The sequence below is a fragment of the Lithobates pipiens genome, unplaced genomic scaffold (genome assembly GCF_037356315.1).
Source record: "Lithobates pipiens isolate NorthernLeopardFrog02 unplaced genomic scaffold, aLitPip1_a1.2 Scaffold_19, whole genome shotgun sequence".
NCBI classification, from domain to species: Eukaryota; Metazoa; Chordata; class Amphibia; order Anura; family Ranidae; genus Lithobates; species Lithobates pipiens.
In genome coordinates this window covers 595,771,902-595,843,274 of record NW_027507764.1, presented here as the reverse complement: position 1 = coordinate 595,843,274, position 71,373 = coordinate 595,771,902, and the positions used below count along the sequence as shown (strand labels likewise).

At 51.6% G+C, this 71,373-nt stretch overlaps 2 protein-coding genes and 1 long non-coding RNA gene across 6 annotated transcripts in view; 2 read left to right on the top strand and 1 right to left on the bottom strand.

Moving 5' to 3' along the window:
• KCNH2 (potassium voltage-gated channel subfamily H member 2) overlaps positions 1 to 8,896 on the top strand; it is a 289,789-nt gene extending 280,893 nt beyond the window's left edge. For all 3 annotated transcript variants that reach the window (XM_077493653.1, XM_077493655.1, XM_077493654.1), the window contains 3 exons: positions 330 to 516; positions 2,577 to 2,733; positions 6,137 to 8,896. In XM_077493653.1, coding sequence (XP_077349779.1) covers positions 330 to 516; positions 2,577 to 2,733; positions 6,137 to 6,316 — 524 coding nt within the window. In that variant the 3' untranslated portion in view covers positions 6,317 to 8,896. The remainder of the gene's footprint in view (positions 1 to 329; positions 517 to 2,576; positions 2,734 to 6,136) is intronic.
• A 3,791-nt stretch (positions 8,897 to 12,687) lies between these two features.
• Positions 12,688 to 17,505, top strand: LOC143997829 (uncharacterized). The gene is made up of 2 exons (XR_013277743.1): positions 12,688 to 14,971; positions 15,520 to 17,505. It is a non-coding gene; the product is annotated as an uncharacterized LOC143997829 (long non-coding RNA).
• Positions 17,506 to 35,275: 17,770 nt separating this feature from the next.
• AOC1 (amine oxidase copper containing 1) lies at positions 35,276 to 71,160 on the bottom strand. 2 transcript variants are annotated; one of them, XM_077493651.1, is made up of 5 exons: positions 71,059 to 71,160; positions 45,700 to 47,264; positions 41,649 to 41,937; positions 41,299 to 41,431; positions 35,276 to 35,796 (listed from the first exon to the last, which is right to left on the bottom strand). In XM_077493651.1, the coding sequence occupies exons 2-5, from the start codon at positions 47,243 to 47,245 to the stop codon at positions 35,521 to 35,523; spliced, it is 2,244 nt and encodes a 747-aa protein (XP_077349777.1). In that variant the 5' UTR covers positions 47,246 to 47,264; positions 71,059 to 71,160; the 3' UTR covers positions 35,276 to 35,520. The 2 variants fall into 2 exon arrangements, with proteins under 2 accessions (XP_077349777.1, XP_077349778.1); XM_077493652.1 differs by lacking the exon at positions 71,059 to 71,160 and adding an exon at positions 58,562 to 58,601.
• Between the last annotated feature and the right edge of the window lie 213 nt (positions 71,161 to 71,373).

Genomic DNA, 71,373 nt, shown 5'->3' with positions numbered 1-71,373 from the left:
TAGATTTGGTTTTATCTCTATTTATTTTTGGCTGCTGGGGTTGGATGAAACTGGCTTTACCAAAATTTACCAAAATTTTGGATAAATATTTTGAAATTCTGTTCAAATGTATGACTCGTAACCCATACAGGAAGATGGGCATCCAACCTAATGGCAGACAACGAATGTAGATAACACCTATTAATCACTGACCACCATCGTCCATTTACCCCCCCCCCCTACCCAAAATTTGCTCCCAGTGAAGTGTGGAAATTGGCGGCGGCGGAGAGGGTGATGAGGGTGACTCGTCCTACAAATAATAAGACCACTTCTCTCTCCCATCACGGCAGGAGCGTTTTCTGGGGTGTCGAACATCTTCAGCTTTTGGGGAGACCGCAGTGGCCGTCAGTACCAGGAGCTGCCGCGATGCACCATCCCCACCCACTCCACCATCAGCGCTCCTGTGCCTTCCATAGGCCGCCGCCAAAAATGTGAATTGGGGAACCGGCTGGACCAACTGCAGAAACAGCTGAACAGGTGCGAGAGGATTTCCATCATGTGCACGTACACTTTACGAACCCGCCTTCTAATTGACTCCTCCCCCCTCATCCTCCTATTCTCCCCTCACCCCCTATGCACACTCCACCCTGGACCATTATCCTTTAAATATCCCTTCTTCACCCTGACTCCTCCCCTTGTCCTGTACATCCGCCTTCTTTTCCTGTGTACTCCCCACCCTCCTTTCTTTTCTTTTAGATGCACCCTCCCATGCCTTGTAGCTCCTCCCCTTGTTCCTGTAAGCTCCAGCTAGCCCCACCCAGCCTTCCACGACCCCTTCTAGATAACCCCACCTCTTCACAGTGTCTCCTCCTAATTTTACCATATGCCCCACCCCCTCTTCCTGTTCACTCTCCACCCTCTCCTTTAAATAGATCCACCCCTTCCCCATGTCTCCCATGTTCCCGTAGGCTCTGCCTCTGCTTTAGATACATCCTCCCCCAAAGTTTTGTCTCCTCCTCTTTGCCATATATTGTAAATATTCTCCTTCCTACTGCTCACTCACCTCTCTATATATAGGGAGGGGAGTATGTAGTATACATTATACACTATATTCCCAAAAGTATTGGGACACCTGCCTTTACACACACGTGAAATTTAATGCCATCCCAGTCTTAGTCCGTCGGGTTCAATATTGAGTTGGCTCCACCCTTTGCAGCTATAACAGGTTCACCTCTTCTGGGAAGGCCGTCCACAAGGTTTAGGAGGGTGTCTATTGGGATGTTTGACCATTTTTCCAGAAGTGCATTTTTGAGGTCAGGCACTGATGTTGGACAAGAAGGTTTGTCTCGCAGTCTCTGCTCTAATTCATCACAAAGGTGTTCTATCGGGTTGAGGTGCAGGCCAGTCAGGTTCCTCCATCCCAAATGCGCTCATCCATGTCTTCATGGACCTTGCTTTGTACATTGGTGGGCAGTCATGTTGGAACGGGAAGAGGCCGTCCCCAAACTGTTCCCACAAAGTTGGGAGCATGAAATTGTCCAAAACGTCTTGGTAAGCTGACGCCTTAAGAGTTCCCATCACTGAAACTAAGGGGCCAAGCCCAACCCCAGAAAAACAACCCCCCACACCATAATCCCCCCATTCCATAATCCCCCCTCCTCCACCAAACACCCCCACACCATAATTCCCCCCTCCACCGAATGGTTTGGACCAGTGCACAAAGCAAGGTCCATAAAGACATGGATGAGCGAGTATGAGGTGGAACTTGACTGGCCTGCACAGAGTCCTGAGTTTTATTTCTGATCACGCCTTGTACCTGTCCCCCTTGTTTCTGATTCCAGTCCTGGTCCCCCCCCCCTCCCCCGCCCCCTACATCTCCAGTCTCAAGCCTCCAGCAAGGTGTATAAAGACATGGATGAGCAAGTTTGGGGTGGGGGGAACTTGACTGGCCTGCACAGAGTTCTGACCTCAACCCGATAGAACACATTTGGGGTGAATTAGAGCGGAGACTGCGAGCCAGGCCTTCTCATCCAACATCAGTGCCTAACCTCACAAATGCTCTTCTGGAAGAATGGTCAAACATCCCCATAGACATCCTCCTAAACCTTGTGGATGGCCTCCCCAGAAGAGGTGAAGCTGTTATAGATGCAAAGGGCCAACTCAATATTGAACCCTACAGGCTAAGACTGGGGGAGCCATTAAAGTTCATGTGCATGTAAAAGCAGGTTTCCCAATACTTTTGGCAATATCATGTATATAAATATACACAGCGTATATAATTTCCTGCCCTGTGTTTCCCAGGATGTTGTGTACTCCCCCCTTCTCCGTGTCTCCCATGATCCTCTAGGCTCCGCCCCTGCTTTAAATACATCCTCCCCTGCTTTGTGTCTATTCCTCCTTATTATACATTCTTCCTGTGTACTCCGCTCCGTTCTCATATATAGATCAATCCCAGCCGTGTATCTCTCATGATGCTGTATGCTCCACCCCTGCTTTAAATGCCTCCTCCCCATCCTCTTGTCTCCTCCCCTTTCCCCGGTATGTCCCGCCTGATTGGCAGTCCACATTCTCACGGTTTGCCTCTGTTTCCTCCCCAGGCTGGAGAGCCGCATGGTGAACGATATAAACACCATCATGCAGTTACTGCAGAAGCAGATGGTCCTGGGGCCCCCCGCCTACAGCGCCGTCTCCTCCCCCCCGCAGATGTCCAGCTGCCCGCCGTGTGCAGACCCGACACTGGCATCTTCTTCTCAGGTACAGTGTGACACCCCCTCCCCCCACCCAGAGATCGAAACGCATCCAGGGGCGGACTGACAACTCATGGGCCCCCCCCCCCCCCCTGGGGCAACAGGAGAATATGGGGCCCCCTGTGTCCTCGCCCCCACACTCAAGCCACACCCACACAGAGCCCCAGCTACATATCGCACTGCTCACCATGACATTCGTAGACGCCATCCTTCACATATTGCAGCTCAGCTGCACACAAGGGCCCATCAGAACCCTTATGTCCAAGAACGGGCACCTTACAGGTTCAAAGGTGGCAGCCAACCTGTCAGGCACCTGGCGGCTTCCCAACCATGCCTCTGGGAAACTCCACGAGCCTGCTCATTTGGTTTTTGCATAGACAGGGCATTTAAATATCTACCACACCAAAGCCTGCATGGAAGTTCCCAGCTTCTTTGCGTAGAGGCCAGCGGGCACTTTCAGGTTTGACGAAGGGCGCCGCGCAGCAACCATCTTCGTGACTCAACCCGGGGGCATTGTATGAAAGCAGTTGTTGGCCTGTGTGAAAGATCATAATTGGGGCCCTAATGGCAGAGAAAGAAGCGTGGCATGCTCAGTGTGCCACGGTAAAAGTTGGGTCTGGGTTTCGGGGCTGTAGGTAGTGCCTGCTGGTTGCAGAGTACAGTAAACATTCCCGATGATTGAGGGGTTAATTGACTTGGGCACCCATTAGGCCCCCATTCAGCTCCTACCTGCCAGGGTTGCCAACCCCCCTTCCACACACACACACAATTTATTTTTTACACTGAGAAAAAATGGGAAATCATTCCTGACAGAGCACATTTTTTACTGATAATCTGAAATATGACAGAAACTAAAAAAGAGAGAGTGGAAGGATAGAGACAGAAGAGAGGAGAGGGAGAGAGAGATGGGGGGGGGGGGGGAGAAAGTAGGAGAGCGATGGAGGAAGGGGAGAGAGGGAGGTGAGAACGAGGGGTGAGAGAGATAGAAAAGGGGGTGTGAGGGGGTGAGAGAGAGAGTGGGGGGGTGTGAGAGGGAGAGTTAGGGGGGTGAGAGAGAGAAGGGGGTGAGAGGGAGAGAGGGGTGAGAGGGAGAGTGAGGGGTGAGAGGGAGAGAGGGGGGGTGAGAGGGAGGGGGAGTGAGGGGGGTGAGAGAGAGAAGGGGGCGAGAGGGAGAGTGAGGGGGTGAGTGGGAGAGAGAGGGAGAGAGAGGGGGGTGAGAGGGAGAGTGAGGGGTGAGAGGGAGAGAGGGGGGGTGAGAGGGAGGGGGAGTGAGGGGGGTGAGAGAGAGAAGGGGGCGAGAGGGAGAGTGAGGGGGTGAGTGGGAGAGAGAGGGAGAGAGAGGGGGGTGAGAGGGAAAGAGAGGGGGTGAGAGGGAGAGAGAAGGGGGTGACAGGGAGAGTAAGGGGTGAAAGGGAGAGAGAGAGGGGGGTGAGGAAGAGGGAGGGGATAAGATAGAGTGGGGAGAAAGACTGGGGGTGGGAGAAGGGGGTGACAGGGAGAGTGAGGGTGAGAGGGAGAGAGAGGGGGTGAGGAAGATAAATAGTGGGGGGAGAGAAAGTCTAGGTGAGAGAGAGGGGGTGAGAGTGAGAGAGAGGAAAGAGATAAGGGGATTGGAGTAGGGGGGTTGAGAAAGAGAGAGAAAAAGAGGGGTGAGAGGAGAGGGGGGCAGACAGATAATGGGGTGACAGAGAGTAGGTGAGAGGGGGGGTGAGGGAGAGAGGAGGGGGGTGAGAGAGAGAGAGGAGGGTGAGGGTAAAAGAGAGGGGGTTTGAGAAAAAGAGAGACAAGGGGGGGAGAAGTGGGGTAAGAGAGAAGGAGCGAGTTCCTGTCCAGGCACACAGCCGGCACTGCCACCCTCACCACAGGCACAGACGGCACATCTGGAGGTTTCCTCTGAGGGAATGGAAAGGAAATACATGAATGAGTTTCCGGGAACTTTTTCCAGCATGTGGCACAAGGATGGGGGATTGCCCACTATGCCCGCTCCTCCTCTCGGGGATCTCTTCCCTTATCCCAAGCTCCTGGTTAGCCTCCTCTATGGTTTCTCCTTGTCATGCCTATGAAAGGTACGAGGAGCCTCTCATGGGGCCCCGCTACTGGCCCCAGGCCCTCGAGGAGAGTGCCCGAATGGTCAGTCCACCTCTGAACGCACAATTTCCTGTGTGGTGACCCCACCACATCCTTGTGACCCTAATGTGACATTGGAGGGGGTCTTATATATATATATATGTCTGCACCTTCTGCATGTAGCATCTGAATTCATCTCCCTCTCTACAGACTGAACAATACGAGGACATTAAAAATGAGAGATTAAACTGAGGGTAAGGCGAGAGGGTTACCATTTAGATTTAGTGGGTCAGGATCATGGGCAGAGGTTTAGAGTCATGCCGCGTACACACGACCGGACTTTTCGGCGGCAAAGGTCCGAAGGAACGAATCCGGCGGACAATTAAATCGTGTGTGGGCTCCATGGGACCTTTGCTGTCCAAAAATCTGGAGGACTTTAGAAATAGAACATGTTTGAAAACCGACTCTAAGGCAGCTACTGGCTATGAACTTCCTTATTCTAGTCCGGTCATACGGTCCGGTCATAGGTCATCACGTTCTAATCCGTTGGACTTTGGTTTGTGTGGCCAAGTCCGTTCCTTCAGAAAGTCCGTCCGTACTCCGCCGAAAGTCCGTTGTGTACGCGGCATTAGGGTTAGGATTAGAGTTAGGGTTATGAGAAAGGGTTAAAGTTACATTTAGGGTTAAGGGTGGGGGGAGGGGGTAGAGTTATGGAAGAGGACTAGGGGTAAAGTTAGGGTTCTGGTTAGATATATAGAGTTATAGTCATGGGGAGAACGTTAGAGGTTTAGGGTTATCGGGAGAGGTTTAGGGTTATGGTCAGGAGCCTAGCGTGAGAGTTATGCTGAATGACGTCTCCCTGTCTTGCCACCTCTGCCCAGCGTCCAATCAGATGCTGGCAGAAGCAGGCAGGTGCAGGCTGATCTGTGCTACAAGACATCCTATTGGACGCCTCACAGCTCAGTCATCAGACCTGTTGGGTGGAACTGGCACTGCGGTCATAGTAGTGGCGCGCTGTGGTGCGCGCAGCCAGTATGTGAAGAGAGAGTCGCACAGGTCTGCAGGGAAGGTAAGTGGGGGACCTTTTCATAGAGTGCCCTACTAAACCACCAGGGAATATAAGGAAACACTTCCCCCACTAGATTAGTAGGGAATCCTGGAGGAGGTCGGGGGGGGGGGGGGGGGGCGTGGCGCAAGGGTTCTGACAGAGAGGCCATAGGAGGCCCTGTGATTTCTGATGGTGGCCATGTCTACAGAGTATTTCCTGCAATCCATATGTACTAATATTTATGAACGTGGCGACCTGCGGGGGGGGATTTCCTGACTCTCCCTCTCTCTTTCAGGTTTATGATCGCCAAGACACGGAGGGCGTAAAGTACAAAATGTGTGAAATGCCGCTGGCGCCCCACACTCTGAACGTTGAAGGAGCATCCAGCTCCCGGCGCCTGTCTCTTCCCGGGAACCTGGAGGACCCTCTGGACTTGAGGACCCCTCAGAGACATTCGTCTGACCCGGGCAGTTAGGGGCAGGAGTTGCGGGGGGGGCAGACTCTGGGCACAAGCCACGTCTTGGCACCTGGGACGTCACGCCAGGAAATTCTTCGGTAGCACAGACACCCGACATGCAGTAGGCGGACGGAGCGGGTGACAATAACACGGAGCGGAAGCTCCAACTCGGAGAGAGAGAGAAGAAATGCGGAAGAGCGATATTAAAGAACATTTCTATGATATCAGAGCCTCGAGCGCTCCCGGGAGGCAGTATGCAGCATGCATGATCCTGGGATGCGGCTCACGCCACTCGCAAACCTTTTTCTCCTCTTCCTATCACGTTCTGGCTGCCATTTCTGTAACAGCAACGCGATGACGATGTGTAACCAGGTAGAGTACACCATATATCATCCAATGACTGAGGCGGCCAATGCGGAGCCACCATACCTTTAGCATCCTCTAGAGGGGAATTCCCGTATAAAGAGCGCATGCACTGTAATGCGATACTGATTACTCCTCGCAGTGGATAGGATGAACCCGACGACCCCGTCCTGGGAATGTCGAGTATGACCCCCTCAACGGGGCGTCCCATGGATGAGAACTGTCTTCCGATATATATGAGTGGAATATCTCAATCACCAATGTAGTCACCATAAATGTCTCTTCCAATGCCGTCATTCTGATCACCGCCAATCGTTGTCGCTCTTTGTCCTGTCTAACCATTAACACTTTATGTTTTCAGCTGTCAGAGGCCTCTGGCCCCAATCACCACAAATAAAAAGAGAGGGTAAGAGATGAGGAATCAGACCCTAATTTTCCACAGATCAGGTTATTCTTCTTCAGCAGGTGTCCGAATTCATCTAATATTTAATGATATAATCCATGGATGACTAGCCAACACATAAACCCGTTCCCCAGGATCCAGACACAAAACAGCACACTGGAGAATTCAGATAGAAAGACCTTCTGCTAGATAAAAATAGTAAAGGTTCCACCTAAAGTGACTTGATCAGGACATATCACCAGGAAAAATCCTTCTACTGGAACACCAATTGAACACCAATGGTTCCACCAATGGTTCCAGCAATGGCTCCACCACTGGAACACCAATTGAACACCAATGGTTCCAGCAATGGCTCCACCACTGGAACACCAATTGAACACCAATGGTTCCAGCAATGGCTCCACCAATGGTTCCAGCAATGGCTCCACCACTGGAACACCAATTGAACACCAATGTTTCCACAACTGGAACACCAATGTTTCCACCAATGGAACACCAATGTTTCCACCAATGGAACACCAATGTTTCCACCAATGGAACACCAATGTTTCCACCAATGGAACACCAATGTTTCCACCACTGGAACACCAATGTTTCCACCACTGGAACACCAATGTTTCCACCACTGGAACACCAATGTTTCCTCCAATGGAACACCAATGTTTCCACCACTGGAACACCAATGTTTCCACCAACGGAACACCAATGTTTCCACCACTGGAACACCAATGTTTCCACCAATGGAACACCAATGTTTCCACCACTGGAACACCAATGTTTCCACCAATGGAACACCAATGTTTCCACCACTGGAACACCAATGTTTCCACCACTGGAACACCAATGTTTCCTCCAATGGAACACCAATGTTTCCTCCAATGGAACACCAATGTTTCCACCACTGGAACACCAATGTTTCCACCACTGGAACACCAATGTTTCCACCGATGGAACACCAATGTTTCCACCGATGGAACACCAGTGGTTCCACCGATGGAACACCAATGGTTCCACCAATTGAACACCAGTGGTTCTACCAATGGAACACCAATGTTTCCACCACTGGAACACCAATGTTTCCACCAATGGAACACCAATGTTTCCACCACTGGAACACCAATGTTTCCACCACTGGAACACCAATGTTTCCTCCAATGGAACACCAATGTTTCCTCCAATGGAACACCAATGTTTCCACCACTGGAACACCAATGTTTCCACCGATGGAACACCAATGTTTCCACCGATGGAACACCAATGTTTCCACCACTGGAACACCAATGTTTCCACCGATGGAACACCAATGTTTCCACCGATGGAACACCAATGGTTCCACCAATTGAACACCAGTGGTTCTACCAATGGAACACCAATGTTTCCACCACTGGAACACCAATGTTTCCACCAATGGAACACCAATGTTTCCACCAATGGAACACCAATGTGTCCACCAATGGAACACCAATGTTTCCACCACTGGAACACCAATGTTTCCTCCGATGGAACACCAATGTTTCCACCACTGGAACACCAATGTTTCCACCGATGGAACACCAATGTTTCCACCGATGGAACACCACTGTTTCCACCGATGGAACACCACTGTTTCCACCGATGGAACACCAATGGTTCCACCAATTGAACACCAGTGGTTCTACCAATGGAACACAGGTCACACCAACTGGAAGCACTCTCTTTAGGTAGCAAAAGGAGAAATGTCACCATGGTCATGCCCCTTCATCAAAATGGAGGGTGAACTGCTATAAAAGCCCAAATGGCATCAAGAAACCAAAGCTTGTGAATGAGGAACATAAATAAAACTAGCGCAACTATTACGTTTCCTGTTTTGATTATATATGTGTGTATTTCATATATTAGTTGCTGCTTTTTAGGTTAGGGTTTAATTTTTGTTAGGAGCGCGGTATTTCCTTCTTTCCAATAAATAAAACCAGGGCTGTCATTGACAATGTCCTTCGGCTGTGTACCTTGGAGTCTGGAAATGCACCGCCACTCACCCACATGTCATCTTTAGTCCTCCCTAGCCTATCTGATGGGCTTTCATCCACTCTGATGAAGGGGGCAAGGCCATGTAATTAAACCAGGATACAACTTCGGACCCCGCTTCTCTTATAGCCTTTGGGGCATTTTCGTAGTTCCTTGCTCAACAGTCGTGGCATCAGAAATTTCCATCCATGGTGGCAGCGCTCCTTTTGCCAGCTAATTAATGAGGGTGTTTCCAGCAATTGTTGATGTCACCTGGTGTTTTATTGGTGAGTTTTTTCTTGTGATATGGCCAGTCACTTTATTGTAAGTGCAATTTTACAATTTTTATCTATTATTCGGTGTGCTATTTTATGTGTTTCTCTCTCTTGCACAACCTTTTATTATATACAGAGTTGGCAACGATGAGCAAATGTGCTTTGTTTCCAGTAAAGCGCGGTACATTTGAGGATTTCGTTTCCCAGGAGCCATAGATTAAGACTTACAGCTTGGGTGAATTAGTACAGAGCATATGTATGATTGATGGATCCCCTCATCTCTTATAGATGGAACAGTCAATGCTGATCATTCGATAATTTGTTATGAGTTTTCTATAACATATTTACGATGGCACTGAAAGGAGTGGTGATCATGGTGTCCACCATCTGCTCAGTATCCCTCTATACTCAAGTCATCGGTCATATTGTATTTCTTGTTTTTTACTCCATAATCCATAACTTCTTCACCTGCCCAGCCCCCAGTCACATTTTTTTTTTTTTTTTTAAGGGAGTGGGGGGTGTGGAACACAGTCTGGACATAACTGACCCTAAGATCTTCTTCATCATTTTGGTTCATGTATACAACTGATGTGATCTAAGTCATACTATGTAGTCCTAATGGTGAGCCTAGCACTCTTTACCTGCCCAGCCACCGGTCACTTTAAGGGGGGGAGGGGGCTTGAGGAACAGTCTGGACATGGCTAACCTTCAGATCTTCTCCATCAGTTTGGTTCCATTACAAAGTCTCTTTAGTAAAGTGTCACACGTGTGTTCTGTAGCTCTACCTGATCTCTGAACACGAGTAGCTGTAAAGGTACATATCACTGAGGCGACACTGATCACCTTCTGAGGAACTCCTGCTATCCTCCGAGAGCCGGTCACCAGATCAGACTGGGTGCTGCCACGTCCATCATATTAGATGTGCCAATAACAGAATTTTCAGAACAAGGTTAAAGTTTTGGAGATGTAGATGAATGCTGACCCTCATAGGGTTGTAGTAAGATGGACCATTCTGGCTGTACTGGAGCATCAGGGGTTGGGTTTTTAACATGTAGATGGACCCTCTGCCCAATCTCACCGCCTTCTTATTTCCTCTGTTTGGGCTATTGTTCTAGAAAAGATGACATGACCTATTGTTGATGACATGACCTATTGTTGAGGACATGACCTATTGTTGACCTATTGTTGAGGACATGACCTATTGTTGAGGACATGACCTATTGTTGAGGACATGACCTATTGTTGGACCCTCTGCCCAATCTCAACCACCACCATATTTCCTCTGTATGGGGAATTGTTCTAGAAACATAGAATATCCACTTCTCCTACAATATAATTTATGTTCTAGATAGAAAGACCATCTTATCCCTAATATACCCCATAAAATATGGAGCACTTGTAGGACCAACATCGGTTTTTCATAGAATCAGAGGGACCCCTTTGCTGAATCAGAATCATTCTGGCTGTACTGGAGCATCAGGGGTTGGGTTTTTAACATGTAGATGATGTGATCGCCATATTATTGGACCCTCTGCTCAATCTCACCACCTTCTTATTTCCTCTGTATGGGTAATTGTTCTAGAACTGATGACATGACCTATTGTTGGTGACTTGTTGGATCTTCTGCACAATCTCACCACCACCATAATTCCTCTGTATGGGGAATTGTTCTAGAAATTATGAAATGACCTATATTGTTAATGATATGACCTATTGTGGGACACGCTGCCCAATCTCGCCACCGCCATATTTCCTCTGTATGTAGTATTGTTCTAGAAATTATGACATGACCTATTGTTGATGACATGACCCGCTGCCCAATCTCACCACGACCATTTTTTCCTCTGTATGGGATGTTGTTCTAGAACTGATGACATGACCTATTGTTGGACCCTCTGCCCAATCTCACCACCACAATATCTCCTCTGTATGGGGAATTGTTATAGAACTGATGACATGACCTATTGTTGAACTATGGTTGATGACATGACCTCCATATTGTTGGGCCCTCTGCCCAATCTCGCCGCCACCACCATATTTCCTATGTATGGGGTTGTTTTAGAAATAATGACATGACTTATTGTTGATGACATGACTTATTGTTGACATATGGTTGATGGCTTGACCTCCATATTGTTGGGCCCTTTGCCCAATCTTAATACCACCATAATTCCTCTGTATGGGGTATTTTTCTAGAACTGATGACATGAGACATTGTTGACCTATTGTTGATGGCATGACCTCCATATTGTTGGGCCCTCTGCCCAATCTCGCCGCCACCACCATATTTCCTATGTATGGGGTATTGTTCTAGAAATAATGACATGACTTATTGTTGATGACATGACTTATTGTTGACATATGGTTGATGGCTTGACCTCCATATTGTTGGGCCCTTTGCCCAATCTTAATACCACCATAATTCCTCTGTATGGGGTATTTTTCTAGAACTGATGACATGAGACATTGTTGACCTATTGTTGATGGCATGACCTCCATATTGTTGGGCCCTCTGCCCAATCTCGCCGCCACCACCATATTTCCTATGTATGGGGTATTGTTCTAGAAATAATGACATGACTTATTGTTGATGACATGACTTATTGTTGACATATGGTTGATGGCTTGACCTCCATATTGTTGGGCCCTTTGCCCAATCTTAATACCACCATAATTCCTCTGTATGGGGTATTTTTCTAGAACTGATGACATGACCTATTGTTGACCTATTGTTGATGACATGACCTATTGTTGACCTATTGTTGAGGATATGACCTATTGTTGACCTATTGTTGAGGACATGACCTATTGTTGACCTATTGTTGAGGACATGACCTATTGTTGACCTATTGTTGATGACATGACCTATTGTTGACCTATTGTTGAGGACATGACCTATTGTTGACCTATTGTTGAGGACATGACCTATTGTTGAAATATTGTTGAGGACATGACCTATTGTTGACCTATTGTTGAGGACATGACCTATTGTTGACCTATTGTTGAGGACATGACCTATTGTTGACCTATTGTTGAGGACATGACCTATTGTTGACCTATAGTTGAGGACATGACCTATTGTTGACCTATTGTTGACCTATTGTAGATGACATGACCTATTGTTGGACCCTCTGCCCAATCTCAACCACTACCATATTTCCTCTGTATGGGGAATTGTTCTAGAAACATAGAATATCCACTTCTCCTACAATATAATTTATGTTCTAGATAGAAAGACCATAAGACCATCTTATCCCTAATATACCCCATAAAATATGGAGCACTTGTAGGACCAACATCGGTTTTCCATAGAATCAGAGGGACCCCTTTGCTGAATCAGAGTCATAAAAAAAATGGAATATTTAAATGAAATGTTATTTGTGGTGATTGGAGGCCAGTGGTAGGCGCTGTCCTCAGATGCATGTTCCTGCTGGTGTCCCATGTGTCATACACCTCATTACTCGTCTCTCTCTGTCCCCACTATGTGTTCTTCATGTATTTTACACATTTACGTTCAGTTTGGAGAAACTTGAATGTGAAATTTTTTTGAATTATTTTTTTGTGCTGGGTGTGAAAACACTACTGACTACTGAGTCTCTACTTGTGCAAAGTTTTTTGTGGAGGTGACCTCTTTGTGTACCCGGGCACTCAGCTCTCAGACTGTTAAATCTCCTGGCAGTTGCCCCATTACATTTATCCACCGCCGCGTGCTGTGTCATTGTGCCTGAACGCTTCCACTGTCTGCTGTAATGTTAGGAACCATAACCACAAAAGCTTAGAAATGTTAAGCTCCAACCATACATTCAAAAACTTTTTTTTTTCAAAAAGTTGCAAGTTGAGTGAAGTGATCAGAACTGATGGAGTCTTTTGGTTTAAGGTGAACAGTTTTAAAGTGAACCCATGAGGATGGAAATCTAGAAGCTGCCATTGTTGACTTGTCTGTGAAGGTAGAGGCTTCAGGGTCGCCATCCTAAACCAGGGATTTCGGGCCGCATCAGCATCATGCTTGCCCTCAAAGGGCCAGTTTTATCTGTAAGACTAGATGTCCAGAGCACCCCATTCCCACCACCATCTGGAATCAAAGAGTCCCCCACCATTCCATACATCACAATGCACCCCCTTTACCTTGTTGAAGAAGCTGGGGGGGCAGATCTGGAAAGCAGAAAGTGCTGGGTCTGGAGCAGGACCAATGTTGGAGTCTTCTGAATGCTGAGACCAGGGGAGGTAGAGATGAGGGGTGCTGCAGCTGTGCAATGAAGTGCAGGATCTGTAGGAGGAGTCCTGTCCTCCTCTCTGCTGCCAACTGCTAAGACAGATATGGGGGGCAGAGAACAGCCTCTCTGTTGCTGCACTGCTGGTGGAGGAGTTCTGTCCTCCTCCCTGCTACCAACTGCTGAGAGGGTGGTGGGGTGGGGTGGAGGGGACGGAAACTAGCTAAATACATTCCATGTATTTCAAACCAAAAGGTGTATAAAGTCTTGTTCCATATAAAGCTTCCAGGGCCTAAGTATAAAACCTAATATGCTTCATGAAAGGAAGCAGTGGTCTCTCTGTAGAGGGCACATCTCCCGTCAGAGCTCTGCAATCTGCAGTGAGTAGGAGCTTCTCTGATTAAATATCTATCAAGGGCATGTTGGACCTCTGCGGAGAGAGACCAATGCTTCCACACGCAGAGCAAGGGTCCTTCTCTGTATCATTCTGTAAGACATTTTGTTTTGATTCCCCTGGAATGTATTTAGCTGAGAGAAACTGAGGATTCGGTTGGGCTGTAAAGGCAAGTCACCAACGGCCCTCGTATTTCCATCCTCCTTTTAAAAACTGAAGCCTTCCATTTATTGGTGAAGCTGAAATCACTTCATCTCCATTGTTCTGGTTTCATTGATGGCTTCCATGCTCTTCTAATCTTCATTGACCTCAGATTGGGGGTCATCGGTCATTTCTGCTGATAGAATTGTGGAACTCACTTAGAAAATATATTATTGATTATTTATTTGTTACTGTACATAAACCGAGGCTGCTCTTTTGGAAAACGACTCGTACCAAGAAGACTTGGGGGTAATTGTGCCTGAAACACACTCTTGAATGTGCATACTGCTGATAACTCGTCCATTGTGTAGGTCTCCTCCTCCTCCTCCTCCTCCTTTTTTTTTTTCTTCTCTCGTTCTTCCAAATTGGCCACCAAACGAGTCCTCTCCACCTTCTATCTGTTATATTTGTAGACTATAACTGTTCTTCTAAAGGTGATTGCACATCACTTACTCTTGTGAGGCCTTCGCAAAATGTCTGTATCATACTGACAGATAAAGGACTTGCTCGGTCATTTCTTTCCTAATTTTTAGGGATACTTTGTAGCATTTTTGGAGAGATTTTATCTTGTGTTGCTAGAAATGATGTTGGGAAAACGACTTCACGGCTTCTCCACCCCTCCTCCAATGTATCTGGCTTTCTAATAGTTCTTCCCATAAGATAAAAGTTGACTCTCTCTATCCAGAGCCATTCCCATGGTCCGGCTGGGGAAATTCCGCTCTATGTTGTTTAGTGTAGCCAGTTGTGGAAGGTGCTCTGTTTGGGGTGTCTTGATTTTAATGAGGGACAACTGGATAAGGGTTTGGGTTATTTACATCTTCTCACAAAAGGGAGAAGATGTAGGTAGGGAAAGGAGAAGGGTCTAGTCTTTAGGTTAGCATACTCGTTCTCACTACAACACTCACACACAAGACCTCCGTCTAATCTTGGAACACCAACATCAGATGGGCCCCAACAAATTGTATTCATGCTTGCAGGAATAAAGAAGACTTATCCAACAGGTCATCCTAAAGCTCATTATTGTCCTCCATCCCAAGCTCTTGAGTTCTAATACCGAACGGGTGTGGACAGTAAATATCCCCCGGGGGTCATGTTGGCCAATAGGGCCAGGACAAGGGGTGGGCGGGTCAGATGGGGGTACTCACACACAAGACCTCTGTCTAATCTTGGAACACCAACATCAGATGGGCCCCAACAAATTGCATTTATGCTTGCAGGAATAAAGAAGACTTGTCCAACAGGTCATCCTAAAGCTCATTATTGTCCTCCATCCCAAGCTCTTGAGTTCTAATACCGAACGGGTGTGGACAGTAAATATCCCCCGGGGGTCATGTTGGCCAATAGGGCCAGGACAAGGGGTGGGCGGGTAAGATGGGGGTAAGGGGACATAGGTAGTGAAAGGGAAAGGAGAAGGGTCTACTCTTTAGGTTAGCATACTCGTTCTCACTACAACACTCACACACAAGACCTCCGTCTAATCTTGGAACACCAACATCAGATGGGCCCCAACAAATTGCATTCATGCTTGCAGGAATAAAGAAGACTTATCCAACAGGTCATCCTAAAGCTCATTATTGTCCTCCATCCCAAGCGCTTGAGTTCTAATACCGAACGGGTGTGGACAGTAAATATCCCCCGGGGGTCATGTTGGCCAATAGGGCCAGGACAAGGGGTGGGCGGGTCAGATGGGGGTAAGGGGACATAGGTAGTGAAAGGGAAAGGAGAAGAGTCTACTTTTCAGGTTAGCATACTCGTTCTCACTACAACACTCACACACAAGACCTCCGTCTAATCTTGGAACACCAACATCAGATGGGCCCCAACAAATTGCATTTATGCTTGCAGGAATAAAGAAGACTTGTCCAACAGGTCATCCTAAAGCTCATTATTGTCCTCCATCCCAAGCTCTTGAGTTCTAATACCGAACGGGTGTGGACAGTAAACATCCCCTGGGGGTCATGTTGGCCAATAGGGCCAGGACAAGGGGTGGGCGGGTAAGATGGGGGTAAGGGGACATAGGTAGGGAAAGGAGAAGGGTCTACTCTTCAGGTTAGCATACTCGTTCTCACTACAACACTCACACACAAGACCTCCGTCTAATCTTGGAACACCAACATCAGATGGGCCCCAACAAATTGCATTTATGCTTGCAGGAATAAAGAAGACTTGTCCAACAGGTCATCCTAAAGCTCATTATTGTCCTCCATCCCAAGCTCTGAGCTCTTGTACCGAACGGGTGTGGATAGTAAACATCCCCTGGGGGTCATGTTGGCCAATAGGGCCAGGACAAGGGGTGGGCAGGAGGAGCAGCTGGCTTGGGCACAGCGGAGCAATGGGGATTGGAGAGATTGGACACAGGACAGTAAAACCCATTCTATGGCATGCATTAACAGTGGGGGAGGGGGCACAGTTCCACATCCTTGCCCCGGGTGCTAGTCAAAAATGTCCTGCTACTGCTGGCCAGTGTGTGACCTTCAACCCTCATTTATGGGAGGATCAATCACGGTCGCTGTTCTGCAGGCCATTGGTGGCTGTTTTATGGACTTCACCTGCCCTAGCAGGAAGCTACTTGTAGTCTGCTTCTTCGGAGGCCTATGTTGATATCAATTTTATCATCTCCAAGCCTCATTATAAAACAGTCATATGGAAATTCCCCTTAACCGTACCATGGAAATGGACCACTTGCACTTTTTTTTTTTTAAGGAACAACTTTTGCGTTAGCGAGAACCAGTTGGAGGTGAGTGGGGAAACCTCCACAGGTGAGGGCAACACTTTGTGTGCCGATGTAGGACAACAGCGGCGGGGGGTGCAATGCTTCGGTGCTGCCTTTTGGAGGCGCCATTCTGATAAAATTTGGCTTGACCCTTAAAAATATCTGCCGCCATTGTCAGCACTGCAAACTCGCTGGTTGGTGTAGAATGAGCCATAGATTACAAAACCGACTCGCCAATGGCATTGTACCGTCGCAGGAACTCTGAGACTTCTAGTAACACTGTAAGATGCCTTTGATTAGTTCACAGTCCAAAGAAAACGTCATTCCTCTTCTAGAAGCCTCTCCCAGGTCTGTTATATAAGCCATTGTTACCTACAGCTCCCCCTTGTGTTACCCCCTCTTCGTACTGTTCCCCTGGGTCTAGCCGAAGGAGGTCGGACATGTAAATAGCGCCGTCCCTTTCTGCCTGCCGCCTGGTTCCGGGGGCTGGAGGGGTCTTTTTTTTGGTGTTTTGGGCGTACGACATTCAATACTATGCACAATTTTTCCTCAGCATGTGTCTGAATGCAGAATGTAGAGGTTTTCTAGGAATATTATGTAAAAAAAAATAAAATACCTTATTTAAATGAATGAAAATTATAATAAACCAAATATTAGGATATCAGACTCTGGTTGTGTCTTCTGTGTGTGTGAGATTTTATTGTGTGTCATGGCAAGGCCAGCCGAGTACAAAGAGCGGAAATGTGCCGTAATCATGTGTAGCCAATCACAGCCCAGGTCATGGTGAAGGCCGAGTACAAAGAGCGGCGATGTGCCGCAATCATGTGTAGCCAATCACAGGACAGGTCAGGGTGAAGGCCGAGTACAAAGAGCAGTGGTGTGCCGTAATCATGTGTAGCCAATCACAGGCCAGGTCATGGTGAAGGCCGAGTACAATGAGCGGCGATGTGCCGTAATCATGTGTAGCCAATCACAGGACAGGTCATGGTGAAGGCCGAGTACAATGAGCGGCGATGTGCCGTAATCATGTGTAGCCAATCACAGGCCAGGTCATGGTGAAGGCCGAGTACAATGAGCGGCGATGTGCCGTAATCATGTGTAGCCAATCACAGGACAGGTCATGGTGAAGGCCGAGTACAATGAACGGCGATGTGCCGTAATCATGTGTAGCCAAACTGTATATAACCCCTCTTCTCTATACACCCCAATATATACCACCTCTCCTCTATAATACATCCCAATATATAACCCTCTCCTCTATACACCCCAATATATAACCCCTCTCCTCTATACACCCCAATATATAACCCCTCTCCTCTATAATACACCCCAATATATAACCCTCTCCTCTATACACCCCAATATATAACCCCTCTCCTCTATACTATACCCCAATATATAACCCTCTCCTCTATACACCCCAATATATAACCCCTCTCCTCTATACACCCCAATATATAACCCCTCTCCTCTATACTACACCCCAATATATAACCCCTCTCCTCTATACTACACCCCAATATATAACCCTCTCCTCTATACACCCCAATATATAACCCCTCTTCTCTATACACCCCAATATATAACCCCTCTCCTCTATACACCCCAATATATAACCCTCTCCTCTATACTACACCCCAATAAATAACCCCTCTCCTCTATACTACACCCCAATATATAACCCCTCTCCTCTATACTACACCCCAATATATAACCCTCTCCTCTATACACCCCAATATATAACCCCTCTCCTCTATAATACACCCCAATATATAACCCTCTCCTCTATACACCCCAATATATAACCCCTCTCCTCTATACACCCCAATATATAACCCTCTCTATACTACACCCCAATATATAACCCCTCTCCTCTATACTACACCCCAATATATAACCCTCTCCTCTATACACCCCAATATATAACCCCTCTCCTCTATACTACACCCCAATATATAACCCCTCTCCTCTATACACCCCAATATATAACCCTCTCCTCTATACTACACCCCAATATATAACCCCTCTCCTCTATACACCCCAATATATAACCCCTCTCCTCTATAATACACCCCAATACATAACCCTCTCCTCTATACACCCCAATATATAACCCCTCTCCTCTATACTACACCCCAATATATAACCCTCTCCTCTATACACCCCAATATATAACCCCTCTCCTCTATACACCCCAATATATAACCCCTCTCCTCTATACTACACCCCAATATATAACCCCTCTCCTCTATACTACACCCCAATATATAACCCTCTCCTCTATACACCCCAATATATAACCCCTCTCCTCTATACTACACCCCAATATATAACCCCTCTCCTCTATACACCCCAATATATAACCCTCTCCTCTATACTACACCCCAATAAATAACCCCTCTCTATACTACACCCCAATATATAACCCCTCTCCTCTATACTACACCCCAATATATAACCCTCTCCTCTATACACCCCAATATATAACCCCTCTCCTCTATAATACACCCCAATATATAACCCTCTCCTCTATACACCCCAATATATAACCCCTCTCCTCTATACACCCCAATATATAACCCTCTCTATACTACACCCCAATATATAACCCCTCTCCTCTATACTACACCCCAATATATAACCCTCTCCTCTATACACCCCAATATATAACCCCTCTCCTCTATACTACACCCCAATATATAACCCCTCTCCTCTATACACCCCAATATATAACCCTCTCCTCTATACTACACCCCAATATATAACCCCTCTCCTCTATACACCCCAATATATAACCCCTCTCCTCTATAATACACCCCAATATATAACCCTCTCCTCTATACACCCCAATATATAACCCCTCTCCTCTATACTACACCCCAATATATAACCCTCTCCTCTATACACCCCAATATATAACCCCTCTCCTCTATACACCCCAATATATAACCCCTCTCCTCTATACTACACCCCAATATATAACCCCTCTCCTCTATACTACACCCCAATATATAACCCTCTCCTCTATACACCCCAATATATAACCCCTCTCCTCTATACTACACCCCAATATATAACCCCTCTCCTCTATACACCCCAATATATAACCCTCTCCTCTATACTACACCCCAATAAATAACCCCTCTCCTCTATACTACACCCCAATATATAACCCCTCTCCTCTATACTACACCCCAATATATAACCCTCTCCTCTATACACCCCAATATATAACCCCTCTCCTCTATAATACACCCCAATATATAACCCTCTCCTCTATACACCCCAATATATAACCCCTCTCCTCTATACACCCCAATATATAACCCTCTCTATACTACACCCCAATATATAACCCCTCTCCTCTATACTACACCCCAATATATAACCCTCTCCTCTATACACCCCAATATATAACCCCTCTCCTCTATACTACACCCCAATATATAACCCCTCTCCTCTATACACCCCAATATATAACCCTCTCCTCTATACTACACCCCAATATATAACCCCTCTCCTCTATACTACACCCCAATATATAACCCCTCTCCTCTATACTACACCCCAATATATAACCCTCTCCTCTATACACCCCAATATATAACCCCTCTCCTCTATACTACACCCCAATATATAACCCTCTCCTCTATACACCCCAATATATAACCCTCTCCTCTATACACCCCAATATATAACCCCTCTCCTCTATACACCCCAATATATAACCCCTCTCCTCTATACACCCCAATATATAACCCCTCTCCTCTATACACCCCAATATATAACCCTCTCCTCTATACACCCCAATATATAACTCCTCTCCTCTATACACCCCAATATATAACCCTCTCCTCTATACTACACCCCAATATATAACCCCTCTCCTCTATACTACACCCCAATATATAACCCTCTCCTCTATACACCCCAATATATAACCCCTCTGCTCTATACTACACCCCAATATATAACCCTCTCCTCTATACACCCCAATATATAACCCTCTCCTCTATACACCCCAATATATAACCCCTCTCCTCTATACACCCCAATATATAACCCCTCTCCTCTATACACCCCAATATATAACCCTCTCCTTTATACACCCCAATATATAAACCTCTCATCTATAATACATCCCAATATATAACCCCTCTCCTCTATACTACACCCCAATATATAACCATCTCCTCTATACACCCCAATATATAAGCCTCTCTTCTATACTACACCCCAATATATAACCATCTCCTCTATACACCCCAATATATAACCCTCTCTTCTATACTACACCCCAATATATAACCCTCTCCTCTATACACCCCAATATATAACTCCTCTCCTCTATACTACACCCCAATATATAACTCCTCTCCTCTATACTACACCCCAATATATAAACCTCTCCTCTATAATACATCCCAATATATAACCCCTCTCCTCTATACACCCCAATATATAACCCCTCTCCTCTATACACCCCAATATATAACCCTCTCCTCTATACACCCCAATATATAACCCTCTCCTCTATACACCCCAATATATAACCCTCTCCTCTATACTACACCCCAATATATAACCCCTCTCCTCTATACTACACCCCAATATATAACCCTCTCCTCTATACTAGGGATGAGGTTTGTGCTTGAGTCAAACCCATGTTCAACTCGAACATCGTCTGTTCGTCCATTCGGCGATTCCCGAACATTATGGGGCGTTCGCACCAAATTCGAGTGGTGCGTCACGGCCCATAATTCACTGCGGCATCGCAGTGCATTGCTGGCTGATGATTGGCCAAGCATGCACTATGACCCGCATGCTTGGCCAATCACAGTGCCGTCTGTGCAGAGAGCCATAATTGGCCAAAGCCAGGGTGGCTTTGGCCAATTATGGTTCAGGGGGTTTAGTACACGCGCCACACAATATAAGGCTGTCTGCGTGGCGGCCTTGTGTAGTGTGTTGCGGCGGCGGAGACAGAGAGACAGTGTGATTTCATTTGAGTTAGATAGAGCAGGCAGGAGGCTAGTCAGTTAGCTGCAGTTTTGTGTATATATATATATATACACACACACACACACACACACACACACACACTGTATTCAGTTTAGCTAGATTCGTTCCTTTGTACTGTGTCCTTTGCACAGTGTTCACTTAAAGCTACCCCAATTGCTGGTGTTCTTTTGATCCTATACCACAGGCAGCTGTAGCAGTTACAGTCGGGGTATTGTGCCATCTGCACAGTGTGCACCTAAAGCTACCCCAATTGCTGGTGTTCTTTTGATCCTATACCACAGGCAGCTGCAGTAATTACAGTTGGTGTATTGTGTCATCTGCACAGTGTACACCTAAAGCTACCCCAGGCACCACATGCTTGATCAGACATATGTCGATCTGTCATGCCGTTAGTTGGTAAGCGTACCCAAAAGACCCACACCAAAGAACAAAGCTGACCTCTCCTTGCTCCTCATCAGCTGGGGTCTCCAACCCCACTAGACCTTCAGTCCTCTCTGAAACCTGCACTGAGAGGAATGAAGGTGTAGAATTAGGTGTGTCACAGCCAAGTACTTGCGGGCAATCTGCTAGCGGTACACCGAAGTTCACTCCCAGCCATCCACATGCCCAGCAGTTGAATGCTAGCTTGGATAAATTGCTAGCACTTCAACTGCTGCCTTTTCAGTTGGTAGACTCGCCCCCCTTCCGTGAGTTTGTACAATGTGCGGTTCCTCAGTGGCAGGTCCCCAAACGTCACTTTTTCTCACGGAAGGCGATTCCGGCTCTCTACCGGCATGTGGAAGTCAATGTCTTGGCCTCGCTGGACAGGGCGGTCAGCGATAAGGTGCATATTACCGCTGACTCATGGTCCAGCAGGCATGGACAGGGACGTTACCTATCTGGCAGCTGGGAAGGATGCAGGACTAGGTTCAGTAGTGTTGGAGGTTGTTCCGCCACCACGCCTCAAAAATGCTACTATTGGTTGTGACACACCTCTCTCCTCCACCCCCTCCTCTTCTTCCTCCATGGCTTCTTCCAGTGCTCTGTCCTCAGAACCAGCGGTGCTCCGTAGGCGTTCAAGGGGCTACGCAAGTACGCAGGCAAAAAGATGCCATGCCATGCTTGAGCTGGTGTGCTTGGGGGACAGGAGCCACACTGGGGCAGAGATTCTGTCAGCTCTGTAGGGGCAGGCTGAGAGTTGGTTGACGCCACACCAGCTTAAACCAGGCATAGTGTTTTGCAACAATGGCACCAACCTCCTCTCCTCCCTCCGACAGGGACAACTGACCCATGTGCTCTGTGTGGCTCACATCCTTAACCTGGTGGTGCAGCGGTTCTTGGGCAGGTACCCGGGCTTACAGGATGTCCGGAGGCAGGACAAGAAAGTCTGCGTGCATTTCCTCTCCTCTATACTACACCCCAATATATAACCCCTCTCCTCTATACACCCCAATATATAACACCTCTCCTCTATACAACCCAATATATAACCCCTCTCCTCTATACAACCCAATATATAACCCCTCTCCTCTATACTACACCCCAATATATAACCCTCTCCTCTATACACCCCAATATATAACCCTCTCCTCTATACTACACCCCAATATATAACTCCCATCCTCTATACTACACCCCAATATATACCACCTCTCCTCTATACACCCCAATATATAACCCCCCTCTCTATACTACACCCTAATATATAACTCCTCTCCTCTATACTACACCCCAATATATAACCCCTCTCCTCTATGCTACACCCCAATATATAACCCTCTCCTCTATACACCCCAATATATAACCCTCTCCTCTATACACTTCAATATATAAATCTCTCCTCTATACACTTCAATATATAACTCCTCTCCTCTATACTACACCCCAATATATAACTCCTCTCCTCTATACTACACCCCAATATATAACACCTCTCCTCAATACTACACCCCAATATATAACTCCTCTCCTCTATACTACACCCCAATATATAACTCCTCTCCTCTATACTACACCCCAATGTATAACCCTCTCCTCAATACTACACCCCAATATATAACTCCTCTCCTCTATACTACACCCCAATATATAACTCCTCTCCTCTATACTACACCCCAATATATAACCCCTCTCCTCTATACACCCCAATATATAACCCTCTCCTCTATACTACACCCCAATATATAACCCCTCTCCTCTATACACCCCAATATATAACCCTCTCCTCTATATACCCCAATATATAACCCTCTCCTCTATACTACACCCCAATATATAACCCCTCTCCTCTATACACCCCAATATATAACCCTCTCCTCTATACACCCCAATATATATCCCTCTCCTCTATACTACACCCCAATATATAACCCCTCTCCTCTATACACCCCAATATATAATCCTCTCCTCTATACATTGGTCATTGGCCTGTCACTTGCGACCACGTTGACGCCAATTGGCTGCCCGCTCTCCCCTCCACACATTTTAAAGCCCGCCCCCCGCCCACTGATTGGCTGAATCTGCCACTCCTTATCCGCCCTGTCTCTCTAAGCCCCGCCTCTGTCCCAGATGCCGCATTGGGAGTTCTCCTTAGTCTGCCTCTAAAGCCCCTCCCCTTCTTTCTCACTGGCTGGAATGCCCAGGCTTTGGTTGGATGGGGACTTGTGATTGGCCGATTCTGTCAGTCAGAGTATGAGGGGGGATGGGCTGGTTGGTGGTGGGCTGTATATAAGGGAGAAGGAGGAGGAGGAAACCAGAAGTGACTTTGTGACGTTGCTTCCGGGCTACTAAATCTGAGACTCGATCATAGTCAATTCTGGATTTCTTCGGCTCTCCAGGCAGCCGGTAGACTTCTACTGGCTCAGGTCTCCCAGTGGGACGGGAGAGCCCAGGCTAGCGGCGTGGGCGAGTGGGGAGGGGGGAGGAGTCTCCTCCCGGTGCTTGTATCAACCATTGCATCAGTTGTTGTTACTAGAGAGCTGACCGACCGCCTGCTCCAAAAGACGGTACCGGGGTGATACCTGCACATCATCCACAACCACTTCTGAAGTCACATGACGCACCAGGTACGCGATTTGTTTATTTTTAAAAAAAAGAAAATATGCGTATAAAAGACCGCTGCGCAAATTTTGTGCGACATAAAATATTGCAGCGACCGCCATTTTATTCTCTAAGGTCTCTGCTTAAAAAAAATAAAATAATATATATAAGTTTGGGGGTTCTAAGTAATTTTCTAGAAAAAGAAATACAGATTTTTACTTGTAAACCACAAATGTCAAAATGCCTGGGTCAGAAAGTGGTTTTAATGTGAGTTCTAACTTTTTTTAACGACTTCAGCCCCCTTTTTCGACCAGGCCATTATTTTTTTTTAACTAACAATTGCCGCGGTCAGACTTTCCACCTGTTACTTTGGAGATTTCCGAATCCAACTCCATCCATCCAACTCCATCATAAGGGATCTTGCACCAGTCAGACTTTGATGCAGAATCCGCCACCCATGGCTTGAGCCATAGAGCTCTTCTGGCCATAACTGATGCAAGCATAAACCCTGGCAGAGGAACGCATTACATCCACCGCAGCTTCTGCCATCGAAATCACCCGCCAGTTTCAATTCTTGAAGAGAACTGATTATCTTCTCCTGGTAAACCCCCTCACCAACAGATTTCTCTATATTGGCAGACCAACCAGAAATCGTTTTTCTTGCTGCGGTTGATGCTATTGCAGGTTTACATGGACCACCTGCTGTGCAATATGCTTTTTTCACGTCTTAGGCCGCGTACACACGCGCGGACTGTTTGCCCAACCTTGTTCGTCAAACAGTTTCGGCAAACAGTCCGCTCAAAATTTGCATGAGCGGACTTGCCCACACACGAGCGGACTGTTTCAACGAACTGTTTGCCAAACAGTCCGCTCAACTTTTGAAATGAACGGACTCGCCCACGTAAGGCGGAGGCAAATCCGGCCATTTCGAGCGCGTGTACAGGTAGGCGGGGCCCGCGAAGGAGACGTCGCGGGCTCCGCCGCCTGGAATGGGCTTAAAGGGGAACCCCAACGCCGAAAAAAATCGGCGTGGGGGTTCCCCCAAAGTCCACACCAGACCCTTGTCCGAGCACGCTACCCGGCCGGCCAGGAAAGGGGGGCGAGCGAGCGCGCCCCCCCTCCTGAGCCGTACCAGGCCGCGTGCCCTCAACATGGGGGGTGCCTTGGGGAAGGGGGGGCCGCGCGGCCCCCCCCACCCCAAAGCACCTTGTCCCCATGTTGATGAGGACAAGGGCCTCTTCCCGACAACCCTGGCCGTTGGTTGTCGGGGTCTGCGGGCGGGGGGCTTATCGGAATCCGGGAGCCCCCTTTAAGAAGGGGGCCCCCGGATACCGGCCCCCCACCCTATGTGAATGAGTATGGGGTACAATGTACCCCTACCCATTCACCTGTGAAATAAAGTACAAAAAAAAACACAACACAGGGGAAAAAATATTTTATTGCACAGCTCCGGGGGTCTTCCGTCTTCGGGGGTCTTCTCGCCGGACTCCTCCGCTATGTGTGTGTAGCTCTTTTACTAGCGGAGGAGTCCGGCTTTCTTCCTCCCCGCCGCCGGCCTCTTCTCCCGACTTCGGGGGTCTTGTCCCCCTCTTCGGTTCTTCTGCCGGGCCACCGCGCCTTCTTGTAGCTCTTTTACAGGCGGTGGCCCGGTCTTCTGTCGCCGCTGCCTTCCGTTCTTCTGTCGCCGCCTTCGGTTCTTCTGCCGGGCCACCGCGCCTTCTTGTAGCTCTTTTACAGGCGGTGGCCCGGTCTTCTGTCGCCGCTGTCGCTGTCGCCGCCTTCCGTTCTTGTTCTTCTTCTTGTTCTTCTTCTTCTTCTCCAGGCGATGTTGACACGTCGCTCCCTCCGGCCGGAATGCCAGAGCCGCGCTGTGCGGTCACTTATATAGTGACAATGGGGCGGTGTCACATGGTATATGTCACATGGGTTGGTCACATGGTGACCCCGCCCCCTTACGATGTCATAGTCCCCATGTGACATCAACCCATGTGACCAACCCATGTGACATATACCATGTGACCCCGCCCCATTGTCACTATATAAGTGACCGCACAGCGCGGCTCTGGCATTCCGGCCGGAGGGAGCGACGTGTCAACATCTCCTGGGGAAGAAGAACAAGAAGAAGAAGAAGAACAAGAACGGAAGGCGGCGACAGCGACAGCGGCGACAGAAGACCGGGCCACCGCCTGTAAAAGAGCTACAAGAAGGCGCGGTGGCCCGGCAGAAGAACAGAAGGCGGCGACAGAAGAACGGAAGGCAGCGGCGACAGAAGACCGGGCCACCGCCTGTAAAAGAGCTACAAGAAGGCGCGGTGGCCCGGCAGAAGAACCGAAGAGGGGGACAAGACCCCCGAAGTCGGGAGAAGAGGCCGGCGGCGGGGAGGAAGAAAGCCGGACTCCTCCGCTAGTAAAAGAGCTACACACACATAGCGGAGGAGTCCGGCGAGAAGACCCCCGAAGACGGAAGACCCCCGGAGCTGTGCAATAAAATATTTTTTCCCCTGTGTTGTGTTTTTTTTTGTACTTTATTTCACAGGTGAATGGGTAGGGGTACATTGTACCCCATACTCATTCACATAGGGTGGGGGGCCGGTATCCGGGGGCCCCCTTCTTAAAGGGGGCTCCCGGATTCCGATAAGCCCCCCGCCCGCAGACCCCGACAACCAACGGCCAGGGTTGTCGGGAAGAGGCCCTTGTCCTCATCAACATGGGGACAAGGTGCTTTGGGGTGGGGGGGCCGCGCGGCCCCCCCTTCCCCAAGGCACCCCCCCATGTTGAGGGCACGCGGCCTGGTACGGCTCAGGAGGGGGGGCGCGCTCGCTCGCCCCCCTTTCCTGGCCGGCCGGGTAGCGTGCTCGGACAAGGGTCTGGTGTGGACTTTGGGGGAACCCCCACGCCGATTTTTTTCGGCGTTGGGGTTCCCCTTTAAGCCCATTCCAGGCGGCGGAGCCCGCGACGTCTCCTTCGCGGGCCCCGCCTACCTGTACACGCGCTCGAAATGGGCGGACTTTCCGAGCGGGAACAGTGCGCTCATTTCGAAAGTACAGCGGACAGGCCCACACACGGGCGGACTGTTCGCTCAAACACAGTTTCAGCGGACAGTTTTTCGGAATTTCCGAAAGACTTTGTCCGTCCAACTGTCCGCTGAAACTGTCCGCTGAAAGCCCACACACGAGCGGACTGTCCGCCCAAACACTGTTCAGCGGACAAGGTTGGGCGAACAGTCCGCCCGTGTGTACGCGGCCTTAATCAATTTTTCGATGCAGCACGTCCCGGAAACTTACTGCATCCTCTATGGGTAAAGTAACGTGTCTTGCAAGTCGCATCAAAGAAGCATCGACCACCGGTGGTTGAGATAGCGAATTCACCTTTTGTTCTTTGAAAAGATACAGTTTAGTAAATCTATTATTCAGATTAGTTCTCTTGTCCATTCTCTCCCATTCATCCCTGATGAGATATTCCAGTTCTTCGATAAAGGGAAAGGACTCTGGTTCCCTCTTTAGATTAGGGAAGTAGTTCCGAACCTTTGCGAGGGGTCTCTTTCGCCTCCTCCCATCCTATGGCTTCCTTCACTGACTATATGAAGGGCTCCACTAGAGTAAAGTTCAAATCCAGTAGCGGTCTCGGCATCAACATTGTCGGAATTTGAATCGGGATCTATGGGCGGATTCTGAGCTACGGAAGATGTGCTCGGGTCGACCTTGTCTTCTTCATGAAGTGATGTCTCCAAGATTGTCTCTCTGATGAGGTCAGTCACCTCTCTTACATCAGATTCCTTTTCTCTGGTTGCTTCATTGAAGCATGCCTGGCAGCAGGGCCGTCTTTAATATTGACTGGGCCCCGGGGCAAACATTTTCTTGGGCCCCCTCCTCCATGCAATTTCGCTCTCCACATGCTTTGAGACATACAATAATTAGCAGCTAGACTCAAAATCAGTTTACTGAATCAGATCAGGCAGCTATTGTGGTTGGTTGGCAGAGGTTACAGTTTATCATTACCGCTCACTGACTGGTTGTAGAGGCTACAGCACACATTATGGCTCCCTGTTTCTTTCTAGAGGTTACAGCGCATGACTTCTGCTTGTTGATTGGTTGCCAGAGATTACTGTACATCAATACTGCTCACTGATTGAATGCTAGAGGTGAACATGTATACCACTCACTAATTGGTTTTTTATAGAGATTACTGCATATTACTACTGCACACTAGGGTTGCCACCTTTTCTTCAAGTCAAACCCGAACACTTTAGCGGCGCACAGCAATCTTTTTTTTTTATAGTATAAACTATACATATATTTTGCTACTAAATAACATTTCTAATCATATGAAGTTAATAACAAGAGTCCCCCTTTACATCAGAGTCCACAGAGTTCCCCTTTTACATCTGAACTTGCAGAGATCCCTTTCACTGTAAGGGGGGACTCTCCAGACTCTGATGTAAGGGAGAACTCTGGGGACTCTAACATAAGGGATGCTCTGGGAACCCTGATCTAAGGGGGAACACTGAGAACTCTGATGCACGGAGAGGACTCTGATGTAAGGGGAAAGACTGTGGCCTCTGGTGTAAAGGGGAACTCTGATATAAGGGGTGCTCTGAGAAACCTGATTTGCCTTAGTGAACTTACTCAGAGGCAAGACAGTGAAGGGGGGAGACTTCAGTCACAGATGGATGGATGGTGAGCTCACTCACCTCTTGACAGTCAGCAGCTCTCATCCAGTTGGATCTGAGGCTGCTGGACTTCAAACTTCTGGCCCAAATTTCCCTTTTCTGAGGCACAGTGCCAGGGATTGGAGTGTGGGCAGACAAAGAGGGGTAGGGGTAGGGGGGAAGAGGTGCAGATCGAGCCCTCTCTCCTCTCCTGTCTGTATGTGTTTGGGGGGGGGGGTGTTAGTGTTGGCTTTGGGGAGTGTGAAAGAGAGTAACAGACACTCTCAGCTTAGACAACTGCAGCCAGCAACCCTGCTGGGAAACCATAGGCCAGTCTAAACAATGTGTCCGTGTTGCAGACAGTCTGAAACCCGGACACATAATTCCAAACCCGAACTGTCCGGGTGAATCCTGGACAGGTGGCAACCCTACTGCACACTGATTGGTAGCAAAAGGTTAGTGCACAGCATTACTGCTCACTGATTGGTTACCAAACTTCAGGGTGCTATGGCACCATCTTATTTTGAAGAAGGGTTCTACCTATAATTTGCTTACTTTTGCAGAACATGATGTAAAGGCTTAATGACCACAATTGTAGGCAGAACTTTCAAGCATGCTTCATTACTTCCACAGTGGGCAGCATTCAGCAGAAGTAATGGTGGATGTGACCTCAGGGGGACATGATATACATATGAATGCCGCCTCTATTTAAATATCAATGCCGCAGTCCACGACTATTTATATATTAATGCCACCACTATTTACATATTAATGCAGGTTATTTACATGTAAACACAGGGTCTGCAGGTGAGCCATCTGTACATGGCAATAGGGCATCTGGGCAGCAGTAGCAGAAGTTTATACTGAGATATTGGGACACAGCACTGGACTAAAACTTCAAGGAATAAGGGAATTTAAACTGGGATAGTTGGCAAGTATGAGGCAGCTGCTTTGGGCCCCACTACAATGATGGGGCCCAGGGCAGCTGCCCCTTTTGCCCTGCCTTAAAAAACGGTCCTGCCTGGCAGGCCAATTCGTCTGGCAAAGCTGGAGCTCCGCACACCCAGCAAGCGTTTGCTGCAAGGCTGGTGTGATGGCTCCTTTCATGACAGGGAGAAAGTGACCTTCTATATCAGCCACTCCGGTGTGAGCGACTATAATGAGAGTGGCTGCGACCAGAGTGACGATGGCGAGATGAAGATCTTGAGCGACTTCTCCTAGATCTGCCATGACTCGAAGTATGACTGGAGCGTCCGTGATGCTTGGAATTGGTAGATTTAGACCTGGAAGGGCTACCAGAAAATCGCATTATTAGCGAATATGCACTCTTTTTTTTTTTTTTCTCCTCCATGAATGCTGGCACCTCTTACCTCATATGATGAGGATGGTCTGTTTGGGCAGTGGCTTCCATGAAAACAGTGCACCAGAAGACAGTATCTAGAAAGCATACAGTATAGGATTGCACAAGTAGTCACAGGCATAAAAAGATCACTTATTATCACAAGCAAAAGAGATGTGGACTTACCTGAGACTGAGGGACTGTATAACCATCAGCAAAAACGGACAGATTACGCGGCTTTTTAAAAAGGAAGTAAGCTCTGATGGGTTTACTTCCTCTTTTTTTCCCTGCAAAGGTAAAGCATAATGGGCTACTATGCATCGCATCGCATCGCATCACATCGCATAGCATCGCATTGCATCACATCGCATAGTAGCCCATTATGTGTCACTTACCTGACACAGGAGCCAGCGAAGTCACCGATTTCCTTGCTGGCTGGAAGCATCCATCTTCCTTCTGCGGTCACGGACTCCGACTCTGTGACTAGTAAAGTGAGTTTATATAGTGAAATACAGGACTTAGAACTCCGTCTGACTGGTTAGGTTTTGAATTTTAAAAGCAGCAGCAACCCTGCTCACCTCACTGGTTTACTAATCTCACAGAAGTTCGCTGCTTTTAAAATTCAACATCTAACCAGTCAGACGGGGTTCTAAGTCCTGTATTTCATTATATAAATGCAGTTTACTGTTATAAATACGTGTAAAATGCAAAACTCCGTTGGGTGTACCAACATGTCCGCTTTCCCCTGTCTTAGTGTATCCGTAGTGTGGACGAGTGTGGGGTGTAGCAAGATGGCGGCGACGGAACGTCACTTCCGTAGCAAACTGCGATGTATCGCCGAATATGTCCTTACAGCGGCTCTCGCAGTCCAGAGAGTAGCCGAGTGCGCTTAGCTCACAGTCACGCCCAGTCCCTGTGTTACGTCCATCATAGGGGCGAGACTGGGAGTGACTGTGAGCGGAGCCGAGCTGAGTACACTCAGCTATGTATCTTGACGGGGCCCCCTATTGGGTGGGGCCCATGGGCTTGAGTCCATTCAAGCCCAATGGTAAGTCCGGCCTTGTATACAGGTCTTAGTTTTCACATTGTGGGAAGAGTCAGCAGCTGTTACACATTCATAGCTTTTAGTTTTAGTTTAAGCCGCACACAAGGTTCCACACATTTTGTCTGTTATCGGTGGCAGCCATCTTCCTAGGGCTGTGCTCACCTCATAGAATGGTGGTCTCTGATGTGGTCTTTGGATGGCCCAATGTTTAGATGCATAAAAAGCTTGAGGAGTGTCATTAGATAGTCACATAGTCGGTAAGGAGGGTGTGTAGAAGAATCATTTCCCATATCCTCATTAGGGATGAGCACCGGTGTGTACGCATGCTTCACGTGTAGAGCCCGCCAGGAAGTCGGCGCAGCGCTGCGCTAATTTCCCGATCTCTGCAGCCGCACATTGGGACAATGTCTCACTGCCTGTGATTAGCGCAGCGCCGACTTCCTGGCGGGCTCTACACGTGGAGCATGCCAACACGCCAGAGGTCATCCTTAATCCCTGTATATTGCTTTATCTAAGATGCACGTCCAAGAATCTTTTAAAACGATCCATACTTCCTCCCGACACCACCGATTGTGGAAGAGAGTTTCACATCCTTACCGCCCTGACTGTGGAAAAACACCCTACGCAGCTTAAGGTTAAACCGCTTCTCCTCCAGCCTCATCGTGTGATCCCCATGTCCTCTGACACTCCCTGGGACTGAAACGTTTTATACTTACGCTGGGATCACCATTGAGATATTTGTAAATCGCTATCATGTCTCCTCTCAAGCGTCTCTTCTCCAGGGAGAACCAATTTAGCGCTTGTAGCCTTTCCTCATAATTGAGGTCCTGTCAGGTCACCTTGAGGCGAGGTGACAGATGCACACCGTAGGGATCAGGAGTGCATCGCAAGGTTGTGGACCCTACGGCTGACTGCTGCGGACGGGAGACAGATCCCACTGGGGTTAAAGTGTAAGATTCCCTGGGGCGCGGAGTCTAAGAGCCAGCAGGTGTTCACCAGCGCCTCTAGTGGTGAGGATGGACTGGGCTGCAACTGGCTCCAGGTCGCGACCCCCAGGGTCCCCCAGCTCACACCTACAGTAGGCAACAGGAGGATAGGGATAGTGAGGGATAAACCAAGGTCGGGGCCACAAGCAGACAGGAATAGTCAGGGACACGCCAGTAGGTCAGGATCACAGGCAAACAGGGATAGTCAAGGACACGCCAAAGTCGGTAACAGAAGAGCACACGGCAGGTACCAGGAAGCTAACACACAATGGTTGATCAGCAGGGTTGACCTGCAGTGCACAGGTTAATATAGAGCTCTCTGATAGGAGCTAGGGTGGAGCCATGCCAGAGGATGGATTACAAAAGCAGTCAGGTGAGGGTCGGCTGGTCTCTACAGATGAACACATGGAAAGAGGCAAGCAGACCAACTCTATTGCAAAACCATGACAGGTCCTCCAGTCGCCATATTAATTTCCTTTTTCTTCTCTGGACTCTCTCCAGTTCCAGCACATCCTTTCTGAGGATTGGTGACCTCTTCTAGGACCCCCAGATCTTTCTCCATTTTGGAAGCCCCTAGGAGGCGCTGCTCAGTTTAGGCCGCACACAGCCGGGGCTGTACCTAGGTGACACCTTTTTACAAGCCCCACTTACATTAGGAATAACTAATTCTAAGAATGGAGGTGGAATGTGGTCTGATTTTGTATGGTGTATAGAGCAAAGATCAAGAGATAGAAGAAATGGTTTCTGAACTATAAAGAGTCTTTAGACTCCTCTCGCCATAAGCCCCCCCCCCCCCCTCCCCCTACAGGGCACCTGCTGGATTTGGCTATAAATGACCAAAGGTGACCAGAAGGGAAAACAATATCAGAAGGAATCTCAGTTTGAGGCTTGGTGCCCCACTAGGTGCCAGCCCACCATGGTGACTACAGCCAGGAAGCCAATGCACCACCCAGGTTGGTTATGAATCTTTTTCTGCCTGTTCTAGCCAGGGAATAGGTGTAAGAACTCCTCCCTTTCACCCCTTTACTCTGCCCCCTACCCACCTCCGAGCACCACCCACCCCCAGTACCATCCTTTTTAGAGCATACAGGACCAAGTATCATTTTGTGGTACTAAGTATTTTGTATGGAATTTTCTTAATGATCACAAAGGCAGTAAAATAGATCTAGCAACAATGGACCCCCCACCACCACCAGCGACAATAGATCCACCCCAGCAACAATGGACTCCCAGCAACATTAGACCCCTCCCTCAACAGTAGATTCCTCCCATCAATGATTTGTCAGGCCTGGGCTCAGCCCGTCCTTCTCTGAGGTGGCCGCTCAGCTATCGGCTAATTGCCAGCTCCCATCTCTCTCCACAGTGACTCAGCTGTTGATGATATCCTGCTCATCAGTCCTGCCTACTTAAGCTGTCCAGTCCAGAGAACCTTTGTCAACATCACAGAAACTTTCTCCTGCAATCCTGTTCAAGACTTGCTTTGCTGACATCCCTTCTGTCTCCAGATCCTGCTTGCTGTTCCACTACATTGATCCCTGACTTCTGGCTTGGCTGACTAGCCGTTCCGGTTCCTGAACTCTGGCCATGTTTTGACTATGTTTGTTCTTTTTACTTTTATTATTAAACAAGTGTGATTTAACTGTACTTCTGTCTTGGCCTGATTTCATGGTTTCTGACAAGATTCCCCAGTAGCCAGCATCAAAAGACCCCTCCCAGCAATGTTTTTTTTTGACAATAACACAGTGTGGGCGGATTTCTGCCAGTCACAGCCTGTGTCATGTCCTCCCAGCCTGTTTCTTAGATTAAGAGGGAGATGAAGTCTCCATCAATCTACATGCAATATTCCACACCCCCCCCCCCCCCCCATTGTGTTTAGCTGATTAGTGGGCATGTTGGAGGAGGAGGGGGGGAGGGGGCTGTAATTTACCATTGTATATACGCCACCACATGTGTGACTCTACAGTCACATGGGCTGCTCAAATGTGATAGGGAGGAAACGCTCCGCATAGAAACTCACTGACAGCTGAGCATGTGCAGAGCTGCCACCACTGATCTGATGGCATTGGGGACATTGACTGTAGGGGAAGATAGAGAGCAGCAGGATGAACCCTTTTTTTTGTTTTGTTTTGCAGAATACAGGAAATGAATCTCATAGTGATGAGTATGAACAGCTCGGAATACACCATTGATTCATTGTTTTTTTTATGAAGGGGGTTTAGTGACACTTTTTAAGGAAGAATGGTGAGGGGGTGTGTGTTGATCATTTACTATCGGAGAGGAAGTGACGTGAGATGTGAATGTCGTCTGACCCCCCCCCCCCCCCCCCTCCTGCCAGACTCTACAAGTCAAGTGTTGGATCACAAACCAGCCACACATTGAGTCCAGCACACACGCCATTTATTGCACACAGGAGACTCTGCTCTCAGTTTTTTTTTTTTTACAATTCCCTAAAAAGAGGAGATAGAAGAGTCTGTTGGCTGCAGCTTTGATCTTCTGGGGCTCCATAGAACCGAGAGGCCTCCTTCTGTCCATACGTTCCTCTACGTCTTCTAAAGATACAACAATGTATTCTCAGTATCCAACCCTCGGCCATTCTCCCTTCCCATAGACATCCAAGGAGACCTCTCAGTCGAAGAAGTAAGTGCCGTTATACCGGAAGGGTTTCTCAGACACACATTGGCCAACAACATCCTGAGTCCAGCGTTTGATGGTCACTTTACTGTAGGTCTTGTCTGTTGGTCTGATGATTACAGTGGACCTGGAGGCCACTGATGGATCTTCATCGAAGAAGTTGAAGGGTCGGAGGAAGAATCCCACTGAGTTCCCTGGGGTGGAAGTGTTGGGGATGTCCTCAGAGTGGGGGATGTGGAGGAAGCCAACGGTCACCCAGGCCACCAGATCCTGAATGGGAAGGATGAAGTAAGGTTAGAAAAGACATCACTATGTGAGGGAAAGCTTCAACCAAAATGTGAGCTGGACTTCTCAAAGCTAACCCCTGACCTCCAGACGTTATATGGTTCCTAAGACTAATGAAAAAATAAAAAAACCCTTAGAAGACAATTCCACTCTATACCATACAAACACTAAATGTATTCTCGCTGGAGAAAAGACGCTTGAGGGGGGACATGATAGCGATCTACAAATATCTCAATGGCGATCCCAGCATAGGAAATAAACTGTTCAGTCCTAGGGAGTGTATAAGAACACACGGGGACACAATGAGACTGGAGGAGAAGCGGTTTAACCTTAAACTGTGGAGGGGGTTCTTCACTGTTAGGGCAATAAGGATGTGGAGCTCTCTCCCACAATTGGTGGTGACTGCGAGGAGTATGGATATTTTTAAAAGACTCTTAGAACTATATATAAAAGGACACAACATTTAGGGATATGGGAAATCATTATAGACACTGATACACATACACCTTCACAGGTTGAACTGGATGGACTATTGTCTTTTTTCAGCCTTACCAACTATGTAACTATGTAAGGCCTAACAAAATAATAAGAAAAACTCATAACTGTCAGTAGAACAGTGGACCGTGTGTGGACAGTGTCTGTAGGACAGTAGATGGTGTCAGTAGGTCAGTGGATGGTGTGTGGACAGTGTCTGTAGGACAGTAGAGGGTGTCAGTAGGTCAGTGGATGGTGTGTGGACAGTGTCTGTAGGACAGTAGATGGTGTCAGTAGGGCAGTCCATGGTGTGTTGACAGTGTCTGTAGGTCAGTAGATGGTGTGTGGACAGTGTCTGTAGGTCAGTAGATAGTGTCTGTAGGTCAGTGGATGGTGTGTGGACAGTGTCTGTAGGACAGTAGATAGTGTCAGTAGGTCAGTGGACAGTGTCTGTAGGACAGTAGATGGTGTCTGTAGGTCAGTAGATGGTGTGTGTACAGTGGCTGTAGGACAGTAGATAGTGTCTGTAGGTCAGTAGATGGTGTGTGGACAGTGTCTGCAGGACAGTAGATAGTGTCAGTAGGTCAGTGGATGGTGTGTGGACAGTGTCTGTAGGACAGTAGATAGTGTCAGTAGGTCAGTGGATGGTGTGTGGACAGTGTCTGTAGGACAGTAGATAGTGTCAGTAGGGCATTGGATGGTGTGTGGACATTGTCTGTAGGACAGTAGATAGTGTCAGTAGGTCAGTGGATGGTGTGTGGACATTGTCTGTAGGACAGTAGATAGTGTCAGTAGGTCAGTGGATGGTGTGTGGACATTGTCTGTAGGACAGTAGATAGTGTCAGTAGGGCAGTGGATGGTGTGTGGACATTGTCTGTAGGACAGTAGATAGCGTCAGTAGGGCAGTGGATGGTGTGTGGACATTGTCTGTAGGACAGTAGATGGTGTCTGTAGGTCAGTAGATGGTGTGTGGACATTGTCTGTAGGACAGTAGATGGTGTCAGTAGGGCAGTGGATGGTGTGTGGACAGTGTTTGTAGGACAGTAGATGGCGTCTGTAGGGAAGTGGATGGTGTGTGGACATTGTCTGTAGGACAGTAGATGGCGTCTGTAGGGCAGTGGATGGTGTGTGGACAGTGTCTGTAGGACAGTAGATAGTGCCTGTAGGTCAGTAGATGGTGTTTGGACAGTGTCTGCAGGACAGTAGATAGTGTCAGTAGGTCAGTGGATGGTGTATGGACAGTGTCTGTAGGACAGTAGATAGTGTCAGTAGGTCAGTGGATGGTGTGTGGACAGTGTCTATAGGACAGTAGATGGTGTCAGTAGGTCAGTGGATGGTGTGTGGACAGTGTCTGTAGGACAGTAGATGGTGTCAGTAGGTCAGTGGATGGTGTGTGGACATTGTCTGTAGGACAGTAGATAGTGTCAGTAGGTCAGTGGATGGTGTGTGGACATTGTCTGTAGGACAGTAGATTGTGTCAGTAGGTCAGTGGATGGTGTGTGGACATTGTCTGTAGGACAGTAGATAGTGTCAGTAGGTCAGTGGATGGTGTGTGGACATTGTCTGTAGGACATAGATAGCGTCAGTAGGGCAGTGGGTGGTGTGTGGACAGTGTCTGTAGGACAGTAGATAGTGTCAGTAGGGCAGTGGATGGTGTGTGGACATTGTCTGTAGGACAGTAGATGGTGTCAGTAGGGCAGTGGATGGTGTGTGGACATTGTCTGTAGGACAGTAGATGGTGTCAGTAGGTCAGTGGATGGTGTGTGGACATTGTCTGTAGGACAGTAGATAGCGTCAGTAGGGCAGTGGATGGTGTGTGGACAATGTCTGTAGGACAGTAGATGGTGTCTGTAGGTCAATGGATGGTGTGTGGACATTGTCTGTAGGACAGTAGATGGTGTCAGTAGGTCAGTGGATGGTGTGTGGACATTGTCTGTAGGACAGTAGATAGCGTCAGTAGGGCAGTGGATGGTGTGTGGACATTGTCTGTAGGACAGTAGATGGTGTCAGTAGGTCAGTGGATGGTGTGTGGACATTGTAGGACAGTAGATGGTGTCAGTAGGGCAGTGGATGGTGTGTGGACATTGTCTGTAGGACAGTAGATGGTGTCAGTAGGGCAGTGGATGGTGTGTGGACATTGTCTGTAGGACAGTAGATAGTGTCAGTAGGGCAGTGGATGGTGTGTGGACATTGTCTGTAGGACAGTAGATGGTGTCTGTAGGTCAGTGGATGGTGTGTGGACATTGTAGGACAGTAGATGGTGTCAGTAGGGCAGTGGATGGTGTGTGGACATTGTCTGTAGGACAGTAGATGGTGTCAGTAGGGCAGTGGATGGTGTGTGGACATTGTCTGTAGGACAGTAGATAGTGTCAGTAGGGCAGTGGATGGTGTGTGGACATTGTCTGTAGGACAGTAGATGGTGTCTGTAGGTCAATGGATGGTGTGTGGACATTGTCTGTAGGACAGTAGATGGTGGCAGTAGGTCAGTGTATGGTGTGTGGACATTGTCTGTAGGACAGTAGATGGTGTCAGTAGGGCAGTGGATGGTGTGTGGACAGTGTCTGTAGGACAGTAGATAGCGTCAGTAGGGCAGTGGATGGTGTGTGGACATTGTCTGTAGGACAGTAGATGGTGTCTGTAGGTCAGTGGATGGTGTGTGGACATTGTAGGACAGTAGATGGTGTCAGTAGGGCAGTGGATGGTGTGTGGACATTGTCTGTAGGACAGTAGATGGTGTCAGTAGGGCAGTGGATGGTGTGTGGACATTGTCTGTAGGACAGTAGATAGTGTCAGTAGGGCAGTGGATGGTGTGTGGACAGTGTCTGTAGGACAGTAGATAGCGTCAGTTGGGCAGTGGATGGTGTGTGGACATTGTCTGTAGGACAGTAGATGGTGTCAGTAGGGCAGTGGATGGTGTGTGGACATTGTCTGTAGGACAGTAGATGGTGTCTGTAGGTCAATGGATGGTGTGTGGACATTGTCTGTAGGACAGTAGATGGTGTCAGTAGGTCAGTGGATGGTGTGTGGACATTGTCTGTAGGACAGTAGATGGTGTCAGTAGGGCAGTGGATGGTGTGTGGACAGTGTCTGTAGGACAGTAGATAGCGTCAGTAGGGCAGTGGATGGTGTGTGGACATTGTCTGTAGGACAGTAGATGGTGTCTGTAGGTCAGTGGATGGTGTGTGGACATTGTAGGACAGTAGATGGTGTCAGTAGGGCAGTGGATGGTGTGTGGACATTGTCTGTAGGACAGTAGATAGCGTCAGTTGGGCAGTGGATGGTGTGTGGACATTGTCTGTAGGACAGTAGATGGTGTCAGTAGGTCAGTGGATGGTGTGTGGACATTGTCTGTAGGACAGTAGATGGTGTCAGTAGGGCAGTGGATGGTGTGTGGACAGTGTCTGTAGGACAGTAGATAGCGTCAGTAGGGCAGTGGATGGTGTGTGGACATTGTCTGTAGGACAGTAGATGGTGTCTGTAGGTCAGTGGATGGTGTGTGGACATTGTAGGACAGTAGATGGTGTCAGTAGGGCAGTGGATGGTGTGTGGACATTGTCTGTAGGACAGTAGATGGTGTCAGTAGGGCAGTGGATGGTGTGTGGACATTGTCTGTAGGACAGTAGATAGCGTCAGTTGGGCAGTGGATGGTGTGTGGACATTGTCTGTAGGACAGTAGATGGTGTCAGTAGGGCAGTGGATGGTGTGTGGACATTGTCTGTAGGACAGTAGATGGTGTCTGTAGGTCAATGGATGGTGTGTGGACATTGTCTGTAGGACAGTAGATGGTGTCAGTAGGTCAGTGGATGGTGTGTGGACATTGTCTGTAGGACAGTAGATGGTGTCAGTAGGGCAGTGGATGGTGTGTGGACAGTGTCTGTAGGACAGTAGATAGCGTCAGTAGGGCAGTGGATGGTGTGTGGACATTGTCTGTAGGACAGTAGATGGTGTCAGTAGGGCAGTGGATGGTGTGTGGACATTGTCTGTAGGACAGTAGATGGTGTCTGTAGGTCAGTGGATGGTGTGTGGACATTGTAGGACAGTAGATGGTGTCAGTAGGGCAGTGGATGGTGTGTGGACATTGTCTGTAGGACAGTAGATGGTGTCAGTAGGGCAGTGGATGGTGTGTGGACATTGTCTGTAGGACAGTAGATAGTGTCAGTAGGGCAGTGGATGGTGTGTGGACATTGTCTGTAGGACAGTAGATAGCGTCAGTTGGGCAGTGGATGGTGTGTGGACATTGTCTGTAGGACAGTAGATAGCGTCAGTAAGTCAGTGGATGGTGTGTGGACAGTGTCTGTAGGACAGTAGATAGCGTCAGTAAGTCAGTGGATGGTGTGTGGACAGTGTCTGTAGGACAGTAGATAGCGTCAGTAGGTCAGTGGATGGTGTGTGGACAGTGTCTGTAGGACAGTAGATAGTGTCAGTAGGTCAGTGGATGGTGTGTGGACATTGTAGGACAGTAGATGGTGTCAGTAGGGCAGTGGATGGTGTGTGGACATTGTAGGACAGTAGATAGTGTCTGTAGGGCAGTGGATGGTGTGTGGACATTGTAGGACAGTAGATGGTGTCAGTAGGTCAGTGGATGGTGTGTGGACATTGTCTGTAGGACAGTAGATAGGGGGGTTAAGGCAATACAAAGAAGAAGAACCTGGAGAGGAATTATAGTGGGGTGATCTCACCACTAAAGACCCCATGAGATACTGGAAGCCATGGCTGAGTGCACTAGACATCAACAAATAAAACATCACCTTGGACATTACCGGCTCCAGTGTCTCCTCTTGCCCTGGTTGACCAAAACCAACATACTCTATACAGTCCGCTGTGAGGTTCTAGACCAGTGATGGTGAACCTTGGCACCCCAGATGTTTTGGAACTACATTTCCCATGATGCTCATGCACTCTGCAGTGTAGTGGAGCATCATGGGAAATGTAGTTCCAAAACATCTGGGGTGCCGAGGTTCACCATCACTGACCTAGACCATGAAAAGGCTATAAGGTGGGCGGAGCACTCACTTTGTTCACAATGTCCTCGTTGTTGCGGATGAAATTCTCGAAGTTGACGGCGGGATCCCAGGGATCGGACTGGATGTACATACTGTTACTGGTCTGCTCCCAGTCCTTGTGCTGCGTCACCGCCAGGCTGTACCTGCCAATCACACAAACAACGGCAATTAATCCAGAGACCCCCAACTCAGCCGCCATGATTAGAGGGTGGGAATGGCACATCTTTCCTTTGATGGGCTCTGGGGGTTTTTTTTTTTTGGTTATCCTACCCAATATCCTGGAATAATTACAGAAGACAGAACCACCACAACCTTCTCCATTCATGATCTGACCTCCTCCCCTCCCCCTACGAGGATTACCTGGACCAGGCGATCCCTCTCTCGGCGTCCCACTTTCGGGGCAGCACGCTGTGGGCATGGGAATTGTACTGGATCCGGTAGCTCCTGTAATGGTCCCACTTGTTCTTCTTGTTGGGGTTCATGAACATCAGGTACCGAGGCAGATCCTCCCCAAATCTGAAGGCGGCTCTACCCTCGCTGGACCGCAGTTTTCTGTCCATCCGGGATTGGACGATGAAGTCACCGGGGCTCCAGGGGTTGGTAATGTTTTCGTATTTCAGATCGATCGTTTCAAAACTGTTTTCAGTACCTGAGAGAAGGATGGAGGGGTGAGAGAGTGGAAGAGAAAGAGAATGTGGGTGGGGGGGGGGGGGTGGCATGAGAGAGCGAGATCGCCCAAATGCCATCTGCAGAACGATTTCCAGGACAGAAGATCTATGATATAAAGTTCTGACCAGAAGGGGATCAGGATTCCACCCCCAATACTGCAAAGAAGAACTCCGACCAAAGCCAAGGCTCGCTTCCCACTAGTGCCATTCTACAGCCGTGCCCTTTCCTGTGCCACTTTGCAGTGTGATTTTTTTCATGCGACTCAATGCAACTTATTACACTAAGTAGCCCTCAAGTCGCATCAGATTAGCGCAGGAACCTTTTTTTAACCACAACCGGACACTTTCACCCCCTTCCTGCTTCAGCTTTCAGCGCTGTCACACTTTGAATGACGTTCGCCCGCTCACGCGCCACCGTACCCATAGGACATTTTCAGCTTTCTTTTTGTGATATTTAACCACCACTGGGTTTTATTATTTGCTGAACAAACAAAAAAAAAAGAAAAAATAGACCAATCATTTTGAAAAAGAAAAATGTCTTAGTTTCTGTTATAAAACTTTGAAAATAAGTAATTTTTCTTCACTAATGTGCGCTGATGGACACTGATGAGGAGGCACTGATAGGCAGCACTATTGGGCACTGGTGAGGCTGCACTGATGGGAACTGATGAGGTGGAACTGATAGGCTGCACTAGTGAGGCAGCACTGATGGGCACTGGTGAGGCTGCACTCATGGAAACTGATGAGGTAGCACTGATAGGCAGCACTGGTGAGGCTGCACTGATGTGAACTGATGAGGAGGCACTGATGGGCACTAGTGAGGCTGCACTGATGGGAACTGATGAGGAGGAACTGATAGGCTACACTAATGAGGCAGCACTGATGGGCACTGGTGAGCACTGAATAAGCGACACTGATGGGCACTAATAGCCAGCACTGATGAGCAATAATAAGCTGCACTTATGGACACTGATAAGCTGCACTGATGGGAACTGATGAGGAGGCATTACTAGGCAGCACTGATGGGAAATGGTGAGGAGGCACTGATGGACACTGGTGAGGAGGCACTGATAGGCAGCACTAGTGAGGCAGCACTGATGGGAAATGATGAGGCTGAACTTATGAGGAGGCACTGATAGGTGGCACTGGTGAGGTTGCCAAGGTGTGAACTGATGAGGAGGCACTGAGACGACACTGAAGGAGCAGCACTGTTTGGCACTAATAGGCGGCACTGATGAGAAATAATAAGCTGCACTTATGGACACTGCTATGCTGCACTGATGTGAACTGATGAGGAGGCATTACTAGGCTGCACTGATGAGGCTGCACTGATGGGAACTGATGAAGATGCCTTGATAGGCTGCACTAGTAAGGCAGCACTGATGGCAAATGATGAGGCTGAACTTATGAGGAGGCACTGACAGGTGCCACTGGTGAGGTTGCCGAGGTGGTAACTGATGAGGAGGCACTGATGCCACACTGATGGGCACTGGTGAGTGTGCACTGATGAGCACTGAAGAAGCGACACTGATGGGCACTAATAGCCGGCACCGATGAGCAATAATAAGCTGCACTTATGGACACTGCTAAGCTGCACTAATGGGAACTGATGAGGAGGCATTACTAGGCTGCACTGATGAGGCTGCACTGATGGGCACTGGTGAGGAGGCACTGATAGGCAGCACTAGTGAGGCAGCACTGATGGGAAATGATGAGGCTGAACTTATAAGTAGGCACTGATAGGTGGCACTGGTGAGGTTGCCAAGGTGGGAACTGATGAGGAGGCACTGAGACGACACTGATGGACACTGGTGAGGCTGCACTGATGAGGCTGCACTGATGAGCACTGAAGAAGCAGTACTGATGGGCACTAATAGGCGGCACCGATGAGCAATAATAGCTGCACTTATGGAAACTGCTAAGCTGCACTGTTCTCCACTGATGGAAACTGATGAGGAGGCACTGATGGGAACTGATATCTGGCACTGATGGGAACTGGTGAGGAGGCGCTGATGGGCACTGATATGTGGCACTGACGGGAACTAGTGAGGAGGCACTGATGGTAACTGATATCTGGCACTGATGGGAACTGGTGAGGAGGCACTGATGGGCACTGATATGTGGCACTGACGGGAACTGGTGAGGAGGCACTGATGGGCACTGGTGAGGAGGCACTGATGGGAACTGGTGAGGAGGCACTGACGGGAACTGGTGAAGAGGCACTGACGGGCACTGGTGAGGAGGCACTGATGGGAACTGGTGAGGAGGCACTGATGGGAACTGATATGTGGCACTGATGGGAGCTGGTGAGGAGGCACTGATGGCCACTGGTAAGGCTGCACTGATAAGCACTGAAGAAGTGACACTGATGGGTATATAGCCGGCACCGATGAGCAATAATAAGCTGCACTTATGGACACTGATAAGCTGCACTGATCTGCACTAATGGGAACTGATGAGGAGACATTACTAGGCAGCACTGATGAGGCTGCACTGATGGCAGCTGGTGAGGAGGCACTGATGGGAACTGATATGTGGCACTGATGGAAACTGGTGAGGAGGCACTGATGGCCACTGGTGAGGAGGCACTGATGGGAACTGATATGTGGCACTGACGGGAACTGGTGAGGAGGCACTGATGGGAACTGATATGTGGCACTGATGGGAACTGGTGAGGAGGCACTGATGGGCACTGGTGAGGTTGCACTTATGTTTACTGAAGAAGTGACACTCATGGGCACTAATAGCCGGCACCGATGAGCAATAATAAGCTGCACTTATGGACACTGCTAAGCTGCACTGATATGCACTGATGGGAACTGATGAGTAGGCATTACTAGGCAGCACTGATGAGGCTGCACTGATGGCAATTGGTGAGGAGGCACTGATGGGAACTGATATGTGTCACTGATGGGAACTGGTGAGGAGGCACTGACGGGCACTGGTGAGGAGGCACTGACGGGCACTGGTGAGGAGGCACTGATGGGAACTGATATGTGGCACTGATGGGAACTGGTGAGGAGGCACTGATGGGCACTGGTGAGGATGCACTGATGAGCACTGAAGAAGTGACACTGATGGGCACTTATAGCAGGCACCAATGAGCAATAATAAGCTCCACTTATGGACACTGCTAAGCTGCACTGATGGGATCTGATGAGGAGGCATTACTAGGCAGCACTGATGAGGCTGCACTGATGGGAACTGATATGTGGCACTGATGGGAACTGGTGAGGAGGCACTGATGGGCACTGGTGAGACTGCACTGACTGGAACTAATAAGGGGGTGCTGAAGAGGTGGCACTGATAAACTGCACTGATAATCAGGGCAGTGATGATCAATGCCCTTATTATAAGTGTAAACAATGTACTGTCATCCTTTCCGGTTATCAGCACTCCTTTCCTCACACCGACTCAGCATGTGAGGGAAGGACTACAGATAACTGGTCCAGCAAGTCTGTTTACATGTGACCAGTTGTGATTGGATAGGGCTGATCACATGGTAAAGGGCCGCTGTGTAAAGGACACAGAAGTCACTGAGCGCGCCTGATGTGCACCACAGTGGGCTGGAGATCCGTGCCATAGCCATCTTTCAGCTATAGTTCAGGCAGGAAGGGGTTAAAGACTCTGTGACTTGAGTTACATAGATTGGAACGGGTGCCACTGAAATGAATGGGTTTGGTCTTATCATGCGACTATACACGCCGAGCCTGATGAATGAAGCCTGCTGGGTAATATCTTACCTGCAATGTCCAGGTCAACCTTATAATGCACCAGGTGAGTATGCAGGTTCCCCAGGACGTGGCTGTAGACTTTACTTCCATAGTGAAGGCCATCGGGTGTGAAAAACGTGGCATGGATGTAGCCCGTGGCGCTGACTTTAACCTCTATCACCCCGTTCTGGTAGAAGACAAAGTCCCAGATATAGTCATAGTTGTAGACTGTGGATGTTGTCCTCACCACCAGCACGTGGTTCTCCAGCCCGGCGTAGAAGTTGTAGCCACCGTCGTGGGTGCTGTCAAAGTGGCGGCGTAATGGCATCCCCGTGGGCAGTTCAAAGATGCACAAGGCGTTCTTATAACGCACGGGCTCATCTGTGTCATAAAAGTTGTACAAGTCCAGGTAAGTGGCCACTTCCGGGCAGTCAATACCCTTGGCCAACTCATAGTGTACCGTTCCCATTGCCCACCCGGAATCGATGTATTTTGTCTGCATTGCTGCCGGAGTGACCCCACTATAAAATGCGATGGCCTCCTGTATGCTCACCTCATATGCTACACGTTCATCGTTGTACTGTATGTCGAATATCTGTAAACCTGCAGACGGACGCACACGGAACGCAAAGCTCCATCCAGTATACTCGACATAGTTACCCAAAACCTTGTAACGTTTGCCCTGAGGCTCGCATATTTTGGGTCCATGAACGTTGGTGTTGGTCTTAAAATCCCCACGTGGCGTGAAGGTTGAGTAGGGATCTTCCTCGGTAAAATCGGTAAGAGGCATAATGTTCAGCTCCTTTTTTTCATATTTTTGAATAAGTTCCTTGACGTTATCAAAGTATTGTCCATTATACCAGATCTTCTCCACCGTCCACTCCTTAGGGTTGAGGGAACGATGATTGAGAAGGATCTCCAAGCCTATAGGGTGGAGGAAAAAGCCATCGACGAACCTCTGCAAGATTATCCAAGACCTGCGCTCTCCGGACCTCAAGCCGCGAGGAGCAATGTCTGTGAACGCCAGGCAGCGCTTTGAGCAGTTATAAAACGAATAACCGGAAATTTCCAATAATATGTGGTTAAATTCCTTGGTGACCTCTACCAGCTTCTTCTGGATCTTCTCATATTCCACGTTGATCACAGGCCGGGACTCGAAACTGATCAGCTTCTTTCCTCTGGGAATTATCCGTCGGTGATAATACGGGTGGGGAAGGGGGCCCACAATGAATTCTGTGACGTTGGGGTTGGGTTGGTTACCAAAAAATATTACAACTTTGGCCTCTCGTAGGGGTTTAGATTTGCCGTTGCTATCTAAGAATTTCAAAACCTTACTCTTTTTTGGCAAATTCAGCTCCATCATAAAAATTGTGTTTTTGCCGTACGTGTTCTGGCTGGAAACCAGATTGAGTTGCTGTTGCTCCATGAGAAAACTTTTTATGGATTTCATCTCATCAGGAGTCAAGTCTGAGAATACAGAGGCCATGTACCGACCCATGGATGATGACTTTCCATAGGATTTGTCTGCTGTGATACAAAGCACGGCCACCACCTGTAGAAGGTAGGTACACCTCATGATGTCTGTTCTTGAGCACCTACAATGAAGAATAATATTATGTCAGAGGGATAGATTTACATTTTAAGCATCCCACAAACTTCCATACATAGGGCTAGTTCCGAGACAAGGACTACCCGAAGTTACGCTCACCCTCTGTGCTTTAGCATTCGTTCATTTTATTTCTTTTTGCTAGCAAATTGTTCATTTTTAAACGTTACGTCTACTTTTGTATGGCTCGGTGGAGTCATTTGTAGCGCTTAACATTATTCGGTTGAATAATAAACTTTACGTGTTTAAACTTTATTACACGATTGGGCGCACTTTTATTTTTGTTTTTATGGTGACACGATATTCCGAGACTTCTGAAAGGACCGTAACGGACTTGGGAACTACGAGACACTCGAAGGTGTGGGCTGTCTTTCGGCTTCCTACATCGAAATTCCCACGCGGCCGTGCAGATCGTCTTGTGAGAGGACTCGAGCCGATTCGGTGACTGTGGAATGTCCGAGAGACTGGGTCGTTTTCCGGCTGTCCGTTTCGAATCGTTTGGGTATTCGTATTTGTGTATATCGACTGGTGATCTGGTAAGCCTCCATTTCTTACAGATTCGTAGCTGTGAAGGGTCAACGTGGTCAAGCACTATTTTCTGAACAAACAAGATTAACTACATTTTTTTTGTTCATTTATATAGGACACTACCTACACTGTGTAGCATTATTATACATTTTTGAGATTTTTTTCACATTTCTAAATGTACTGGACATTTGAGTTTTAGATGATTGGTGTTTTTTATTTGACAACTTAATTTTATTTTTTTGAAAAAACTTTTCACTATTGAGTTTTCACTACATTTGGATTCACTAATATTTAAATCTTTATGTTTTTGGTTCTTCACGAAAGTTTATCAATTTATACTTGGTCATATGAGAATTCACTTAGTGGTAAGCGCTGCACTTTTATTTTTTTTCTATTTTGTTGTGCCCAGTATCCTGGTTATTGTGTTCAGCTGCTGTTTTCTAATTTTTTTATTTAATTTTTTACCAAGCGCAGATTTTTTATAATTTTACTACTGCACCTTGTCCTGCATCCTTCCCAGCTGCCAGCAGGGTCACCCAATACGCCGTGAAAGACAGGTAACGTCCTTGTCCATGCCTGCTGGACCATGAGTCAGCGGTAATATGCACCTTACCGCTGACCGCCCTGTCCAGCGAGGCAAGGACATTGCCTTCCACATGCCAGTAGAGAGCCGGAATCGCCTTCCGTGCGTAAAAGTGGCATTTGGGAACCTGCCACTGAGGAACCGCACATTCCACAAACTCATGGAAGGGGGCCGAGTCTACCAACTGAAAAGGCAGCAGTTGAAGTGCTAGCAATTTAGCCAAGCTAGCATTCAACCGCTGGGCATGTGGTATGGCTGGGAGTGAACTTCTTTCGGTGGTGCAGCAGCTGGGGCAGAGAAATTTGCCTGCTACAATCGGACGTCGGTGTACCGATAGCAGATTGTTCGCAAGTACTTGGCTGTGGCACACCTAATTCTACACCTTCATTCCTCTCAGTGCAGGTTTCAGAGAGGACTGAAGGTATAGGGAGGTTGGAGATCCCAGCTGTTGAGGAGCAAGGAGAGGTCCGCTTTGTTCTTTGGTGTGGGTCTTTGAGGTACGCTTGCCAACGAACTGCATGGCAGGTCGACATATGTCTGGTCAAGCATGTGGTCCCAGGCGGCTGATGTTTTGGCCATGTGAGATATACTTGAGACATATGTTGCAAATAGCAGCGGTGCGATCTGATGCACTCGTCTCAAAAAAGGCCCACACCAAAGAACTTTTGGAATAACGAGCAGAGGCAGCAGCACCCTGCACATGCGGAGCTCTTCGGTGTGATGCAGTCGGTATGCTGCCCTTAATCTGGCCCCTGGAGGGCATCCTGCCTCGTTGGAGATGTGACTCCTCCTCCTCTCTCCTATCAGGCACCCACGTGGAGTCAGTGACCTCATCATCCCCTCCCTCCTCATCGCTGGAGCAAACCTGGCAGTATGCTGCAGCTAGTGGAACATACCTGCCAGATTGCTGTCCTTCTTGAGCGTCCCCTCTCTCTGGGCTCACATTACTGCCTTCCTCTAGCTGAGTATCATCATCGGAACCTTCATAACGCTGAGCATCCTCCTGGAGCATGTACCCAACACTGTTCGGGGGACTCCTCAGGAGGACATGATGGGTCTAGGGAAGGAGTCACTGATGATGCCATTGAGCCGAGGGAAGAGGCCGCATTGGCAGCTGCTTTGCCAAAGTACCCTAAGCCTGGGTGAGAGAGGATGAGAATGATGAGGACAGCTTGGTCATCCACTCTACTAAGTCTTCGGCATGTTGCGGCTCAACGCGGCCAGCTGCCGAAAAAAAGGACAAGCGTGTCCCATGGCCACCTGCTGATGAGGATGCACCATGTCCACTACCAGCACTGTTGCCCCTAGGCACAGATCCTTCTTGCCTTAATTTATTTGTTAGTGACTGTCTGCCTCTCCTTGTTGGCCTTCCAGACATACTAATGGCATGCAGGGAGATGTAGCTGCACAAAGCTAGGACATATATACTGATTATACTGTAGCTAGCAGAATCAACTGCCTGCCTGTAGTATTATTAGTATGAAAACACCAGAAATTGGGGCAGCTTTATGTGCACACTGTGCAGAGTACACAGTACACCAACTGTAATTACTGCAGCTGCCTGTGGTGTAGGATCAGAAGAACACCAGCAATTGGGGCAGCTTTATGTGCACACTGTGCAGAGTACACAGTACACCAACTGTAATTACTGCAGCTGCCTGTGGTGTAGGATCAGAAGAACACCAGCAATTGGGGTAGCTTTAAGTGCACACTGTGCAGAGTACACAGTATACCAACTGTAATTACTGCAGCTGTCTGCCTGTGGTATAGCATCAGAAGAAAACCAGCAATTGGGGTAGCTTTAGGTGCACACTGTGCAGAGTACACAGTACACCAACTGTAATTACTGCAGCTGTCTGTGGTATAGGATCAGAAGAACATCAGCAGTAGGGGTAGCTTTAAGTGCACACTGTGCAGAGTACACAGTACACCAACTATAATTATTGCAGCTGCCTGCCTATGGTATAGGATCAGAAGAACACCAGCAATTTGGTAGCTTTAGGTGCACACTGTGCGGAGTACACAGTACACCAACTGTAATTACTGCAGCTGCCTGCGGATAGGATCAGCAGAACACCAGCAATTGGGGTAGCTTTAGGTGCACACTGTGAAGTTACACAATACACCAACTGTTATTACTACAGCTGCCTGCGGATAGTATCAGCAGAACACTGTGCAAAGGACACAGTACACAGGAACAAATCTAGCTAAACTGAATACCGTGTATATATATATATATATATATATATATATATATATATATATATATATATATATATATATAGATATATATATATATATATATACACAACACCTAGGATGCATATATATATATATATATATATAGGCCGACTTCCAGGTGGCCTTATATAGTGTGGGGCGTGTACTAAACCCCCTGAGCCATAATTGGCCAAAGCCACCCTGGCTTTGGCCAATTACAGCTCGCTAGACAGACAGCGCTGTTATTGGCCAAGCATGCGGGTCATAGTGCATGCTTGGCCAATCATCATCCAGCAATGCATTGCGATACCGCAATGAATTATTGGCCATGACGCGCCACTCGCATTTGGCGAGAATGGCCATAACGAGGTTATGAGGAGGGTGCATGGTGAGGGCATGTGGGAGATAGACAGGTGAGGGGTAGAGGGGGAGTGGGGGAGATGGACAGGGGAGGGGTAGTGGGGGGTGGACAGGTGAGGGGTAGTGGGGAAGATGGACAGGTGAGGTGTAGTGGGGGAGATGGACAGGTGAGTGGTAGTGGGGGAGATGGACATGTGAGGGGGAGTGGGGTAGATGGACAGGTGAGGTGTAGTGGGGGAGATGGACAGGTGAGGGGTAGTGGAGGAGATGGACAGGTGAGGGGGAGTGGGGGAAATGGACAGGTGAGGTGTAGTGGGGGAGATGGAAAGGTTAGCGGGAGTGGGGAAGATGGACAGGTGAAGGGTAGTGGGGGAGATGGACAGGTATAGTGGGGGAGATGGACAGGTGAGGGGTAGTGGGAGATGAACAGGTGAGGGGTAGTGGGAGATGAACAAGTGAGGGGTAGTGGGGGAGATTAACAGGTGAGGGGGAGTGGGGTAGATGGACAGGTGAGGTGTACTGGGATAGATTGACAGGGGAAGGGTAGTGGGGGGATGGGCAGGTGAGGTGTAGTGAGGGAGATGGACGGGTGAGGGGTAGTGGGGGAGATGGACAGGTGAGGGGGAGATGGACAGGTGAGGGGAAGTGGGGGAGATGGACAGGTGAGGCGGAGTGGGGGAGATGGACAGGTGAGGCGGAGTAGGGGAGATGAACAGGTGAGGCGGAGTAGGGGAGATGAACAGGTGAGGCGGAGCGGGGAAGGGGGACAGGTGAGGGGTAGTGGGGGAGATGGACAGGTGAGGGGTAGTGGGGGAGATGGACAGGTGAGGCGGAGTGGGGGAGATGGACAGGTGAGGCAGAGTGGGGGAGATGAACAGGTGAGGCGGAGTGGGGGAGATGAACAGGTGAGGGGTAGTGGGGGAGATGGACAGGTGAGGCAGAGTGGGGGAGATGAACAGGTGAGGCGGAGTAGGGGAGATGAACAGGTGAGGCGGAGCGGGGAAGGGGGACAGGTGAGGGGTAGTGGGGGAGATGGACAGGTGAGGGGTAGTGGGGGAGATGGACAGGTGAGGCGGAGTGGGGGAGATGGACAGGTGAGGCAGAGTGGGGGAGATGAACAGGTGAGGCGGAGTGGGGGAGATGGACAGGTGAGGCAGAGTGGGGGAGATGAACAGGTGAGGCGGAGTGGGGGAGATGAACAGGTGAGGCAGAGTGGGGGAGAGGGACAGGTGAGGGGTAGTGGGGGAGATGGACAGGTGAGGGGTAGTGGGGTGGATAGACAGGGGAGGGGTAGTGGGGGGGATGGACAGGTGAGGTGTAGTGGAGGGATGGGCAGGTGAGGTGTAGTGGGGGAGATGGACAGGTGAGATGTAGTGGGGGGTGGACAGGTGAGGTGTAGTGGGGGAGATGGACAGGTGAGGTGTAGTGGGGGGATGGACAGGTGAGGTGTAGTGGGGGGATAGACAGGTGAGGTGTAGTGAGGGAGATGAACAGGTGAGCGGGAGTGGGGGAGACGGACAGGTGAGGTGTAGTAGGGGAGATGGACAGGTGAGGGGTAGTGGGGGAGATGGGCAGGTGAGGGGTAGTGGGGGGATGGACAACTGAGGTGTACTGGGGGAGATAGACAGGTGAGGTGTAGTGGGGGAGCTGGACAGGTGAGAGGTAGTTGGGGAGATGGACAGGTTAGGGGTAGTGTGGGAGATGGACAGGTGAGAGGTAGTGGGGGAGATGGTGAGGTGTAGTGGGGTAGATGGACAGGTGAGGGGGAGTGGGGTAGATGGGAAGGTGAGGGGTAGAGAGGGAGATGGACAGGTGAGGTGTAGTGGTGTAGATGGACAGGTGAGAGGTAGTGGGGGACATGGACAGGTGAAGAGTAGGGTGGGGGAGATGGACATGTGAGGGGTAGTGCGGGAGATGGAAAGGTGAGGGGGAGTGGGGTAGATGGACAGGTGAGGTGTAGTGGGGTAGATGGACAGGTGAGGTGTAGTGGGGTAGATGGACAGGTGAGGAGTAGAGAGGGAGATGGTGAGGTGTAGTGGGGGAGAGGGACAGATGAGGGGGAGTGGGATAGATGGACAGGTGGACAGGTGAGGGGTAATGGGGGAGATGGACAGGTGAAGGGTAGTGGGGGAGATGGACAGGTAAAGGGTGGTGGGGTAGATGGACAGGTGAGGGGTAGTGGGGTAGATGGACAGGTGAGGGGTAGTGGGGTAGATGGACAGGTGAGGGGTAGTGGGGGAGATGGATAGGTGAGGTGTAGCGGGGTAGATGGACAGGTGAGGGGTAGCGGGGTAGATGGACAGGTGAGGGGTAGTGGGGGGAGATGGACAGGTGAGGGGTAGCGGAGTAGATGGACAGGTGAGGGGTAGTGAAGGAGATGGACAGGTGAGGGGTAGCGGGGTAGATGGACAGGTGAGGGGTAGTGAAGGAGATGGACAGGTGAGGGGTAGTTGGGTAGATGGACAGGTGAGGGGTAGTTGGGTAGATGGACAGGTGAGGTGTAGTGGGGTAGATGGAAGGGTGAGGTGTAGTGGGGAAGATGGACGGGTGAGGGTAGTGGGGTAGATGGACAGGTGAGAGGTAGTGGGGTAGATGGACAGGTGAGAGGTAGTGGGGTAGATAGAAAGGTGAGGGGTAGTGGGGGAGATGGACAGGTGAGGTGTAGTGGGAGAGATGGACAGGTGAGGGGTAGTGGGGAAGATGGACAGGTGAGGGGTAGATGGACAGGTGAGGGGTAGTGGGGGAGATGGACAGGTTAGGGGTAGTGGGGTAGATGGACAGGTGAGGGGTAGTGGGGAAGATGGACAGGTGAGGGGTAGTGGGGTAGATGGACAGGTGAGGGGCAGTGGGGTAGATGGACAGGTGAGGGGTAGTGGGGGAGATTGACAGGTGAGGGGTAGTGGGGTAGATGGACAGGTGAGAGGTAGTGGGGTAGATGGACAGGTGAGAGGTAGTGGGGTAGATAGAAAGGTGAGGGGTAGTGGGGGAGATGGACAGGTGAGGTGTAGTGGGAGAGATGGACAGGTGAGGGGTAGTGGGGAAGATGGACAGGTGAGGGGTAGATGGACAGGTGAGGGGTAGTGGGGGAGATGGACAGGTTAGGGGTAGTGGGGTAGATGGACAGGTGAGGGGTAGTGGGGAAGATGGACAGGTGAGGGGTAGTGGGGTAGATGGACAGGTGAGGGGCAGTGGGGTAGATGGACAGGTGAGGGGTAGTGGGGGAGATTGACAGGTGAGGGGTAGTGGGGTAGATGGACAGGTGAGGGGCAGTGGGGTAGATGGACAGGTGAGGGGTAGTGGCGGAGATGGACAGGTGAGGGGCAGTGGGGTAGATGGACAGGTGAGGGGCAGTGGGGTAGATGGACAGGTGAGGGGCAGTGGGGTAAATGGACAGGTGAAGGGCAGTGGGGTACATGGACAGGTGAGAGGCAGTGGGGTAGATGGACAGGTGAGGTGTAGTGGGGTAGATGGATAGGTGAGGGGTAGTGGGGTAGATGGATAGGTGAGGGGTAGTGGGGTAGATGGATAGGTGAGGGGTAGTGGGGGACATGGACAGGTGAGGGGTAGTGGGGGAGATGGACAGGTGAGGTGTAGTGGGGGAGATGGACAGGTGAGGGGTAGTGGGGGAGATGGACAGGTGAGGGGTAGTGGGGTAGATGGATAGGTGAGGGGTAGTGGGCTAGATAGATAGGTGAGGGGTAGTGGGGGACATGGACAGGTGAGGGGTAGTGAGGGAGATGGGCAGGTGAGGGGTAGTGGGGGAGATGGACAGGTGAGGTGTAGTGGGGGAGATGGATAGGTGAGGGGTAGTGGGGGACATGGACAGGTGAGGGGTAGTGGGGGAGATGGACAGGTGAGGTGTAGTGGGGGAGATGGACAGGTGAGGGGTAGTGGGGTAGATGGATAGGTGAGGGGTAGTGGGCTAGATAGATAGGTGAGGGGTAGTGGGGGACATGGACAGGTGAGGGGTAGTGAGGGAGATGGGCAGGTGAGGGGTAGTGGGGGAGATGGACAGGTGAGGTGTAGTGGGGGAGATGGACAGGTGAAGGGTAGTGGGGGAGATGGACAGGTGAGGGGTAGTGGGGTAGATGGACAGGTGAGGGGTAGATGGACAGGTGAGGTGTAGTAGGGTAGATGGACAGGTGAGGTGTAGTAGGGTAGATGGACAGGTGAGGGGCAGTGGGGTAGATGGACAGGTGAGGGGTAGTGGGGGATATGGATAGCTGAGGGGTAGTGGGGAAGATGGACAGGTGAGGGGTAGTGGGGAAGATGGACAGGTGAGGGGTAGTGGGGTAGATGGACAGGTGAGGGGTAGTGGGGGAGATGGACCGGTGAGGGGTAGGGGGGTAGATGGACAGTTGAGGGGTAGTGGGGGAGATGGACAGATGGGGGTAGATGGACAGGTGAGGGGTAGTGGGGTAGATGGACAGGTGAGGTGTAGTGGGGTAGATGGACAGGTGAGGGGTAGTGGGGAAGATGGACAGGTGAGGGGTAGTGGGGTAGATGGACAGGTGAGGGGTAGTGGGGTAGATGGACAGGTGAGGGGTAGTGGGGTAGATGGACAGGTGAGGGGTAGTGGGGAGATGGACCGGTGAGGGGTAGGGGGGTAGATGGACAGTTGAGGGGTAGTGGGGGAGATGGACAGATGGGGGTAGATGGACAGGTGAGGGGTAGTGGGGAAGATGGACAGGTGAAGGGTAGATGTACAGTTGAGGTGTAGTGGGGGAGGTGGACAGGTTAGGGGTAGTGGGGTAGATGGACAGGTGAGGGGTAGTGGGGAAGATGGACAGGTGAGGGGTAGTGGGGTAGATGGACAGGTGAGGGGCAGTGGGGTAGATGGACAGGTGAGGAGTAGTGGTGGAGATGGACAGGTGAGGGGCAGTGGGGTAGATGGACAGGTGAGGGGCAGTGGGGTAGATGGACAGGTGAGGGGCAGTGCGGTAGATGGACAGGTGAAGGGCAGTGGGGTACATGGACAGGTGAGGGGCAGTGGGGTAGATGAACAGGTGAAGGGCAGTGGGGTAGATGGACAGGTGAAGGGCAGTGGGGTAGATGGACAGGTGAGGGGCAGTGGGGTAGATGGACAGGTGAGGGGCAGTGGGGTAGATGGACAGGTGAGGGGTAGTGGGGAAGATGGACAGGTGAAGGGTAGATGGACAGTTGAGGTGTAGTGGGGGAGATGGACAGGTTAGGGGTAGTGGGGTAGATGGACAGGTGAGGGGTAGTGGGGAAGATGGACAGGTGAGGGGTAGTGGGGTAGATGGACAGGTGAGGGGCAGTGGGGTAGATGGACAGGTGAGGAGTAGTGGGGGGAGATGGACAGGTGAGGGGTAGTGGGGTAGATGGACAGGTGAGGGGTAGTGGTGGAGATGGACAGGTGAGGGGCAGTGGGGTAGATGGACAGGTGAGGGGCAGTGGGGTAGATGGACAGGTGAGGGGCAGTGCGGTAGATGGACAGGTGAAGGGCAGTGGGGTACATGGACAGGTGAGGGGCAGTGGGGTAGATGAACAGGTGAATGGCAGTGGGGTAGATGGACAGGTGAAGGGCAGTGGGGTAGATGGACAGGTGAGGGGCAGTGGGGTAGATGGACAGGTGAGGGGCAGTGGGGTAGATGGACAGGTGAGGGGCAGTGGGGGAGATGGACAGGTGAGAGGCAGTTGGGGAGATGGACAGGTGAGGGGCAGTGGGGTAGATGGACAGGTGAGGGACAGTGGGGGAGATGGACAGGTGAGGGGCAGTGGGGTAGATGGACAGGTGAGGGGCAGTGGGGGAGATGGACAGGTGAGGGACAGTGGGGGAGATGGAGAGGTGAGAGGCAGTGGGGGAGATGGGCAGGTGAGGGGCAGTGGGGTAGATGGACAGGTGAGGGGTAGTGGGGGAGATGGACAGGTGAGGGGCAGTGGGGTAGATGGACAGGTGAGGGGCAGTGGGGTAGATGGACAGGTGAGGGGCAGTGCGGTAGATGGACAGGTGAAGGGCAGTGGGGTACATGGACAGGTGAGGGGCAGTGGGGTAGATGAACAGGTGAAGGGCAGTGGGGTAGATGGACAGGTGAAGGGCAGTGGGGTAGATGGACAGGTGAGGGACAGTGGGGTAGATGGACAGGTGAGGGGCAGTGGGGTAGATGGACAGGTGAGGGGTAGTGGGGAAGATGGACAGGTGAAGGGTAGATGGACAGTTGAGGTGTAGTGGGGGAGATGGACAGGTTAGGGGTAGTGGGGTAGATGGACAGGTGAGGGGTAGTGGGGAAGATGGACAGGTGAGGGGTAGTGGGGTAGATGGACAGGTGAGGGGCAGTGGGGTAGATGGACAGGTGAGGAGTAGTGGGGGGAGATGGACAGGTGAGGGGTAGTGGGGTAGATGGACAGGTGAGGTGTAGTGGGGTAGATGGACAGGTGAGGGGTAGTGGTGGAGATGGACAGGTGAGGGGCAGTGGGGTAGATGGACAGGTGAGGGGCAGTGGGGTAGATGGACAGGTGAGGGGCAGTGCGGTAGATGGACAGGTGAAGGGCAGTGGGGTACATGGACAGGTGAGGGGCAGTGGGGTAGATGAACAGGTGAATGGCAGTGGGGTAGATGGACAGGTGAAGGGCAGTGGGGTAGATGGACAGGTGAGGGGCAGTGGGGTAGATGGACAGGTGAGGGGCAGTGGGGTAGATGGACAGGTGAGGGGCAGTGGGGGAGATGGACAGGTGAGAGGCAGTTGGGGAGATGGACAGGTGAGGGGCAGTGGGGTAGATGGACAGGTGAGGGACAGTGGGGGAGATGGACAGGTGAGGGGCAGTGGGGTAGATGGACAGGTGAGGGGCAGTGGGGGAGATGGACAGGTGAGGGACAGTGGGGGAGATGGAGAGGTGAGAGGCAGTGGGGGAGATGGGCAGGTGAGGGGCAGTGGGGTAGATGGACAGGTGAGGGGTAGTGGGGGAGATGGACAGGTGAGGGGCAGTGGGGTAGATGGACAGGTGAGGGGCAGTGGGGGAGATGGACAGGTGAGAGGCAGTGGGGGAGATGGGCAGGTGAGGGGCAGTGGGGTAGATGGACAGGTGAGGTGTAGTGGGGTGGATGGACAGGTGAGGGACAGTGGGGGAGATGGAGAGGTGAGAGGCAGTGGGGGAGATGGGCAGGTGAGGGGCAGTGGGGTAGATGGACAGGTGAGGTGTAGTGGGGTGGATGGACAGGTGAGGGGTAGATGGACGGGTGAGGGGCAGTGGGGGAGAAGGACAGGTGATGGGTAGATGGACAGGTGAGGGGTAGATGGACAGGTGAGGGGCAGTGGGGGAGAAGGACAGGTGATGGGTAGATGGACAGGTGAGGGGTAGATGGACAGGTGAGGGGCAGTGGGGGAGAAGGACAGGTGATGGGTAGATGGACAGGTGAGGGGCAGTGGGGTAGATGGACGGGTGAGGGGCAGTGGGGGAGAAGGACAGGTGATGGGTAGATGGACAGGTGAGGGGTAGATGGACAGGTGAGGGGTAGTGGGGGAGAAGCACAGGTGAGGGGTAGATGGACAGGTGAGAGGCAGTGGGGCAGATAGCAGAGTGTTGGGGGTATATAGGCGGCAGGGCAGATTGTGCGGAGCGGGGGTAATAATCACCTTTCTGCAGATGCGGCTCCTGTGGTCTCTCTTATCAGCATTGCAGTGATAACTTTTTATGAAGAAGGGGGCGGGGGATGGTGACAGGCTGGTGGGTGTCGGGGGGCAGAGGACACTCCGCACACCTTCATTCTGGGCACACATCCAGACAGTTTGGTTGGCTCTGTGCCAGTGCTGTGGGTATAAATGTGGGGGGTGGGGGTCGAGTTTCCCATCCTCCATAAGGAACGTTTGCTTAGAATATTAGAAATATGTTCTAGAAAGAGATGACAATGTGAGAAGGACACCGGGCCGGGAACCCCGGGGCCCAAAGGCCGCAGCGTCCATCAGACTTGGGGCCACATCCTGTGTAATGGGGTGCAGCAGTCACAGTATACATTCCATTTATATACCCCAATCCTTCAGAAGACAATATATCCCTTATTGATTGTGGAGCCTCATAGAAACAATGAATCACAAATGAACCTTTCGCTATGTACCTGTGTAGCACCCTGATGTGTAGGCGGGGGGGATGTAGCACCCTGATGTGTAGGCGGGGGGGGTGTAGCACCCTGATGTGTAGGCGGGTGGGGATGTAGCACCCTGATGTGTAGGCGGGGGGGATGTAGCACCCTGATGTGTAGGCGGGGGGGATGTAGCACCCTGATGTGTAGGCGGGGGGGATGTAGCACCCTGATGTGTAGGCGGGGGAGGATGTAGCACCCTGATGTGTAGGCGGGGGGGGATGTAGCACCCTGATGTGTAGGCGGGGGGGATGTAGCACCCTGATGTGTAGGCGGGGGGGATGTAGCACCCTGATGTGTAGGCGGGGGGGATGTAGCACCCTGATGTGTAGGCAGGGGGAGGATGTAGCACCCATGTGTGTAGGCGGGGGGGTTTAGCACCCTGATGTGTAGGCGGGGGGGATGTAGCACTCTGATGTGTAGGCGGGGGGGATGTAGCACCCTGATGCGTAGGCAGGGGGAGGATGTAGCACCCTCGTGTGTAGGCGGGGGGGATGTAGCACCCTGATGTGTAGGCAGGGGTAGGATGTAGCACCTTCGTGTGTAGGCGGGGGGGATGTAGCACCCTGATGTGTAGGCGGGGGGGATGTAGCACCCTGATGTGTAGGCGGGGGGAGGATGTAGCACCCTGATGTGTAGGCGGGGGGGATGTAGCACCCTGATGTGTAGGCAGGGGGAGGATGTAGCACCCTCGTGTGTAGGCGGGGGGGATGTAGCACCCTGATGTGTAGGCGGGGGGAGGATGTAGAACCCTGATGTGTAGGCAGGGGGAGGATGTAGCACCCTGATGTGTAGGCAGGGGGAGGATGTAGCACCCTGATGTGTAGGCGGGGGGGATGTAGCACCCTCGTGTGTAGGCGAGGGGGATGTAGCAACCTGATGCTAGGCTGCTAGGCCGGAGTGTGGGCCAATCCCAGGCGCATCTGGCTGCTAGGATGTCTGAGGGCCCATCCAGAAGTAAGAGGGCAGCACAGGGTTGGGATTGCAGCTTGAAGTCCAACCATAAGTGACAGTTCTGCCAAACCGAGCAGACCAGTGGGGTGAGGCTTGCAGAGCAGCCTTGTGTGCCAAGCCAGGGACCGAGCAGACCAGTGGGGTGAGGCTTGCAGAGTAGCCTTGTGTGCCGAGCCAGGGACCGAGCAGACCAGTGGGGTGAGGCTTGCAGAGCAGCCTTGTGTGCCGAGCCAGGGACAGAGCACACCAGTGGGGTGAGGCTTGCAGAGCAGACTTGTGTGCTGAGCCAGGGACAGAGCAGACCACTGGGGTGAGGCTTGCAGAGCAGCCTTGTGTGCCAAGCCAGGGACCGAGCAGACCAGTGGGGTGAGGCTTGCAGAGCAGCCTTGTGTGCCAAGCCAGGGACCGAGCAGACCAGTGGGGTGAGGCTTGCAGAGTAGCCTTGTGTGCCGAGCCAGGGACCGAGCAGACCAGTGGGGTGAGGCTTGCAGAGCAGCCTTGTGTGCCGAGCCAGGGACAGAGCACACCAGTGGGGTGAGGCTTGCAGAGCAGACTTGTGTGCTGAGCCAGGGACAGAGCAGACCACTGGGGTGAGGCTTGCAGAGCAGCCTTGTGTGCCAAGCCAGGGACCGAGCAGACCAGTGGGGTGAGGCTTGCAGAGCAGCCTTGTGTGCCAAGCCAGGGACCGAGCAGACCACTGGGGTGAGGCTTGCAGAGCAGCCTTGTGTGCCGAGCCAGGGACCGAGCAGACCAGTGGGGTGAGGCTTGCAGAGCAACCTTGTGTGCCAAACCAGGGACAGAGCAGACCACTGGGGTGAGGCTTGCAGAGCAGTCTTGTGTGCCAAGCCAGGGACTGAGCAGACCAATGGGGTGAGGCTTGCAGAGCAGCCTTGTGTGCCGAGCCAGAAACAAAGCAGACCAGTGGGGTGAGGCTTGCAGAGCAGCCTTGTGTGCCGAGCCAGGGACCGAGCAGACCAGTGGGGTGAGGCTTGCAGAGCAGCCTTGTGTGCCGAGCCAGGGACAGAGCAGACCAGTGGGGTGAGGCTTGCAGAGCAGCCTTGTGTGCCGAGCCAGAAACCGAGCAGACCAGTGGGGTGAGGCTTGCAGAGCAGCCTTGTGTGCCGAGCCAGAAACCGAGCAGACCAGTGGGGTGAGGCTTGCAGAGCAGCCTTGTGTGCCGAGCCAGGGACAGAGCAGACCACTGGGGTGAGGCTTGCAGAGCAGCCTTATGTGCCGAGCCAGGGACTGAGCAGACCAGTGGGGTGAGGCTTGCAGAGCAGCCTTGTGTGCTGAGCCAGGGACAGAGCAGACCACTGGGGTAAGGCTTGCAGAGCAGCCTTGTGTGCCAAACCAGGGACCGAGCAGACCAGTGGGGTGAGGCTTGCAGAGCAGCCTTGTGTGCCGAGCCAGGGACCGAGCAGACCAGTGGGGTGAGGCTTGCAGAGCAGCCTTGTGTGCCGAGCCAGAAACCGAGCAGACCAGTGGGGTGAGGCTTGCAGAGCAGCCTTGTGTGCCAAACCAGGGACAGAGCAGACCACTGGGGTGAGGCTTGCAGAGCAGCCTTGTGTGCCGAGCCAGGGACTGAGCAGACCAGTGGGGTGAGGCTTGCAGAGCAGCCTTGTGTGCCGAGCCAGAAACCGAGCAGACCACTGGGGTGAGGCTTGCAGAGCAACCTCGTGTGCCGAGCCAGGGACCGAGCAGACCAGTGGGGTGAGGCTTGCAGAGCAGCCTTGTGTGCCGAGCCAGGGACCGAGCAGACCAGTGGGGTGAGGCTTGCAGAGCAGCATTGTGTGCCGAGCCAGAAACCGAGCAGACCAGTGGGGTGAGGCTTGCAGAGCAGCCTTGTGTGCTGAGTCAGGGAATGAGCAGACCACTGGGGTGAGGCTTGCAGAGCAGCCTTGTGTGCTGAGCCAGGGACAGAGCAGACCAGTGGGGTGAGGCTTGCAGAGCAGCCTTGTGTGCTGAGCCAGGGACAGAGCAGACCAGTGGGGTGAGGCTTGCAGAGGAGCCTTGTGTGCTGAGCCAGAAACCGAGCAGACCAGTGGGGTGAGGCTTGCAGAGCAGCCTTGTGTGCCGAGCCAGGGACAGAGCAGACCAGTGGGGTGAGGCTTGCAGAGCAGCCTTGTGTGCTGAGCCAGAAAGCGAGCAGACCAGTGGGGTGAGGCTTGCAGAGCAGCCTTGTTTGCCAAGCCAGGGACAGAGCAGACCAGTGGGGTGAGGCTCGCAGAACAGCCTTGTGTGCCGAGCCAGGGACAGAGCAGACCAGTGGGGTGAGGCTTGCAGAGCAGCCTTGTGTGCCAAGCCAGGGACCGAGCAGACCACTGGGGTGAGGCTTGCAGAGCAGCCTTATGTGCCGAGCCAGGGACTGAGCAGACCAGTGGGGTGTGGCTTGCAGAGCAGCCTTGTGTGCCGAGCCAGGGACCGAGCAGACCAGTGGGGTGAGGCTTGCAGAGCAGCCTTGTGTGCCGAGCCAGAAACCGAGCAGACCAGTGGGGTGAGGCTTGCGGAGCAACCTTGTGTGCCAAACCAGGGACAGAGCAGACCACTGGGGTGAGGCTTGCAGAGCAGTCTTGTGTGCCGAGCCAGGGACTGAGCAGACCAATGGGGTGAGGCTTGCAGAGCAGCCTTGTGTGCCGAGCCAGAAACAAAGCAGACCAGTGGGGTGAGGCTTGCAGAGCAGCCTTGTGTGCCGAGCCAGAAACAAAGCAGACCAGTGGGGTGAGGCTTGCAGAGCAGCCTTGTGTGCCGAGCCAGGGACCGAGCAGACCAGTGGGGTGAGGCTTGCAGAGCAGCCTTGTGTGCCGAGCCAGGGACAGAGCAGACCAGTGGGGTGAGGCTTGCAGAGCAGCCTTGTGTGCCGAGCCAGAAACCGAGCAGACCAGTGGGGTGAGGCTTGCAGAGCAGCCTTGTGTGCCGAGCCAGAAACCGAGCAGACCAGTGGGGTGAGGCTTGCAGAGCAGCCTTGTGTGCCGAGCCAGGGACAGAGCAGACCACTGGGGTGAGGCTTGCAGAGCAGCCTTATGTGCCGAGCCAGGGACTGAGCAGACCAGTGGGGTGAGGCTTGCAGAGCAGCCTTGTGTGCTGAGCCAGGGACAGAGCAGACTACTGGGGTAAGGCTTGCAGAGCAGCCTTGTGTGCCAAACCAGGGACCGAGCAGACCAGTGGGGTGAGGCTTGCAGAGCAGCCTTGTGTGCCGAGCCAGGGACCGAGCAGACCAGTGGGGTGAGGCTTGCAGAGCAGCCTTGTGTGCCGAGCCAGAAACCGAGCAGACCAGTGGGGTGAGGCTTGCAGAGCAGCCTTGTGTGCCAAACCAGGGACAGAGCAGACCACTGGGGTGAGGCTTGCAGAGCAGCCTTGTGTGCCGAGCCAGGGACTGAGCAGACCAGTGGGGTGAGGCTTGCAGAGCAGCCTTGTGTGCCGAGCCAGAAACCGAGCAGACCACTGGGGTGAGGCTTGCAGAGCAGCCTCGTGTGCCGAGCCAGGGACCGAGCAGACCAGTGGGGTGAGGCTTGCAGAGCAGCCTTGTGTGCCGAGCCAGGGACCGAGCAGACCAGTGGGGTGAGGCTTGCAGAGCAGCCTTGTGTGCCGAGCCAGAAACCGAGCAGACCAGTGGGGTGAGGCTTGCAGAGCAGCCTTGTGTGCTGAGTCAGGGAATGAGCAGACCACTGGGGTGAGGCTTGCAGAGCAGCCTTGTGTGCTGAGCCAGGGACAGAGCAGACCAGTGGGGTGAGGCTTGCAGAGCAGCCTTGTGTGCTGAGCCAGGGACAGAGCAGACCAGTGGGGTGAGGCTTGCAGAGGAGCCTTGTGTGCTGAGCCAGAAACCGAGCAGACCAGTGGGGTGAGGCTTGCAGAGCAGCCTTGTGTGCCAAGCCAGGGACAGAGCAGACCAGTGGGGTGAGGCTTGCAGAACAGCCTTGTGTGCCGAGCCAGGGACAGAGCAGACCAGTGGGTGAGGCTTGCAGAGCAGCCTTGTGTGCCAAGCCAGGGACCGAGCAGACCACTGGGGTGAGGCTTGCAGAGCAGCCTTATGTGCCGAGCCAGGGACTGAGCAGACCAGTGGGGTGTGGCTTGCAGAGCAGCCTTGTGTGCCGAGCCAGGGACCGTGCAGACCAGTGGGGTGAGGCTTGCAGAGCAGCCTTGTGTGCCGAGCCAGAAACCGAGCAGACCAGTGGGGTGAGGCTTGCAGAGCAACCTTGTGTGCCAAACCAGGGACAGAGCAGACCACTGGGGTGAGGCTTGCAGAGCAGTCTTGTGTGCCGAGCCAGGGACTGAGCAGACCAATGGGGTGAGGCTTGCAGAGCAGCCTTGTGTGCCGAGCCAGAAACAAAGCAGACCAGTGGGGTGAGGCTTGCAGAGCAGCCTTGTGTGCCGAGCCAGAAACAAAGCAGACCAGTGGGGTGAGGCTTGCAGAGCAGCCTTGTGTGCCAAGCCAGGGACCGAGCAGACCAGTGGGGTGAGGCTTGCAGAGCAGCCTTGTGTGCCGAGCCAGGGACCGAGCAGACCAGTGGGGTGAGGCTTGCAGAGCAGCCTTGTGTGCCGAGACAGAAACCGAGCAGACCAGTGGGGTGAGGCTTGCAGAGCAGCCTTGTGTGCCGAGCCAGAAACCGAGCAGACCAGTGGGGTGAGGCTTGCTGAGCAGCCTTGTGTGCCAAGCCAGGGACAGAGCAGATCACTGGGGTGAGGCTTGCAGAGCAGCCTTATGTGCCGAGCCAGGGACTGAGCAGACCAGTGGGGTGAGGCTTGCAGAGCAGCCTTGTGTGCTGAGCCAGGGACAGAGCAGACCAGTGGGGTAAGGCTTGCAGAGCAGCCTTGTGTGCCAAACCAGGGACCGAGCAGACCAGTGGGGTGAGGCTTGCAGAGCAGCCTTGTGTGCCGAGCCAGGGACAGAGCAGACCCGTGGGTGAGGCTTGCAGAGCAGCCTTGTGTGCCAAGCCAGGGACAGAGCAGACCAGTGGGGTGAGGCTTGCAGAACAGCCTTGTGTGCCGAGCCAGGGACAGAGCAGACCCGTGGGTGAGGCTTGCAGAGCAGCCTTGTGTGCCAAGCCAGGGACAGAGCAGACCAGTGGGGTGAGGCTTGCAGAGCAGCCTTGTGTGCTGAGCCAGAAACTGAGCAGACCAGGGGGGTGAGGCTTGCAGAGCAGCCTTGTGTGCCAAGCCAGGGACAGAGCAGACCAGTGGGGTGAGGCTTGCAGAACCGCCTTGTGTGCCGAGCCAGGGACAGAGCAGACCAGTGGGTGAGGCTTGCAGAGCAGCCTTGTGTGCCAAGCCAGGGACCGAGCAGACCACTGGGGTGAGGCTTGCAGAGCAGACTTATGTGCCGAGCCAGGGACTGAGCAGACCAGTGGGGTGAGGCTTGCAGAGCAGCCTTGTGTGCTGAGTCAGGGAATGAGCAGACCAATGGGGTGAGACTTGCAGAGCAGACTTGTGTGCTGAGCCAGGGACAGAGCAGACCACTGGGGTGAGGCTTGCAGAACAGCCTTGTGTGCCAAGCCAGGGACCGAGCAGACCACTGGGGTGAGGCTTGCAGAGCAGCCTTGTGTGTCGAGCCAGGGACCGAGCAGACCAGTGGGGTGAGGCTTGCAGAGAAGTCTTGTGTGCCGAGCCAGGGACCGAGCAGACCAGTGGGGTGAGGCTTGCAGAGCAGCCTTGTGTGCCGTGCCAGAAACCGAGCAGACCAGTGGGGTGAGGCTTGCAGAGCAGCCTTGTGTGCCAAGCCAGGGACAGAGCAGACCACTGGGGTGAGGCTTGCAGAGCAGCCTTATGTGGTGCCGAGCCAGGGACTGAGCAGACCACTGAGGTGAGGCTTACAGAGCAGCCTTGTGTGCTGAGTCAGGGAATGAGCAGACCAGTGGGGTGAGGCTTGCAGAGCAGCCTTGTGTGCCGAGCCAGAAACCGAGCAGACCAGTGGGGTGAGGCTTGCAGAGCAGCCTTGTGTGCCAAGCCAGGGACAGAGCAAACCAGTGGGGTGAGCCTGGCAGAACAGCCTTGTGTGCTGAGCCAGGGACAGAGCAGACCAGTGGGTGAGGCTTGCAGAGCAGCCTTGTGTGCCAAGCCAGGGACCGAGCAGACCACTGGGGTGAGGCTTGCAGAGCAGCCTTATGTGCCGAGCCAGGGACTGAGCAGACCAGTGGGGTGAGGCTTGCAGAACAGCCTTGTGTGCCGAGCCAGGGACAGAGCAGACCAGTGGGTGAGGCTTGCAGAGCAGCCTTGTGTGCCAAGCCAGGGACAGAGCAGACCAGTGGGGTGAGGCTTGCAGAGCAGCCTTGTGTGCTGAGCCAGAAACCGAGCAGACCAGGGGGGTGAGGCTTGCAGAGCAGCCTTGTGTGCCAAGCCAGGGACAGAGCAGACCAGAAGGGTGAGGCTTGCAGAACAGCCTTGTGTGCCGAGCCAGGGACAGAGCAGACCAGTGGGTGAGGCTTGCAGAGCAGCCTTGTGTGCCAAGCCAGGGACCGAGCAGACCACTGGGGTGAGGCTTGTAGAGCAGCCTTATGTGCCGAGCCAGGGACTGAGCAGACCAGTGGGGTGAGGCTTGCAGAGCAGCCTTGTGTGCTGAGTCAGGGAATGAGCAGACCAATGGGGTGAGACTTGCAGAGCAGACTTGTGTGCTGAGCCAGGGACAGAGCAGACCACTGGGGTGAGGCTTGCAGAACAGCCTTGTGTGCCGAGCCAGGGACCGAGCAGACCACTGGGGTGAGGCTTGCAGAGCAGCCTTGTGTGCCGAGCCAAGGACAGAGCAGACCACTGGGGTGAGGCTTGCAGAACAGCCTTGTGTGCCAAGCCAGGGACCGAGCAGACCACTGGGGTGAGGCTTGCAGAGCAGCCTTGTGTGCCGAGCCAGGGACCGAGCAGACCAGTGGGGTGAGGCTTGCAGAGAAGTCTTGTGTGCCGAGCCAGGGACCGAGCAGACCAGTGGGGTGAGGCTTGCAGAGCAGCCTTGTGTGCCGTGCCAGAAACCGAGCAGACCAGTGGGGTGAGGCTTGCAGAGCAGCCTTGTGTGCCAAGCCAGGGACAGAGCAGACCACTGGGGTGAGGCTTGCAGAGCAGCCTTATGTGGTGCCGAGCCAGGGACTGAGCAGACCACTGGGGTGAGGCTTACAGAGCAGCCTTGTGTGCTGAGTCAGGGAATGAGCAGACCAGTGGGGTGAGGCTTGCAGAGCAGCCTTGTGTGCCGAGCCAGAAACCGAGCAGACCAGTGGGGTGAGGCTTGCAGAGCAGCCTTGTGTGCCAAGCCAGGGACAGAGCAAACCAGTGGGGTGAGCCTGGCAGAACAGCCTTGTGTGCCGAGCCAGGGACAGAGCAGACCAGTGGGTGAGGCTTGCAGAGCAGCCTTGTGTGCCAAGCCAGGGACCGAGCAGACCACTGGGGTGAGGCTTGCAGAGCAGCCTTATGTGCCGAGCCAGGGACTGAGCAGACCAGTGGGGTGAGGCTTGCAGAACAGCCTTGTGTGCCGAGCCAGGGACAGAGCAGACCAGTGGGTGAGGCTTGCAGAGCAGCCTTGTGTGCCAAGCCAGGGACAGAGCAGACCAGTGGGGTGAGGCTTGCAGAGCAGCCTTGTGTGCTGAGCCAGAAACCGAGCAGACCAGGGGGGTGAGGCTTGCAGAGCAGCCTTGTGTGCCAAGCCAGGGACAGAGCAGACCAGTGGGGTGAGGCTTGCAGAACAGCCTTGTGTGCCGAGCCAGGGACAGAGCAGACCAGTGGGTGAGGCTTGCAGAGCAGCCTTGTGTGCCAAGCCAGGGACCGAGCAGACCACTGGGGTGAGGCTTGCAGAGCAGCCTTATGTGCCGAGCCAGGGACTGAGCAGACCAGTGGGGTGAGGCTTGCAGAGCAGCCTTGTGTGCTGAGTCAGGGAATGAGCAGACCAATGGGGTGAGACTTGCAGAGCAGACTTGTGTGCTGAGCCAGGGACAGAGCAGACCACTGGGGTGAGGCTTGCAGAACAGCCTTGTGTGCCGAGCCAGGGACCGAGCAGACCACTGGGGTGAGGCTTGCAGAGCAGCCTTGTGTGCCGAGCCAGGGACCGAGCAGACCAGTGGGGTGAGGCTTGCAGAGAAGTCTTGTGTGCCGAGCCAGGGACCAAGCAGACCAGTGGGGTGAGGCTTGCAGAGCAGCCTTGTGTGCCGTGCCAGAAACCGAGCAGACCAGTGGGGTGAGGCTTGCAGAGCAGCCTTGTGTGCCAAGCCAGGGACAGAGCAGACCACTGGGGTGAGGCTTGCAGAGCAGCCTTATGTGGTGCCGAGCCAGGGACTGAGCAGACCACTGGGGTGAGGCTTGCAGAGCAGCCTTGTGTGCCGAGCCAGGGACCGAGCAGACCAGTGGGGTGAGGCTTGCAGAGCAGCCTTGTGTGCCGAGCCAGGGACAGAGCAGACCACTGGGTGAGGCTTGCAGAGCAGCCTTGTGTGCCGAGCCAGGGACCGAGCAGACCAGTGGGGTGAGGCTTGCAGAGCAGCCTTGTGTGCTGAGTCAGGGACAGAGCAGACCAGTGGGTGAGGCTTGCAGAGCAGCCTTGTGTGCCGAGCCAGGGACCGAGCAGACCACTGGGGTGAGGCTTGCAGAGCAGCCTTGTGTGCCGAGCCCGGGACCGAGCAGACCAGTGGGGTGAGGCTTGCAGAGAAGTCTTGTGTGCCGAGCCAGGGACCAAGCAGACCAGTGGGGTGAGGCTTGCAGAGCAGCCTTGTGTGCCGTGCCAGAAACCGAGCAGACCAGTGGGGTGAGGCTTGCAGAGCAGCCTTGTGTGCCAAGCCAGGGACAGAGCAGACCACTGGGGTGAGGCTTGCAGAGCAGCCTTATGTGGTGCCGAGCCAGGGACTGAGCAGACCACTGGGGTGAGGCTTGCAGAGCAGCCTTGTGTGCCGAGCCAGGGACCGAGCAGACCAGTGGGGTGAGGCTTGCAGAGCAGCCTTGTGTGCCGAGCCAGGGACAGAGCAGACCACTGGGTGAGGCTTGCAGAGCAGCCTTGTGTGCCGAGCCAGGGACCGAGCAGACCAGTGGGGTGAGGCTTGCAGAGCAGCCTTGTGTGCTGAGTCAGGGACAGAGCAGACCAGTGGGTGAGGCTTGCAGAGCAGCCTTGTGTGCCGAGCCAGGGACTGAGCAGACCAGTGGGGTGACACTTGAGGAAGACACTCGGTGGGAAGGTTGGGTGAACTCAGGAGATCCGGTGGCAGTGGATCAGCAAGTCTAGTGAGGAGAGACGGGGAGATCAGTGGAGTGAAGATCTACAAGAAGTGGCTGTAGAGGAAGTAGAGAAGTTTGTTATAAGACAGTTGCCATTGGAGACAGCGCACCTACACATGCAGATGTGGCGCCTTACTGGGTGCCTTTCCCTGCGTGGCTGTCTACCTGTAGAAGTTTCGGACTCTGTTAATTGACATTACAACTGCTAAAGGGTGTCCTGGCCCTAAACCCTCTCTCCCCACAGTTCTTGCGCATTACTGTTCTGCCAATAGCAGGAGGGGTACACCACTGTGTTATGTCCAGACTGGGGGGGTTTACCTTTGGGCACTGTGAAAGGACTGCTCATTCTACATTGTCGGGAACACCCTGCAACCAGCTTGTAGAATGGTTGAATATTTAGGTAAAATTAAGGCCCAAGTCCAGCCAGAATTTTTGGTTGGAGCAGAAAAGGGGTGGGGCCTCTTTTGGAACTTCAGTACTCTAAGAAATTCCCTTAAAAGGGAACGCTGAGGGGGAAAAAATAACACAGTTTACAACAAAATGAAGAAGATTTAATAATCATTCTGCTGCTGCCCCTGAGGGGGAGATTTCCCCTCACTTCCTGTCCAGCTGACGAGTGTCAGGCAAACATTTCCTCTTTGGAATTGGTCTCCAAACTGCAGCTTGGGGGCCCGGATGTGGCCTTTTGCTTGGCCTGATCGGGCCCTTGGGGCACTATTCCACCAACTGGCCCCAATGGTGGGGCACCATTCCCCCTGCTGACACCATCAATGGGGCCACTATTCTGCAATGGATGCAGACAATGGGGCACATTTCCTCCCAATTAATCCAATGATGGGGCACTAATTCACGAGGCATTTTCTACTCCCATGGTCCACCCCCTCCCCCAAACCAAGGCTGGACTGGGACAAAAATTTGGCGCTGGACTTCACCCAGACCGGCCCACTTTAATTTTGCAAACACGCAAAAAACAGTATATAAACTGTACGCAATTGCGCAAAAAGGCCCCTAGAGAGCCCCCTTTACATCTGGGTCCCCAGAGAACCCCCCACTTACATCAGGATCCCCAGAGAGCCTCCCCTTACATCAGGGTCCCCATATAGCCTTCCCCTTACATCAGGGTCCCCAGAGAGCCTCCCCTTACATCAGGGTCCCCATATAGCCTTCCCCTTACATCAGGGTCCCCAGAGAGCCCCTCTTACATCAGAGTCCCTAGAGATCATCCGCCTTACATCAGGGTCCCTAGAGAGCCAACCCCTTACATCCGGGTCCACAGAGAGCCTCTCTCTTACATCAGGGTCTCCAGAGAGCCTCCAAGTTACATCAGGGTCCCCAGAGAGTCCCTCCTTACATCAGGGTCACCAGAAAGAGGGCTGGTAGTGGGCCAGGACCCTGTGGTCGGGACTCCTGGACTGACTCGGGGCTATGGGCCCCAGATTCGGGGCTATAGCCCCAAAAGTCCCCCCCAGCGATGCCACTGGCTGTCACTGAAACCGGCCCACTGAGCCATCGGCCCACCGGGAAACTCCCTATAGTCCCTATGGCCAGTACATGCCTGCCCCAAACCCTGAAGAACAGTAAACTAGCCCTTCGCTTAGAAAGTTTGGGGAACCTCCCGGCTCCATGGGAACCCAACGAAGCTCCAGTCCTTCTTCCAGCCTGTTCTAAACCTTGAGGTTGGAGTTGGGCCTTAAGAAGCCAGTCCATTGCTTTCTCTGTCTTGTTTCCTAAGCCTCCCACACTTTACGCAGTGATTGGAGTTCTCGTATCGCTGGTCTATGACCCGCCCCAAGTATGGCGGCCAATGTCCAGGACGCTGCCACCTAGAAGCTTCTACTTTCCACTTCATGTCACTTGCCAAAGAATTACCTGAATGGGGTCGGCGGTCCAGGAGAGTGTCGGCAGCCGGAGTGCCTCTTCCCATCGCTCTGCGGGGAATATGCGGCACTATCTTCTGCACTCTGAATTTATTGCTTTATAAAAAACAGTTACTGATTAAGTGTCATTGTGAGCCATTATCATCCCCATAACCCTTATTACCCTCCTAATGGCATCCATACAAGTGGAGTTTGGTTTATCACATATCGTATCAGTAAAATACTGACAGACTCCAACGTGTAATCACCTTCCTAATCCGCAGGGATCAGCGTCTAAGTTAAACATTTCTCGGGGAGGGCGGCGAGA

Bases quoted from the DNA above. Each gene is read 5' to 3' on its own strand.
- AOC1 (XM_077493651.1), bottom strand. From the start codon at position 47,245: ATGAGGTGTACCTACCTTCTACAGGTGGTGGCCGTGCTTTGTATCACA. The intron at 41,432-41,648 runs GTAATCCTCGTA...TGTGATTGGCAG, and splicing joins AGAGGGATCGCCTGGTCCAG to GTACAGCCTGGCGGTGACGC. The intron at 35,797-41,298 runs GTGAGTGCTCCG...CTTCCCATTCAG, and splicing joins ACGAGGACATTGTGAACAAA to GATCTGGTGGCCTGGGTGAC.